This window comes from Scyliorhinus torazame, chromosome 1, assembly GCF_047496885.1.
Source record: "Scyliorhinus torazame isolate Kashiwa2021f chromosome 1, sScyTor2.1, whole genome shotgun sequence".
NCBI classification, from domain to species: domain Eukaryota; kingdom Metazoa; phylum Chordata; class Chondrichthyes; order Carcharhiniformes; family Scyliorhinidae; genus Scyliorhinus; species Scyliorhinus torazame.
In genome coordinates this window covers 328189365-328261453 of record NC_092707.1, presented here as the reverse complement: position 1 = coordinate 328261453, position 72089 = coordinate 328189365, and positions in this window count along the sequence as shown.

The following is a 72089-nucleotide window of genomic DNA, read 5'->3' as shown; positions in this document are numbered from 1 at the left end:
TGTTGTGGAGGAGAATGCTGAGACCCAGGCTAATAGAATAGATGGCATTGAGGTACCTAGGGAAGAGGTGTTGGCAATTCTGGACAGGCTGAAAATAGATAAGTCCCCGGGTCCTGATGGGATTTATCCTAGGATTCTCTGGGAGGCCAGGGAAGAGATTGCTGGACCTTTGGCTTTGATTTTTATGTCATCATTGGCTACAGGAATAGTGCCAGAGGACTGGAGGATAGCAAATGTGGTCCCTTTGTTCAAAAAGGGGAGCAGAGACAACCCCGGCAAATATAGACCGGTGAGCCTCACGTCTGTAGTGGGTAAAGTCTTGGAGGGGATTATAAGAGACAAGATTTATAATCATCTAGATAGGAATAATATGATCAGGGATAGTCGGCATGGCTTTGTGAAGGGTAGGTCATGCCTCACAAACCTTATCGAGTTATTTGAGAAGGTGACTGAACAGGTAGACGAGGGTAGAGCAGTTGATGTGGTGTATATGGATTTCAGCAAAGCGTTTGATAAGGTTCCCCACGGTAGGCTATTGCAGAAAATACGGAGGCTGGGGATTGAGAGTGATTTAGAGATGTGGATCAGAAATTGGCTAGCTGAAAGAAGACAGAGGGTGGTGGATGATGGGAAATGTTCAGAATGGAGTTCAGTCACAAGTGGAGTACCACAAGGATCTGTTCTGGGGCCGTTGCTGTTTGTCATTTTTATCAATGACCTAGAGGAAGGCGCAGAAGGGTGGGTGAGTAAATTTGCAGACGATACTAAAGTCGGTGGTGTTGTCGATAGTGTGGAAGGATGTAGCAGGTTACAGAGGGATATAGATAAGCTGCAGAGCTGGGCTGAGAGGTGGCAAATGGAGTTTAATGTAGAGAAGTGTGAGGTGATTCACTTTGGAAGGAATAACAGAAATGCGGAATATTTGGCTAATGGTAAAGTTCTTGGAAGTGTGGATGAGCAGAGGGATCTAGGTGTCCATGTACATAGATCCCTGAAAGTTGCCACCCAGGTTGATAGGGTTGTGAAGAAGGCCTATGGAGTGTTGGCCTTTATTGGAAGAGGGCTTGAGTTCCGGAGTCAGGAGGTCATGTTTCAGCTGTACAGAACTCTGGTACAGCCGCATTTGGAATATTGCGTACAGTTCTGGTCACCGCATTACAGGAAGGACGTGGAGGCTTTGGAGCGGGTGCAGAGGAGATTTACCAGGATGTTGCCTGGTATGGAGGGAAAATCTTATGAGGAAAGGCTGATGGACTTGAGGTTGTTTTCGTTGGAGAGAAGAAGGTTAAGAGGAGACTTAATAGAGGCATACAAAATGATCAGGGGGTTGGATAGGGTGGACAGTGAGAGCCTTCTCCCGCGGATGGAAGTGGCTGGCACGAGGGGACATAACTTTAAACTGAGGGGTAATAGATATAGGACAGAGGTCAGAGGTAGGTTCTTTACGCAAAGAGTAGTGAGGCCGTGGAATGCCCTACCTGCTACAGTAGTGAACTCGCCAACATTGAGGGCATTTAAAAGTTTATTGGATAAACATATGGATGATAATGGCATAGTGTAGGTTAGATGGCTTTTGTTTCGGTGCAACATCTTGGGCCGAAGTGCCTGTACTGCGCTGTATCGTTCTATGTTCTATAAGCCAAAAACGAGGAGGAGCAGGGTGATGCCAACCAACCCAATGACTAGTACATTTCGCTCGCCTGCAGGAGATCAGCATGGAAATTCCAGCAGAGACAACTTTGGAAACTTAACATGAGTTGGGTGATGCACAACAGAACTGACTGATGATGCCATCATCGATGCAGTACTTTCTTCATATGAGGTGCCCGAGGAGACTGATGGCCGTGAAGAATTGATGAATGCCCACCCTTTTGCCTGCCTGTTACCCTGGCCAGTGCCGCAAGTACCACAGATGTTCTCCAGGATTTTGCACTGCAGCACAAAAACACCAAGATCATGTTCGGCTGCACTGAAGACATGGTGGACTGTATCGTTTACTCCTGAAAGAAGCACACGCAGAAAAAGACTCTGGAGTTTATACTCTTAACCTTTATCACTCTCTTATCCTTTATCAATGCAAAGACCCAGCCTTTTGCAAGTTCAGGTTATTGTAAGGTGTGAATAAATTGAATAAAGCTGCTGTCACGTATTTACTTCTTTGCTGTGTTTTCATTTGGCATTTGAATCTGTTTATCACACATGCATTTGTAGGAAAATTGGGGTCTGTAGAGATGTATTCATGTGGAATGGGGCCTGTTCGGCTTATCCTGAATTTGGAATCAACATCTCCTGGGATTTGGCTCCTTGGTCCAATTCATAGTCTGAAGGATTAATGTTAAATACTTAAATATATAGTTGATAAGAGATTAATGGTGCTGTGATGAAAGATTGCAGTATCAGCAAGCTTATACACTGTAATGGGGGAGGGCACTGATTATGTTCAGAGATTCATGCACATCAAACATTTTTTTAACAAAATCCCTGTCAGCAGCCTCTCCTGCTAAAGTCAGACATGGACCCACCTCAAGTCTTTGTATTCACCCTTTGCAGATTCCCTGAAAAAAAAATCAAGCTTCCCACCTAATGTGTTTCATATGAAAGCACCATGCTATTGCTTCAGGAATGTATTATTGTAGTCAATTGGATTGCTGACAAGCTTAAACAGGCAGTAATTAGATATTTCAATAGGGTGGGTAGGCTGCTGCCTTCAGAGCCCACCCACTATTATTGTGCACTAACATACTGATTTCAGATTCGTGACCTAATGTCATCACGCTTCAGCCTTGTTTTCAGAGTGTAAAATTCAGGCCCAGAAATGCTAAGCTGCCATTCCTGCTCCTCTCTTAGCTTTGTTTCAATTATCACTAAAAATCCCACTTCCACGTGTTAATCTGTGCCCTCAGCGCCTTGCATTTATGTATTTAAGCACAACTGGACTCCCATCTGTTTCCAAACCTTTGTTCACTCAACCTTCCAAACTGTCTTGTTAAATTTCTGCTGTCCATTTCCTCTTGCCTTCTGGATCTATGCTCAGCTTCCCATCCCATTGCCCAGCCTAATTTAAGCTCTCGCCAACAGCAGTAGCAAACCTGCTGGAGATTATATTGATCCTGATCAGGCTAAGGCACAACCTATCTGGCCTACACAGATCCCACCTTCCCCAGAACTGGTCTTAATGCCCCAAGAATATAAAGCCCTCCCTCCAGCATGCTGTGTGTTCTTCTGCTCTACCTCCTACTTTTGCACTCATTAGCATGTACTCATTCCCGTACCAGCCTCCCCGAACAGGCGCCGGAATGTGGCGACTAGGGGCTTTTCACAGTAACTTCATTTGAAGTCGACTTGTGACAATAAGCGATTTTCATTTCATTTTCATTTTCACGTGGCACTGGGAGTAATCTGGAGATTAATCTTTTAAGAGAGCTGCATGAAGAAAGCAAGGTGTTGGAGCTGAAGTCACCCAAGCTAATAGCTGGGCAGCACGGTAGCATTGTGGATAGCACAATTGCTTCACAGCTCTAGGGTCCCAGGTTCGAATCCGGCTTGGGTCACTGTCTGTGCGGAGTCTGCACATCCTCCCCGTGTGTGCGTGGGTTTCCTCCGGGTGCTCCGGTTTCCTCCCACAGTCCAAAGATGTGCAGGTTAGGTGGATTGGCCATGATAAATTGCCCTTAGTGTCCAAAATTGCCCTTAGTGTTGGGTGGGGTTACTGGGTTATGGGGATAGGGTGGAGGTGTTGACCTTGGGTAGGGTGCTCTTTCCAAGAGCCGGTGCAGACTCGATGGGCCAAATGGCCTCCTTCTGCACTGTAAATTCTATGATAATATATCTCTGCCATTCTACAGAAAATATATATATCCTTTAACCTGATGTGATACTGTTTAAAGATGTTAAGTCTCTTGGAAGTTTTAAGGAACATTTTAAGGAGTTATTTACTGTTGCAAAATTTTCTGAGTTATCTTTGAAGTAAGGGGTGTTAAGAGATCCAACATTTATTTAAGATGTTAAGTTGAGTTCATGGAATAAACAGTGTTTTGTGTTTAAAAACCCAAGTGTCCATAATTGTAATCCCGCACCGAGGGAAAAAGCCGTGTGCTCGGAAAAGCCACAATCCATTAAATGGTTGAACTCCATGACACATTTTGGGGTTCTGAAGACGCCTCGCCCATAACAATTGGGTGCTCGAGGGGGATAAAAGTCTATCTGTTGGATTGGCTTTTGTGAACTTAAAGACAGTGAAGGATTGTTGCTTTTCCAGTGTGGTATTTTAGATTAAGTGGGGAGAGTGTTGTGAACAATGGCCCTTTCAGAGACTCAGAAGTTTTTGGGGGTGGAGAATGTCACATGTAGTACTTTACGGACAGAAACGAAAAGCAGACTGTTAGATTTGACAAGAACACTGCAGTTAACATTACCTGACAAAATGCGAAAAGATGATGTAATTATGGCGGTGGTTAAGCATTTAAAGTTGCCTGAGATAGAATTTGACTCATTGGAAATGGCAAAAATTCAGTTGCAAATTAAACAAATGGAACATGAGAAAGAATTAAAGTGGCTGGAATACGAGAGTAAGAGAGAGGAAAAAGAAAGAGAGAGAGAGGAAAAACAAAGAGAAAGAGAGAGAGAGGAAAAAGAAAGCGAGAGAGAAGAAAGGAGAAAAGCAAAAAGAAAAAGAAAGGGAGATACAGATCAGGGAAAAAGATAAATCGAGGGAGTTTGAACTTCAGAAAATGGCCATGAAACATGACAATCAGTTAAAATCGGCAGACGTAAAGGGAAACGTACAGTTGGATGATAGTGATGAGGATAGTGAGAAAGAGAGTCATAGTCGAAGGCTTGGTGGGAATCTATTTAAATATGGCCAAGCATTGCCAAGGTTTGACGAGAAGGAAGTGGAAGCCTTTTTCATTTCATTTGAGAAGGTAGCTAAACAAATGAAATGGCCACAGGACATGTGGGTGTTACTGATTCAAACAAAGCTGGTAGGTAGAGCTAGTGAAGTGTTTGCCTCACTACCGGAGGACGTATCTGGAACGTATGAGGAAGTGAAGAAATCCATCTAAAGTGCATATGAGCTAATGCCTGAAGCTTACAGACAAAGGTTTAGAAATTTAAGGAAATAATTTGGTCAAACATACATGGAGTTTGAAAGGCTCAAACAGAGTAATTTTGATAGGTGGATAAGGGCTTTGAAAATAGACCAAACGTATGAGGCTTTAGAGAGGGTGCAGAAGAGATTTACCAGAATGTTGCCTGGTATGGAGGGCATAAGCTATGAGGAGCGATTGAATAAACTCGGTTTGTTCTCACTGGAACGAAGGAGGTTGAGGGGCGACCTGATAGAGGTATACAAAATTATGAGGGGCATAGACAGAGTGGATAGTCAGAGGCTTTTCCCCAGGGTAGAGGGGTCAATTACTAGGGGGCATAGGTTTAAGGTGAGAGGGGCAAGGTTTAGAGTAGATGTACGAGGCAAGTTTTTTACGCAGAGGGTAGTGGGTGCCTGGAACTCGCTACCGGAGGAGGTAGTGGAAGCAGGGACGATAGGGACATTTAAGGGGCATCTTGACAAATATATGAATAGGATGGGAATAGAAGGATACGGACCCAGGAAGTGTAGAAGATTGTAGTTTAGTCGGGCAGTATGGTCGGCACGGGCTTGGAGGGCCGAAGGGCCTGTTCCTGTGCTGTACATTTCTTTGTTCTTTGTTCTTTGTTCAAAGTCCAAGGAATCCACCGAAGACCCTGGCGAAGGAGGGCGTCGGACTCGTTTGGCCGCAGGCCGGACGCCATTTGCACGCGGCGCTGGATCAGGCGGCGTGTAACGAGACGGAGACCAGCGCTTCCGTGATGAACGGCGCGGTTGTACATCCACGGCCCGTGGACCCGAGGATTCCCCCTCTGATGCATCCTGTGTCTCCATCTCGGAGTCAGAATCTGCTGCCTCCGTCATGTCAGCGTCTCTATCTCCATTCGGTCCCGTAACGACCTGCGCAGGCTTCGAGTGAGGCGCCAGTGGAAGATTGTGAGGACTACCTTCCCTTGTCTCTGGTCTCTGCGGCTGTTGAAATGAGCTCCGGGGGCGGGGAATCTTTTGAGGGGATGATCTTCTGGACCGAACGTGGTCTACATGTTTTCGCTGGAGACGACCCTGGGCTTGCACTTGGTAAGATATAGGGCCTGTTTGGCGAAAGATTACACCAGGAACCCATTGGGCACCACCAGCAAAATTCCGAATGAATACTGGGTCCCCGGGCGCAAACTGCCGAATCGGACGATGCCGAGAAAATCCCTGTCCCTGCCATTCTTGTGTGCGGCGTACTTTTGCGCCAATGTCCGGGAAAACCATACTAAGGCGGGTGCGAAGTCTCCGGCCCATTAGGAGTTCTGCGGGAGCTACCCCAGTCACTACATGGGGGGTGGTCCTGTACGTAAACAAAAAGCGAGCCAGTCTCGTGTCCATTGATCCGGAAGACTGCTTCTTTAGGCCTCTTTTGAATGTCTGCACTGCGCGCTCTGCCAACCCATTTGAAGCCGGGTGGTAAGGGGCAGTGCGGATATGGCGGATGCCGTTCATCTTTGTGAACCTAGCAAACTCCTCACTCGTGAATGGAGTGCCATTATCCGTGACCAGCACCTCGGGGAGGCCATGCGTACTAAACGATAAACGCATCTTTTCAATTGTTGCGCAGGGCGTTGTCCCCTGCATCTTGTGCACCTCTAGCCATTTGGACTGGGCGTCAATTAGTAGAAGGAACATGGATCCTTGAAAAGGGCCTGCAAAATCTGCATGCAAGCGTGCCCAAGGCCGCCCTGGCCATTCCCAGTGATGTAGGGGCGCGGCCGGCGGAAGCTTCTGATGCTCCTGGCAAATGGAGCAGTTTTGGGCCACCTTCTGAATGTCGGTGTCGAGGCCTGGCCACCAGACATAACTCCGGGCCAACATTTTCATTATGGTCACGCCTGGATGCCCATTGTGCAAGTCTGATAGTATCAGCTCCTGGCCTTTTTCCGGGACAATCACACGCGTCCCCCACAAGAGGATGCCGTCTTCCACGCTGAATTCTGACAGCTTGGAGGAAAATGCCCGCAACTCGCCTGGGAGCTGTCTATGCTGCCCACCATACAGGACTATGTGCCGAACCTTTGACAGGACTGGCTCCGTCTGGGTCCACTCACGGATCTGTGATGCCGTGACAGGCAAGGTGTCCATAAAATTTAGGGTTGCAACCACCTCACCGGTCGTGGGGGTCGACATGGGGCCGGTCGATAAAGGCAATCGGCTCAGTGCATCGGCATTTGCTATCTGCGTACCTGGTTTGTGCTCCAGAGAATACTCGTATGCAGCAAACAACAAAGCCCAGCGCTGGATCCGTGCAGAAGCAATGGGCGGTATTGGCTTATCCTCTCTGAAAAGTCCCAGCACGGGCTTATGATCAGTCACGATAGTGAAATGGCGGCCGCACTAGTACTGGTGGAAGCGTTTCACCGCAAAAACCACTGCCAGGCCCTCCTTCTCGAACTGCGCGTACTTTTTCTCCGCTGCAGTCAATGTGCGGGAGGCGAAAGCTATCGGTCGCTCGGCCCCGTTCTCCATCTTGTGGGACAGGACGGCCCCAATACCATACGGGGATGCATGACATGTGACAAGCAAAGGCTTTCCAGGATCAGAGTGGGTTAGTAACCCAGACGACGACAATTGTTGCTTTACCCGCTGGAAAGCGGTTTCTTGCGGCTGACCCCAAACCCAGGTGTGATTTTTCTTTAGCAGAAGGTGCAAAGGGGCCAGCGTAGTTGCCAGATTGGGGAGGAACTTCCCGTAATAGTTTACGAGACCGAGAAAAGAACGAAGATGCGAAGTGTCAGTCGAGGTGGGGGCATGTTGAATTGCACGCACCTTCTCTGCGACGGGGTGCAGACCTTCGCGGTCCACCCGATAAACTAGGTAGACTACTTCCTTTGCCTGAAATACACACTTTGTGCGACGTAAACGGACTCCAGCCTCCGAAAGGCGTCTAAGGACAGCCTCCAGATTTTCCAAATGTTCTTGCTCCGACGTCCCTGTAATCAAAACGTCATCTAGGTAGACAGCAACACGTGGTAAACCTCTCAAAATGCCCTCCATAACACGTTAAAAAATTGCGCAGGCAGAGGATACTCCAAAGGGCAACCGTGTATATTCATACAGTAGAGACCCTCTATGCGAGGCATTGGATATCGGTTGAGTCGGGAAACTGTATTGACTGTAAGTTTATAGTCGCCACACAAGCGAACTGTGGCATCTGGCTTCATTATAGGTACAATTGGTGCTGCCCAGTCAGCAAAACGGATGGGCCTGATAATACCCAAACTCTCCAAACGAGTGAGCTCCCCTTCTACCTTCTCGAGCAAGGCGTAAGGAACTGGCTGCGCCCGGAAATATCGCGGCGTGGCTCCTGGTTCAACTTGGATACGGGCTACGGCCCCTTTTATTTTCCCCAAACCAGGCTGGAATACATCTGGGTATCGTCCTAGCACCTCAGTCAACCCTTCAGAAACTGTTTGGAGGATGTGCTGCCATTGCAACCGCAAATGGCGCAACCAGTCCCGACCCAACAGGCTGGGCCCATGGCCGCGCACCACGATAAGTGGGAAACGCCCCTCCTGGCGTCCATAGACAACAGGGGTCACTGTAGTTCCTGCAATGTCCAGTGGTTCCCCCGTGTAGGTGGCCAACCTGGCCTGTGAGTCGGTTAATGTAAGGGTCTGTATACCCTGCTTGATGCGGTCGAATGTCCTCTGGCCGATCACGGAGACCGCTGCGCCAGTATCCAACTCCATCTCAAGCGGGTGACCATTGACCCGTACTGTCACCTTAATGGGGGCCACACGGGGAGCTGCCACACAGTGCAGCTGCAGGCAGTCGTCCTCCATCTCCACGTCCTCAGGAGTAGTCGCCGCAGGTTCATCCACATGGAAAGTACGGCCTCTGGGCTGGTCCCAGTTACGGCCCCTGGGCTGGTCCCAGTTTCGGTCGGAACGACAGCGCCTCTGGCGTCCCCAGGACCACCGTCCGCGACGGGGTCGGCGCCTACAAGTCTGACACGGACATGGCTCCTCATCCATTGGCTCTGGAGAAGGCTCCCTTCGGGGAGGAATGTCCGATGGCCACTGGCGTCGGTCCGGACGTTGCCTCACCCAAGGTACCGCATGAGTGCGGGGGGACGTTTTTGGACGGAAAGGGTTGCGCCCCAAGGCATGCACTTCCATTCCCTGTAGCTCCTGTACTCCTCGCTCTGCGCTCTCTCGGGACAAGACTATTTGAATGGCCTGTTGAAAAGTCAATGTTGGCTCCGCTAACAACTTTCTCTGGGTGGCTGCATTGTTAATACCGCAAACCAAACGGTCGCGTAACATTTCTGACAAGGTCTCACCATAGTCACAGTACTCTGCAATCCTGCATAGCCTGGATAGAAAATCGGCAAGGGATTCTCCAGGGGTCCTCTCAGCGGTATTAAACCGGTAACGCTGGACTATCGTGGACGGGGTTGGGTTAAAGTGTTGCCCCACTATATTCACAAGTTCTTCAAACGTTTTGGTGTCCGGCGCAGCTGGGTACGTAAGGCTCCTAATCACCCCAAACGTATGCGGGCCGCAGGCGGTGAGCAATATGACCACCTGGCGCTCGTTTTTGGTGATATTGTTTGCCCGGAAATAGTAACGCATCCGTTGTGTGTACTGGTTCCAGCTTTCCAGCGCAGCATCAAAAACATCCAAACGTCTGTACAGAGGAATGGTATAATAGAAAACAACTTCCAACCTGTATCCAACAAAAATCCAGGGAGGTGGCTTCAGCAGTGTAGACAGCTATTCACTTTTACCTTCGTCGCCAGTTTTGTAAGGGCCACGAAGAATCCAGCACGAGTTTTAAGGATACAAAGTAATAACATTTATTTACTATAACATATATACATAACAGTAGCAGTAACTTCCCTTGCTACATACTCCTTTCCTCCTGGTTCCTGAACTGGCCAGCTTATTTATACTAGGAGTTTACTAGTGGTTTCTCCGCCCCCCCTCATTGGGGAAGCTCATACTCCCACAGGATTGTGGGATAGTCATTAGTCCCCAGCCAATGGTAAGTAGGCAGGTTACAACATCCCTCCCCCCCCAAAGTCCAAGGAATCCACCGAAGACCCTGGCGAAGGAGGGCGTCGGACTCGTTTGGCCGCAGGCCGGACGCCATTTGCACACAGCGCTGGATCAGGCGGCGTGTAACGAGATGGAGACCGGCGCTTCCGTGATGAAAGGCGCGGTTGTACATCCACGGCCTGTGGACCCGAGGATTCCCCCTCTGATGCATCCTGTGTCTCCATCTCGGAGTTTCTCCGCCCCCCTCATTGGGGAAGCTCATACTCCCACAGGATTGTGGGATAGTCATTAGTCCCCAGCCAATGGTAAGTAGGCAGGTTATAACAATTCCTGATGTAGTGAGAACACATGTGGAAGAATAGAGGGTTAAAACTGCGAGATTAGCAGCGGAAATGGCAGATGATTATGAATTAGTTCATAAATCAAAGATTGGTTTCCGAAATCAGTTTCAGCCGGTGAGGGATAGAAACTGGACATGAGAAATACTCAAGTGGTAAAGGTAAAGGTGATCTGATGGGAGACAATAAAGAGAGTGTACCTTAGATTAAAAAAGAAATCCAGAAGGGTGGAAAAGATTTGAAAAGTTATAAATGTTTTCACTGTAATAAACTAGGCCATGTAAAGTCACAGTGTTGGTGGATGAAGAAAAACACTGGGAAGGCTGATGTGGTAAAACAGGATAAGACGGTGGGGTTTGTTAAAGTGGTAAAGGAAAGCCCAAGGGAAGTGAAGGAGGTGCAAACGATTGTACAGCCTGTTCAAGAAGTAATTGTTAAGAAGATGCCAGATGTCTTTAAAGAATTTACTTGTGTGGGTAAAGTTTACTCATGTGTATCAGGAGGAGCAGGTAAAGAAGTCACAATTTTAAGAGATACAGGGGCTAGTCAATCTTTAATGGTAAGAGATGAGGAATTATGTAGTTTGGGAAGAATGTTGCCAGAAAAGGTGGTGATATGTGGAATTCAGGGTGAGAGGAGTAGCGTTCCATTATATAAGGTAAGGTTGGAAAGTCCAGTGAAGAGTGGTGAAGTGGCAATAGAGTAATAGAGAAACTATCTTGTCCAGGAATACAGTTTATCTTGGGTAATGATATAGCTAGATCGCAGGTGGGAGTGTTGCCTACTGTGGTTGATAAACCAGTGGAAAATCAGTCAACTGAAGTGTTGAAGGACAAATATCCTGGGATTTTTCCAGATTGTGTAGTAACAAGGTCGCAAAGTCACAGGTTAAGACAAGAGGAGAAATCAAAGAGTGAAGATGAAGTTGAAGTGCAATTATCAGAAACGATTTTTGATCAGATGGTTGAAAAAGAACAAGAACAGGTGGAGGATGAGGCAGATATTTTTAGTTCAGGAAAATTGGCGGAGTTACAACAGAAAGATATAGAAATAAAACAGATATATCAGAAAGCATATACGGAAGAGGAATCTGAGAATATACCAGAGTGTTATTACCGTAAAAATGATGTCTTGATGAGAAAATGGAGACCTGTACATGTGCAGGCGGATGAAAAGTGGGCAGATGTTCATCAAGTAGTATTGCCGGTAGAGTATAGAAAGGAGATGTTGCGAGTTGCACATGAGGTACCAGTGGGAGGTCATTTGGGAATAAGGAAAACTCAAGCTAAAATCCAGAAACATTTTTATTGGCCTGGACTACATAAAGATGTAGTTAAATTTTGTCAATCATGTCACACATGTCAAGTGATAGGGAAACCTCAAGCAGTGATAAAACCAGCGCCCTTAACATAGAATTTACAGTGCAGAAGGAGGCCATTTGGCCCATCGAGACTGCACCGGCTCTTGGAAAGAGCACCCTACCCAAGGTCAACACCTCCACCCGATTCCCATAACCCAGTAACCCCACCCAACACTAAGGGCAATTTTGGACACTGAGGGCAATTTATCATGGCCAATCCACCTAACCTGCACATCTTTGGACTGCGGGAGGAAACCGGAGCACCCGGAAGAAACCCAGGCACACACGGGGAGGATGTGCAGACTCCGCACAGACAGTGACCCAAGCCGGAATCGAACCTGGGACCCTGGAGCTGTGAAGCAATTGTGCTATCCACAATGCTACCGTGCTGCCCTTAATACCCATTCCAGCATTTGAGTAACCTTTTACAAGGGTCCTAATCGATTGTGTCGGACCGCTTCCTAAAACAAAAAGTGGGTATCAATATCTTTTGACTATAATGGATGTGTCTACTAGGTTTCCAGAGGCCATTCCAGTACGTAATATTACAGCTAAAAGGATTGTGGAGGAGTTACTTAAATTCATAACTAGATATGGACTACCCACAGAAATTCAATCGGATCAAAGAACGAATTTTACTTCAAAGTTATTCAAAGAAGATATGGATAGCTTAGGAATAAAACAATTTAAATCATCTGCGTACCATCCAGAATCGCAGGGAGCGTTAGAAAGGTGGCACCAGACATTAAAGACAATGTTGAGGCGTATTGTTAAGATTATCCAGAGGATTGGGATGAAGGAATCCCATTCGTACTGTTTGCAATTAGGGATGCACCTAATGAGTCTACCAAATTTAGTCCTTTCGAACTAATTTTTGGTCATGAGGTAAGAGGACCACTTAAATTGATTAAGGAAAAATTGGTGGGTGAGAAATCGGAAATTACATTATTGGATTACGTGTCAAATTTTAGGGAATGGTTAAATAGAGAAGGTGAATTGGCTAGACAACATTTGAAAGTCGCACAAAATGTGATGAAACGGGTAGCGGACAAGAAATCCAAAGTTTGTAGTTTTGCCAGTGGGGATAAAGTTTTAGTGTTGTCACCAGTGGTAGGGGAGCCTTTAAAAGCTAGGTTTTGTGGACCGTATCAGATTGAAAGGAAATTAAGTGAGGTGAATTATGTGGTAAAAGCACCAGATAGAAGGAAGACTCACCGAGTGTGTCATGTGAATATGCTTAAAAGGTACTTTGAAAGGGAAGGAGAGAAAAAGGAGGTTTTAATGATTCTAACTCAAAGTGCCAAACCAAATCCAGATGACTGTGAATTTGACATACCTCAAATTCAATTGGAAAATGAGGATGTTCTTAAAAATTGGGATGAATTGTTAAGTTACCTTCCAGAGGAAAATCAAACTGACCTGAACGAGTTATTGATATCACATGGGCAAGTTTGTAGAGATAAATTGGGAAGTACTAAAATGGCTATACATGATGTAGATGTGGGAAATGCTGTTCCTATCAAACAACATCCATGTAGACTTAATCCTTTAAAATTGGCACAGGTTAACAGAGAGATTGAGAGTATGCTTAAAAATGACATAATTGAAGTGGGTTGCAGCCAATGGGGCTCACCCATAGTGATGGTACCTAAACCAGACAGTACCCAATGGTTGTGTGTGGACTATAGAAAGGTGAATGCAGTTACAAGAACAGACTCTTATCCTATCCCACGTTTGGAGGATTGCATTGAGAAAGTGGGACAATTCGCTTTTATTTCCAAATTGGATTTACTGAAAGGTTACTGGCAAGTACCTTCATCTGAAAGGGCGAAGGAGATTTCAGCTTTTGTGACTCCAGATGGTATATACCAATTCAAAGTTATGCCATTTGGCATGAAAAACGCCCCAGCAACATTTCAATTGTGCGGTATACATCGACGACCTGGTAGTTTTCAGCCAGACATGGAAAGAACATTTAAAACATCTGAGGGAGTTATTCGATTGACTTCAGGAGGCGGGTTTGGTGATAAACCTAGCCAAAAGTGAATTTGGAAAAGCCCAAGTCACTTTCCTTGGCCATACAATCGGACAGGGTCGACTGGTCCCACGGGATGTGAAACGAAGGTCATTGGGGAGTTTCTGATACCCTCGACACGACGTGAAATAATGTGATGGTATGCGTGGATTTTACTGGAAATTTGTCCCAAATTTTAGCAGTGTGGTCGCTCCACTGACGGACTTGCTCAAGAAGCGTAACAAATTCCAGTGGACAGTGGAGTGTCAACAGGCATTTGACGGCCTGAAGGCTGTGTTAACCACTGCTCCTGTGTTAGTCATCCCAGATTATACCAAACCCTTCAAAGTGGCTGTGGATGCGAGCGATGTGGGCATAGGTGCGGTGCTTCTACAGGACGACGACGAAGGCTAGAGCGGCCTGTTGGTTATTTTACAAAGAAATTGAATTCTCACCAGAAAAAGTATTCGACGATTGAGAAGGAGACTTAGAGTTTGGTGCTGGCTTTGCAACATTTTCACATTTATGTGACCAGCAATTCATCTGACACCGTTATATATACGGATCATAATCCTTTTACGTTTTTGGAGCGATTCCGGAATAACAATGCAAGGCTGTTTCGCTGGAATTTGTTGTTACAGCCATTTCATTTAAAAATAGTACATATGGCAGGAAGGGAAAATGTGATAGCCGATGCTTTGTCACGAATGTGATCAATTGAGAAGGATTTCGGTTGGAGGAAGAAGAACAAAGAAAAATGGACTATATTATTATACCTGTTTGCATGTGTTGTTTTTTCAAAAAACGAAAAGGTATATTTACTGTGTACATTTCTTAGTGGATGGTGCAAAAGTGAAAAATGAAACCATCCTGAAGTTGATGGTTTATTTTTTTTTCTTGGGGGGATGTCAAGTGAGAGTACATTTAAGACAAGGATGATTAAACAATGTACCTTTAAGAAAACAGTGATGTCAGAGAGTGGGTGGGGCTGAGGTCAGGTCAGCCATTTTGCAGTTTTGGATTTGCAGTTTAAACGTGCCTGGCTGTTTTGCTGTGAGCTGATTAAAAGTAGAAAGCCAGTTTGAGACAACAGCTTGAGAAGTTGTGGTTTGCTGTGATCTGCTTAGAAGGGAGAAAGCCAGGTTTCAGAAAGCAGAGTGGGTGTGTCTGTGGGTTTCCAGAGAGCTGCATGAAGAAAGCAAGGTGCTGGAGCTGAAATCACCCAAGCTAATATATCTCTGCCATTCTACAGAAAATATATATATCCTTTAACCTGATGTGATGCTGTTTAAAGGTGTTAAGTCTCTTGGAAGTTTGAAGGGCCATTTTAAGGAGTTATTTACTGTTGCAATATTTCCCGAGTTATCTTTGAACTAAGGGGTGTTAAGAGATCCAATGTTTATTTAAGATGTTAAGTTGAGTTCATGGAATAAACAGTGTTTTATGTTTAAAAACGCACGTGTCCATAATTGTAATATCACACCTTGGGAAAAAGCCGTGTGCTCGGAAAAGCCACAATCCATTGAAGGGAGAGGTTGCTTGAACTCCATGATACATTTTGGGGTTCTGAAAATGCCTCCCCCATAACAACTACAAATCACACTAAAACAAAAAATATTATATCAGAATGCACTAGGACAGCACAATTGCGCAGTGGTGAATATTGCTGCCTCATGGCGGCGAGGTCCCAGGTTCGATCCCGACCCTTGGTCACTGTCCGTGCGGAGTTTGCACATTCTCCCTGTGTTTGCGTGGGTTTCACCCCCACAACCCAAAGATGTGCAGGGTAGGTGGATTGGCCACACTAAATTGCCCATTAATTGGAAAAAATGAATTGGGTGCTATAAATTTAAAAATACATATTAGAATGCACTTTAAATGGGGAATATCTGTATAACACGGAATATATTTTACAATCTTTAAATTTCTATTCATGAAAAAACAATCCTGAATTAGGGAGATTTTTTTTTGGAAAAATATTTTATTGAGGCATTTATATATGAACACAACAAACATAATGACAAATCAAATGAAGCCAACAGGGCTGCAAATAACCAGTTCAATAAAATATTCCACCACACTGCCCCCCCCGATCTAACAACTCCCCTGCCTCCCATTTTAACTCTCCCCCCCCCCCCCCCCCCCACACACACACACACACACACCTCCCCCACTGCTGACATCTTAACTTTTCTCGAAGAAGTCGATATATGGATGCCACCTCCGGGCAAACCCCTCCACTGAACCCCTCAAGATGAACCTTATATTTTCTAACCTGAGAAACTCCGCCAGGTCACTCACCCACATCCCGGTTTTGGGGGCCCCGAGTCCCTCCATTCCAACAATATCCGTCTCCGGGCGACCAGGGAGGCAAAGGTCAAGACATCAGCCTCTTTCGCCCTCTGGACTCCTGGTTCTTCTGACACACCAAAAATCGGCACCTCTGGACTCGGGACCAACTTCACCTTCAGGACCTCCGACATAATGTCGGCAAACCCCTGCCAGAATCCCCCAAGCTTCGGACACGCCCAAAGCATATGGCGATTCGCCGGCCCATTTGCCCACACCTATCCCCCTTCAAAAAACCTACTCATCCTGGCCACAGTTATATGTGCCCTGTGGTCCACCTTAAACTGGATAAGGCTAAGCCTAGCACATGATGGTGATGCATTCACTCTCCTCAGGGCATCATCCCACAACCCAACCTCCAACTCCCTACCCAACTCTTCCTCCCATTTGAGCATCACTACCAGTCCATCAGTTCCTTGTAAATTTCCGACACCTTCCCCTGCCCTGTTCTTGACACCATCTTGTCCTGTAGCCACTGGACGGCAGGTGAGGAAAAGACAGTATCTGCTTCTGAACAATGCCCCTCACCTGCAAATACTGGAACCCATTCCCGATGGGCAGCTCAAATTCCTCCTCCAACTCCTTCAAGCTGGGAAAGCTATAATAATAATAATCTTTATCGTTACAAATAGGCTTACATTAACACTGCAATGAAGTTACTGTGAAAAGCCAATAGTTGCCACATTCCAGCGCCTGTTCGGGTACACGGAGGGAGAATTCAGAATGACCAAATTACCGAACAGCTCATCTTTCAGAACTTGTGGGAGGAAACCGGAGCACCTGGAGGAAACCCACACAGACATGGGGAGAACATGCAGACTCCGCACAGACAGTGACCTAAGCCAGGAATCGAATCTGGGACCCTGGCGCTGTGAAGCAACAGTGCTAACCACTGTGCTACCGTGTAGTCCTACGTCAATGAACAGATCCCCAAACCGCTCAACCCCCCACCCGATGCCACCCCCGAAATCCCCCATCCAGGCCCCCCCTGGAACAAACCGGTGATTCCCACAAATTAATGCCGGCATGAGGCATAAGGGAATCTGTTTGGTCACTTTGAATTAATCATTGTCCATTGCCTATTCTTTAAAAAATATATATTTTTATGAAAGGTATTTGAATTTTTAAAATAATAATAACAATAACAATGACATAAACATGGTATAATAAACATTTCCACCCCCATCTCAATCTTCACACATCCCAACCATTAAACAACAATCCGGCCCTCTCCCCCCCCCACCCTTGGAATACTGCATCTGCTGACATTTTAATTTTCCCCGAGAAAGTCGATGAACGGCTGCCACCTCCGGGTGAACCCGACCATTGACCCTCTTCAGGCGAACTTTATCTTCTCGAGACTGAGAAACCCAGCCATGTCACTAACCCAGGTCTCTTCACTCGGGGGCTTCGGGTCCCTCCACATCAACAAGATCCGTCTCTGGGCTACCAGGGAGGCAAAGGCCAAGACGTCAGCATCTTTTGCCTCCTAAACTCCCGGCTCTTCCGACACTCCAAAGATCGCTACCTGCGGACTCGGCAACACCCCTGTTTTTAGTACCGTGGACATTGCCTAACCAAAACCCTGCCAAACCCTCAAAGCTTCGGACATGCCCAAAACATGTGGACATGATTTGCTGGGCTTCCCGCGCACCTCGCACACCTATCCTCAACCCCGGAAAACTTGCTCATCCTAGCCACTGTCATGTGTCCCCGGTGGATTACCTTAAATTGTATCGGGCTTAGTCTGGCACATGATGGGGAGGTATTAACCCTGCTTAGGGCATCCGCCCATAGACACGCCTCTATCTCTCCTCCTAGCTCGTCCTCCCACTTGCCCTTAAGCTCCTCCACCGGAGTTTCCTCCGCCTCCAAAAGCTCCTGATAAATATCTGCAACATTCCCCTCTCCCAGCCAGGTACCGGAGACTACTCTATCCTGTATCCACCGTGGCGGCAGCAATGGAAAGGCCGGAACCTGCTTTCTCAGGAAGTCTCGCACCTGCAAATACCTAAACCTGTTCCCTGCTGGCAATTCAAATTTATCCTCCAAAGCTTTCAAGCTGGGAAAGCTCCCATCTATAAATAGATCCCTCATCATTCCAATTCCTGCCCTCTGCCAACTCCAGAACCCACCATCCAACCCACCCGGTACAAACGGATGATTATTATAAATCGGGGTCCAAACCGATGCTCCCTCCACTCTCTTATATCTCCTCCATTGCCCCCAGAATCTCAGAGCCGCCACCACCACCGGACCTGTGGAGTATCGGGCCGGCGAGAACAGCAGAGGCGCTGTTACACAGTGCACCCAAACTCGTGTCTTTACAAGAGGCTGCCTCCATCCACTCCCATACCGACCCCTCCCCCACTACCCACTTCCGAACCATGTCTATATTCACTGCCCAGTAGTAATTCATGAAGTTCGGGAGAGCCAACTCCAATTCCCCTTGAACCTGCTCCAGCAGGCACCTTCTTCACCTGCGGGGTTTTACCCGCCAAACAAACCCTGAAATCACCTCGTTCATCCTCCTAAATAAATCCTTGGGAATAAAAATCGGGAGGTCCTGGAACACAAACAAGACCCTCGGGAGGACCGTCATCTTCACGATTGCACCCGTCCTGCCAATGACAGCGGGAGTACATCCCACCTCCTAAAGTCCCATGTCATCTGTTCCGTCAACCGAGCTAGATTCAGCTTGTGCAGCTGCTCCCACCCCTGTGCCACCTGAATGTCCAAGTACCGAAAGTTCCCCACCGCCACTCTAAACGGCAACTCCACCAGCCTCTTCTCCTGCCCCCTCGCCTGGATCAGAAAGACCTTGCTCTTCCCCATATTGAATTAGGGAGATTTGTATGCTATGACCTTAGTGTTCAAAATTGTTGTACATGGATTAGCTGAGTGTTGCTTAAGCATCTGCAATTTTACTGATTTTGGGGTTTGTAATAAACTGTAATTTGACAACAGCAGGATACCAATGGAAAGCTAACACCTATTAAGTGGCGCTTTTAATCTTGCAGCAACACATAGGAGACTAATGAAGCTATTTATAGTTTTCCTGTGAAATGGAGGTTGCAGGATGATTTGATAATGAGACGCTGGAAGTATTTCTTCAGACAGTGCCTGGTGAATGGGCAGGAATAGCTGAAAGAATATATGCTGTCTCTTATAGCTGTAAAGCTGGAAAGATGTGAGAAAGAATATGTAGAGTCTGAAGATATGTTATGTAGGACAAACACTTGCCTCCAGGGCCGGGGAGCGAAATCATGGGCTCCAGTGCTTCTCCTGTTTCCAGCAATCGTGCGTCTGTGCAATAGAACATTTTAAGCCAGAGAACAAAGACTGAATGGGTCATAACTGTATTTGTAGGGCAGCACGGTGGCACAGTGGTTAGCACGGTTGCCTCATGGCGCCGAGGTCCCAGGTTCGATCCCGGCTCTGGGTCACTGTCCGTGTGGAGTTTGCACATTCTCCCCGTGTTTGCGTGGGATTCGCCCCCACAACCCAAAAGATGTGCAGGGTAGGTGGATTGGCCACACTAAATTGCCCCTTAATTGGAAAAAATGAATTGGGTACTCTAAATTTATATAAAATAATAACTGTATTTGTTTCATTATGGGCATGCCTAAAGTCTCTGCTGCTTCTACAATATATTTTCAATATCTACCGTGTAACACAACTTAGTCACGATATTTCAATACCTCAAAAAAAGCGTATAAAAACACCGAGGTAGAATGGGCTAATAGGTAAGTAGATAAAAGGACAAGATTGAAGTCAAAGGATTGAAGTCAATGAAAAATACTCATGTGAATCATGCATAGTATAAAACAGGTTGATGATTCACTATGGACCCATTATGTACTCCTGTCCTTCCAATGTCTCCCATAAAGCCTGCTTGAAATTTCATTAGCAACAAACTAAACTGAACTCCAGCAATGATTCCATCCTCTGTTTGCAGAATAATTATGGATGACAAAGGCCACCTAGCCCAGCTCCTCTCATCCATCCAGAATGACATACGAATATATATATTTGTAGTGAACGTATTGCTACTGCAATTCACCACTGTATTGTACTGTACTATGTTGATGCCCCTGTGGGCTCTGCCTGTGGCTCCGCCCCTTCGGGGGTGGTATATAAACCTGCAGCCTGTAGGCGGCACTCAGTACAGAGCCGTCGCAGGCAGGCACAGATCTAGCTTATTAAAACCACTGTTCACTTCTACTAATCGTCTCGTGTGAATTGATGGTCGCATCAATTTAATAAGCTAAGATATCGCAATGGAAGCCGCCCTCAAACCTGATCAACTGGAATTGACCCACAGGCAGCTGAAGCCAAAGGTATCTTCTCACATTGGCTTTGCTCCTTTGAGGCCTACCTCGCCTCCTCCTCCTCACCCGCTGTCACCGAGGCACACAAGCTGAGTCTCCTCAATGCCTGGGTGAGCCACAGAATCTTTTTACTAATCGAGGACGCGGCCACGTACGCAGGCGCGGTCGTGATCCTGAAAAGACATTACATGAGGCCAGTGAACGAAGTGTTCGCGCGGTATCTCCTCACCACACGTCATCAACGCCCCGGGGAATCGCTGGAGGAATATCTACGCGACCTGAGGGTACACGCTCGGAACTGTAACTACAAGAACGTCACGGCCTCGCAGCACATGGAACACGCCATCCGGGACACCTATGTGGCTGAAGTCTGGTCCAGCTATGTCAGACAGCGCCTGTTCGAAAAGGGTGCCTTCGACCTAGAAGAGACGGTAAAACTATCCACCTCGTTAGAGGTAGCCTTCCAGAGCCTAAATGCTTTCCCCTCCAACCACGCAATTTCCTCGTGGGCGCCAGAGGCGCGGCCATCACCCGACCCAAGGGTGTCCCAGTCCTGTGCCGCGCGGCTGCCCACCCAACCCGGGGGCCCTCTTGCTATTTCTGCGGTCAGAATCAGCACCCCAGGCAGCGTTGCCCAGCTCGGAACGCGACCTGCAGCGACTGCGGCAAGAAAGGACATTTTGCCAAAGTTTGCTTGGCCTGACCCAAAGTTCAAGAATCGCAGGCCCGACTCACAGACCCGCAGACCCCGCAGCGTGGCTGCGTGCCTGCCGGTAACACCCTCTTCTGATGCGTCATCCGCCTTGTGCTATCCGTGGGGGCCGCCACCTTTAACTCTGCCCGACACGTGCGACTCATGGGGCCGCCATCTTGGCTGCCATCTTCAACCCTGCCCGCCATGTACGACTCATGGGGGCTGCCATCTTGGCCGCCATCTTCAACCCCGCCCGACACATGCGACCGACGGGGGCCGCCACCTTGGCCGCCATCTTGGGACCCCCTCGCTACCACCGACCATGCCGGCTACCTGCAGCTCGGCGCGGTCACTCTCGACCAGTCACGGCCCAAGCACCTCAAGAACTCCATGATGACCGTCCAGGTCGATGGGCACGAAACGCCCTGTCTGTTCGACTCCGGGACCACGGAGAGCTTCATCCATCCGGACAAGGTCAGGCGCTGCTCCCTCCAGATTTCCCCTGCGTTTCAAACAATCTCCCTTGCTTCCGGATCACATTCAGTGAAGATCCGGGGGTACTGTGTCGCGAACCTCGCGATACAGGGTGCCGAGTACGCCAATTTTAAACTCTATGTCTTTCCCCATCTCGGCGCTCCTCTCTTGTTAGGACTGGATTTCCAGTGCAACCTCAGAAGCCTGACCCTGAAGTTCGGCAGACCCCTACCCGTTCTCACCGTGTGTAGCCTCGCGACCCTTAAGGTCGCCCCTCCCTCGCTCTTCGCGAACCTCACCCCGACTGCAAACCCGTCGCAGGCGGTATAGTGCCCAGGACAGGACTTTTATCAAGTCGGAGGTCCAGCGGCTCTTGAGGGAGGGGATCATCGAGGCCAGTAATAGCCCCTGGAGAGACCAAGTGGTGGTCGTCAGGACCAGGGAAAAGAACCGGATGGTTGTAGACTACAGCCAGACCATAAATCGGTACACGCAACTCGATGCGTACCCCCTTCCCCGCATAACGGACATAGTTAATCAGATTGCAAACTACCGGGTTTTCTCCACAGTAGATCTGAAGTCCGCATACCACCAGCTTACGATCCGCCCGGAAGAGCGCCACTACACTGCCTTTGAGGCAGATGGCCGCCTCTTCCACTTCCTCAGGGTCCCCTTTTGCGTCGCAAATGGGGTCTTGGTCTTCCAAAGGACGATGGACCGAATGGTTGACCAGCACGGGCTGCGGGCCATGTTCCCGTACTTGGATAATGTCACCATCTGCGGCCATGATCAGCAGGACCATGACGCTAACCTTCAAAAGTTCTTCCAAACCGCCCAATCCCTTAATCTCATCTACAACAAGGAGAAATGCGTTTTCCGCACAACCCGACTAGCCATCCTCGGCTACGTTGTGGAAAACGGAGTCCTAGGGCCCAATCCCGACCACATGCACCCCCTCCTGCAACTCCCCCTTCCCCACTGCCCCAAGGCCCTAAAGAGATGCCTGGGGTTCTTCTCATTATGCCCAGTGGGTCCCCAACTATGCGGACAAAGCCCGCCCACTTACCAAAGCCACCATCTTTCCCCTGACGACTGAGGCCCGTCTGGCCTTCAGCCGCATCAAGGCGGACATTACCAAGGCCGCGATGCACGTGGTGGACGAGTCCATCCCCTTCCAGGTGGAGAGCGTCAGACGTTGCCCAGGCCGCTACCCTTAACCAGGCGGGCAGGCCCGTGGCCTTCTTTTCCCGTACCCTCAACGCCTCCGAGATTCGACACTCCTCTGTCGAAAAGGAAGCTCAAGCCATTGTGGAAGCTGTGCGACATTGGAGGCACTACCTGGCCGGTAGGAGGTTCACCCTCGTCACCGATCAACGGTCGGTAGCCTTTATGTTCAACAACACACAGCGGGGCAAGACCAAGAATGAAAAGATCTTGAAGTGGAGAATCAAACTGTTCACCTATAATTATGATATCGTGTATTGTCCTGGGAAGCTCAATGAGCCCCCAGATGCCCTGTCCCGCGGCACATGCGCCAGCGCGCGAGGTGACTGACTTAGGGCCATCCACAATGACCTCCGTCACCCGGGGGTCACCAGGCTTCTCCACTTCATCAAGGCCCGCAACCTGCCCTACTCCACCGAGGAGGTCAGGGCCATGACCAGGGACTGCCAAGTCGGTGCCGAGTGCAAACCACACTTCTATCGGCCAGACAAGGCCCACCTGGTGAAGGCCTCCCGCCCCTTTGAGCGCCTCAGCGTTGATTTCAAAGGGCCCCTTCCCTCCACTGACCTCCGGAAGCACGTGAGGAACCGTGGGCGAATTCTCCCCCCCCCCCACGCCGGGTGGGAGAATCGCCGGGGCGTCGCGCGAGTCCCCCCATGCCGCCCCGGCACCCACACGCGATTCTCCCAACCCCCCACAAACCGGCGCGGCGAGAATCACGGCTGGCCGCTGGGAGAATCGCCGCTCGCCGTTTGTAACGGGCGAGCGGCGATTCTCTGGCCCGGATGGGCCGAGCGGCCTGCCCAACACGACAGGTTCCCGCTGGCGCCGTCCACACCTGGTCGCTGCCGGCGGGAACAGCGCGGGAACGCTGGGGGGGGGGGGGTGGCCTGAGGGGGGGAGGGGGGTTCCAGCACCAGGGGGGGGCCTCAAAAGGGGTCTGGCCCACGATCGGTGCCCACCGATCGGCGGGCCGGCCTCTCTGGAGGAGGACCTCCTTTCCTCCACCGCCCCGCAAGATCCATCTGACTGTAGCTTTGTTGAGAGAACATGAGGGACTGCAGTGTTGATCAGTAGGAGGGCGGCTTTTTCGGTGACTAATATTTTGGTGCACCCAGGGGAGGTAAATGGTGGGTGGATCCGTAGAGATTCAGATACCCGAGGGAGAAGGTGTTTTCCAGTTTTCCTTCTTTGCATGTACATCGGGTCTGCTCCCGTATTGATTTATTTGTAGTGGGTAAGTCGTTACCCCCTGGGGTCGTAGGAGCAGAGTATTTGGCGATTGTAATATCTGACCACGCTCCACATTGTGGATATGTGTCTGGAGGCAGGCTGCCATGGTTGGATACAGCATTGCTCGCAGCCAAGAGGGTTTGTGAGAGGATAGCTTCTGCTATTGAAATCTACGTAGAGTTTAATAAGAATGAGGAGGTCTCACCTTCCCATTCTGCAAGCACGGAAAGCGGTCATCGCGGGAGAGTTAATTTCGACTGAAGCTCACAGAGATAATTCTGGTAGGGCAGAGAAGCAGAGGGTGGTGGAGTCCATTCTTGAGGTGGTTTCTGCTCCAGAAAAAGTCAAGGGAGAATTTGAGACCTATTACTGGGGGCTATACAAGCCTGAACCTCCAGAGAAAGACTCGACTGATGCAGTTTCTGGATGAATTGATCTGCCCATGGTAGAAAGGGAAAGAGGGCAGGAGTTGGAGGCACCGCTTGGGCTGGAGGAAGTTATGAAATGTATTTGTGCATTGCAGTTGGAGAAGGCACCTGGCCCGGATGGATTCCCGGTGGAATTTTAAAATTTTGCAACCACGTTGGGGTCACAACAATTGGACATGTTTAATGATTCTCTGTCCTGGGCTGAGTTGCCAGCCACACTGGCACAGGCATCAATCTCCTAATCTTGAAAAAGGATAAAGATCCCAGGGATTGTGGGTCATATCGTCCCATCTTTCTGTTGAACGTGGATGCAAAGCTATTGGCTGAGGTGTAGGTAAATAATTTAGAGGGGAGCCTGACGGTGATAATTTCTGAGGATCAGATGGGATTTGTTAAGGGACAGCAGTTGTTGGCCAACATCAGGAGACTTCTGAATGTGGTGCTGTCACCCTGGGCAGGGGCAATCTCCAGAGGCAATCATCTCCATGGATGTGGAAAAAGCATTTGATCAGGTGGAGTGCGTACCTTTTTGAGGTACTGGGGTGGTTTGGCTTTGGGCCTTAATTTATTTCTTGGATTTGCTTTTGTACAGGGCCCCCAGTGCGAGCGTTTGCACCAATCTATTAAGTTTGGGTACTTTTGGTTGTACAGGGATACATAGCAGGAATGTCCACTTTCCCCGTTACTGTTTGCTTTGGCGATTGAGACGTTGGCTATTGCACTTAGGTGGTCAGCCGGATGGAAGGGCATAGAGAGGGGAGGTAGGGAGCATAGGGCTGTCATTTTCAAATCCAGTGTTGTGACCTGCAGGAGAGTTGTGGGCGGGTGTTGGGTGGGTTGCGGGATCATGCGTCGCGGCGTTCCCGATTGCGGGAAGTCGTGCCCAACGGAAGCGACCGGCTTTTAAAAATGGCGGCTGTGACTGACTTTAAGAAAGCTGGCCGTGCCACTCATGAGTGTCCCCTCAGCAGTACGCAGGCCCGGAGGCCCACCGGGACAGACTGCCTCCTCCAGATGTCAGTGTGCTGATCCATGAGCAGATTTTTAAAGAAAATTGATGGAGTCTTCCTGCCTGGTGCAGCAGCAGAGAGCAGGTCACCCACCCCGTACACCGATGTCACATGCCCTGGACTGAAGAGAAATTCCTCCATTTTTTAGCAGCAAGCAAGCAACAGGACTGAAGAATTTAAAATGGATCATTTTGTAATAAGGAGGGTGTGATGAATGATAACTGTATAACTGTACCTTTAATGTGATGATCCCTTTAAGACCGGGTTTGGAACCCTGGGGGACTCCGCCCACCCAGGGAACTGTATATAAGGTAATGGTCAGTGGGCAGCATGCAGTGAGCACACTTCTCAGCAGCTGTCTGGTTCTCTGCTAATTAAAGCCTTTGAATTATCAATCTTCTCTCTCGAGTCGTAATTGAGGGTATCTCAGAGGGCCAGAGACACAAACAGGCCAGAATCTCACAACTAAATCTGCTGAAAAGAGCTACTCAGGGGAATCCACAGCAGGACAAAGTGCTGGTGTGAGCTCCAGGGCCTCTGATGAACTGTTTGCTGCCCAATAATAATAATACATCAAATTAATACCAACCCACCCCCCTGGCTGCCTATCCCTCTGCAAGAAGCTATGTCTTATTACCCTCTCAATCTTCTTCTGAAGATGGTTGGATGTGTCTCCTTTATATTGGAATCACACCTGCTGGTTGGAGGTCACACACTTTCCAACTATGATATAGCCCATCGGCATATCACCACAGCAGTGAGAACTTAAAACATCAGATGAAGTCCTTAGCAGAAATGTAACATTGAATGACAAAACAAGTGAGATCGTGAGAACCAAGCAGGCTCACCTGTCACGTTAAAGGTAAATGAAAACAGTGGGTCCCAAAGATCAGCCAGCGTGGGTTCCAAAGGATGGCCAGTTGGTAAAAATGGGTCCTGGGCAAAAAGGTTTAAAAAAACACTGGCATAGGGTGTTCTTTTTCGTGGACAATTTGTTTTTATCTCACAGACTCTCTCTCTAGTGTGGGGAAGATAATGGAAGAGCTGAGAAAGTTTGGTTTCTTCTCAAAGTGTGAATGAATGTGGGCACGAGTGGGGTTTTCCTGGTGAACCCTCCGGAGAAGGGAGCTGATCTGGAGAGACAACCGTTTTGACTGGCCAGGACAAGTCTTAGTTACCTAGGAATACGGGTGACTCATGACTAGACCTTGTTATATAAGTTGAACCTGACCAGTGTGGTAGAGGGAGCAAAGGCAGACTTGAAGAAATGGTTTGTCATTGGCAGGAAAGGTTCTGATAATTAAGATAAACATTCTTCCAAGATTCTCATCTGTAAGATTGCCTTCCAGTCTTCCTAAGTTTTTTTTAGTAGGATTTGGGCGGGTAAGACGCCCCCAGGTTTGGAGGGCATTCTTGCAGAGGGATAGGCAGCCGGGGGGCGGGGACGGGGGACGGGGGGACGGGGGGGGGGGGGGGGGGGGCGGTTGAGGGGCTTGGTATTAATTTGATGTATTATTACTGGGTGGCAAACAGTGAGAAAGTGCAGGGGCGGGTTGAGGATTCGGCGTTGGTTTGGGGGCGGACGGAGGAGGCTTTTTTTAATAGGTTTTAGTTTGAGGGCACTTGTTACTGCTCCTCTTCCGTTCTCTCCAGCCAAGTACTCTGCAAGTCCAGTGGTAACAGCCTCTCTGAGAACATGGAACCAGTTTAGACAGCACTTTACATTAGGGTCTATGTCACTACTGGCGCCGATCTGTAGGAACCATAGGTTTATACCGGCTGGGATGGATTTGTCATAGAAGATCTGTGAGAGCCCGGTAGCACAGTGGTTCGCACAGATGCTTCACAGCGCCATGGTCCCAGGTTCGATTCCCAGCTTGGGTCACTGTCTGTGTGGTGTCTGCACGTTCTCCCTGTGTCTGTGTGGGTTTCCTCCGGGTGCTCCGGTTTCCTCCCACAAGTCCCAAAAGACGTGCTGTTTGGTAATTTGGACATTCTGAATTCTCCCTCTGTGTACCCGGACAGGAGCCGGAATGTGGCGACTAGGGGCTTTTCACAGTGACTTCATTGCAGTGTTAATGTAAACCTACTTGTGACAATAAAAAATTATGAAAAACAATTATTATTAGAGAGAGGGGGCTGAGTAGTTTAGGGATTTGTTCGTGGCGGGTAGGCCTGCTGGGCTGGAGGAGTTGGTAGTGAAGTTCAACTCCTGGAAGGGAATGTTTTTAGATATTTGCAAGTTTGGAACGTTGTGCAAAAGGAACTCGCTTCATTTCTTTGTTTGCCGGCGCCTTCCCCTATGGATAAGGTAATGTATTTTGATGAGATGGGGAGGGGAGGATATCAGATGTATATGGGCAGTTAATGGAGAGGGAGAGGCATTCGCGAGAGGAAGTTCAGGGGAAATGGGAGGAAGAATTAGGTTTGGCTTTGGAGGGGGTCAGTGTGGAGTAAGGCTCTACATAGAGTCAATTTTACATCCTCGTGTGCAAGACTGAGTTTGATTCAGTTTTAAGTGGTACATCGATCATACATGACCAGGGCACACGTATGAGTGGGTTCTTTCTGGGTGTAGAGGATAGGCGTGAGAGTTGTTCAAGTGGGCCAGCGAACCACTCGCAAATATTTTGGTCCTGCCCTAAGTTGGTTAAGTTCTGGGTTCGTGGCTTTCTTCTTCGAAACAAGGTCGGAGATTTTGCGAGTTAGAGTAGGGCTGTGCCCATGGGTGGCAATCTTTGGTGTGTCGGACTTGCTGGGGCTGCTGGAGACGAGGAAGGCTGAAAATGAAATGAAAGGCAAATCGCTTATTGTCACAAGTAGGCTTCAATGAAGTTACTGTGAAAAGCCCCTAGTCGCCACATTCCGGCGCCTGTTCGGGGAGGCTGGTACGGGAATCGAACCGTGCTGCTGGCCTGCCTTGGTCTGCTTTAAAAGCCAGCGATTTAGCCGGGTGCGCTAAACCAGCCCCTTGATGTCTTAGCCTTCGCCCTTCTGATTGCCTGGAGGCAGATGGAGGGCACAGACACCACCAAAGACGTCGGCAAGGTTGATTTGATCTTAGTTTCAGACTAGTTCGGCACAACATCGAGGGCTGAAGGGCCTGCACTGTGCTGTACAGTTCTATGTTCTATGGCTGGGGCACTTGTCAGACTTCCTGTATTTGGAAAAAAATAAGTACGCTATTAGGGGATTGAAGGAGAGGTTCTACTGGAGATGGATGCCGTTCATTACCTTCTATTAGGAGCTGGTTGTTGTCAGCAAATGGGCGAGGTGGTTAGGTGGGGGAGGTGGGGGGGGGGTGCTGGGGGGTGGGGGAAGGGTTCTGGATAATTATGGGAAAGGTGGGGTTGGATAGTGGGGGTAGTTTTATAAAATTTATATAAATCCGTTTGTCTTTTATAAATTGAAAATTTTCCTGAATAGCGATATTAAAAAAAGACCTGTTGTAAACCTGGCCGATTGTGATGCCTCATCAACTGGTGTTGATACAGCCAGGAGGATGGATGAGTGGATGCCAATGGAGTTCCCGACCTTTCATGGCAGGAACCCCGTTACGGCATTGACGGGGGGGCGGGGGAGGGGGCAGTGGGATAATCTCAGCAGAAAATCCTGCCTCCGTAAAAACTGCGTTGGACTCACATTGGATTCTTCACCCTCTCTGGCCTTACTGTCCACCGAAAACGGGGGCACAAAATCCCCCTAAAGTTACACCAGTCCCAGGATTTGCTCACACACGTTTATTAATGTCTAAGTTCGCTGAGAGATTATGAGCCATCCTCATTCCCCTCCTGCCTCTTTTAAGACGAGCAGCATTGCCATTTTTTTTCTATGGCCTGGTTATGCAGGGATTAGTTTGTGTATGAAATCTGAAACCACACGAATTTCACATGAAATCGGTGTGCTACCATTCCATATTCTTGAATGTCACTGCTGATCAGATCCTCAAAGCGCCTGGAGCATGATATGACCCTATTTAAGCTAAAGCACTGCCCCCATGGTAAAAACAATGCATTGTTTGCTACCTTACTATTTTTTATTGTCTTCTCTGATGTCCTATTTTGGAAAATGAATTTGATTCCTTTTCCCATCTCCACAGATGACAGACTCAATGCACACCATAAAGGTTTTTGGTGGTTTAAATTATTCAAAGCATTTGTCAGTAAATAAGTAGCATTTTGGTACAGATTATGTCTGCTTTAAAAAAATATATATTTCAGTTTACTGATAAAAGATCACGAATACTGGAGACCTGAAATGAAAACAGAACATGCTGGAAGTACTCGGCTCAGGAGTAATAATAATAATCACTTATTGTCACAAGTAGGCTTCAATGAAGTTACTGTGAAAAGCCCCTAGTCACCACATTCCGACACCTGTTCGGGGAGGTTGGTACGGGAATTGAATCCGCGCTGCTGGCATTGTTCTACATTGCAAGCCAGCTATTTAGCCTACTGTGCTAAATCAGCCCCTAAGCTTTTATGAAGAGAAAGGCAGGTTAACAATATAGTGTATCCATCAAATCAGTCCTCACCAGGCTGGAGAAGGCATTTTAAAATCTACATGCAATTGCACCCATCAGCTGTTTCTTTGTGCAAGTGCTCAGCAAATCCGCACTCCTGACCGCTATCCTGTCGTCCTCATTCCTATTTATTTCTGTCAGTTCTCTAGCGGGATTTCTCCACTCTGTCTGGACCACAAGCTTGGAGTTCACGGGCTGGATTCTCCGATTTGCAGACTAAGTGCTGACCTGATGACACGGCCGGAGAATTGCTGGGTCCGTGACCGCACATGTGCACGGCGGTGGCCTGCAGCAGCCGCGCTGTGCAGCATGGCGCCGGCTGCGAGCGGACCCGGCCTTCCAAAAATGCCCCCCTGTAACCAGCCTTGTCACGCCCGCACCACTCCCCACCAGTCCCCCCAGCCCAATGAAGGCCCCCCTGCCAGCGGAACGGCTCCCCCCCCCCCCCCCCCCCGACTGTGGCAACGTTGGACTCAATCCGCAGCTGCCACGCTGGGTTCACGAAAAGAAAAAGGGAACCACGCCAACGGGAACTCGCCCCATCGGGGGCGGAGCATCGGTGGAGGGCCTCGCGTCGGGTGATGTCCTGAGGCCGTCCCGACGGCATGCGGTGCACTCGAAAGTTTTTGAGGGGGCGGAGCATCGCAAAAGCGGAACCCCCACAGATTTTAGCGCAAATGGGGATTCTCCGGCCGATCGCCGAATGCGATTTCGCCACTGGCGACCGGGGAATCCCGCCCCACTTCTCTATATGCCTCCACTGCTCCTCCTTACAGCCTACCTCTTTAACCAAGCTTTTGATCATTTTACTAATGTTTCTTCTTTGGTTTCTTTCGTCTGATTATGCTCCTGGGAATCTCCTTGGAATGTTTAGCTGTGTTTAAGGTGCAAGATTTTTGTCGTTTATTGTGGTTGTTCTGGCTAAGAGTCATGCCCAGGTCTGCTGGGTATGTAATCCCCACTGCATAGTTTTTAATATAATCTCCTGCTGCCACCAAACTGAGCATTTCAGGAATTCCTCTTTCTTCAGACACCCAGCTAGCTCCAGTCTGAAATCTGAAGCATTAAAAAAATTAGGGGATTACCATTTGACATTCTACATGAGAAGATACATTCAAAATATTTCACTCCTTTGAAAGAAAAGTAATTTTAGCCCACTTTGCAGGACTATATGTGTTATATTGCGAGTCGATCGACAAGATAATGTTAAACACAACAGAGGTTTTTTGAACTAAGAAGAACTATACACGTAGAACAGTACAACTACTACATAGGTCTTGTTCCCATGACTCCCGGGCTCCCAAATCCTAACAGCCAGATCCGCGCCTAAACATCCGATAGGCTAACGTTTGTGCGCTCTGTCTCCATAGGCTCAGGGCCTATCACTTGGTCCATGAAGTATTGGCCCTTTAAGGGACAATGCTACCACTATATGATTTAATTGAAGGATTTGTTTCAGATATTTTCTGGTTCAGGGCAGCAGCAGGCATGGCATATTGGGTTGTCCTATCACCTCTAGCAACCAGGCTCAAATTCATCTCCAATCAAAGAGAAATTTTAAAAAAATTTCTCTGCTGGCTGTTGATGAAGAGGAGAATCATTGACCACCAGCAGAAGGCAGCGTGCGATGCACTGACAATGCTTCATTACGGAATCACCACTTTTGCAGAGAGATTGGCATGATAAGTTGCAGCTGCAGGCCACTGAGATGATGGACAGGATTGTCCGGCCCTTCCCGCTGACATGAACGTCCAGTCCAGCTGAAGGAAACCTCCCCTACTGCGGTATGGGCGAGCCACGCAAAATGGCATAGACATTGGCGGGACCGGAAAATCTCACGGCAGCCAATGGCAAGCTGCCTCCACCACCAAAAGATGCGCCGCTGGGTGGGGGTGGGAGCGGAAAATCCTGTCCTCCTTCCATAGATAAAATGTCTGTCATATGCTCTAATTAAAATAAGCCCATCTACACCCTTGACACCTTATGCATTTCATCTTGAAGAGGTTAACAGATTTCTTAGTGTTGGTCTTACAGAGCTGCATTGATCTGCAGTAAAATGTTCTCTCGCAAGGTGCAACTCATTCATAAAAGAGATGATGCCACAAAGTGTCTTGGTAGTGAGGACTCCACTCAAAGTGTTTCCACTTCTCACCCACAGCATCTGTCAGTTAATAGCTCATATTTCTCCTGATGGCCGAGTCTGCCTCTGCCCAGGTACATATGAAGCAGTCTTTGGATTGGCCCTCACAGTCACCAAAACCCAGAAGCTGTCAGACAAGAGCATCTCAGCAGTCAGAACTGGATTTGAGCAACCAGTGTCTACCTTCGCTAAAGGCTTTGTAGTCACACAGGAATGCACATAGGTGTCAGAAAATATTGCTTTGGTAGGTTTTTGTTCTTTATTTAGCTCACATATTAGCTCTTTCAGCATTTCCCAGTTTGTCCATTCTTAGTTACAGGATGATGAAGTGGCCTTCTGACCATTTGATGATGAATTGATGGGGGATGTTGATGGGAAATTGGTTGCTTGCAGGATTGCGTTGTATCAGTGGCATTGGAGCGTGAGAGAGGGAGGAATTGACAAGGAAAGACAGGAGCAACCTAAGTGAAGCAAAGCATTGCAAGCAGCCCAGACAATAATGTCAACAGTGAGGGTGGCATTATTCTTATCACCCTTCTCCTCTTTTTTTCTTTCTCTCCCTCCAAATCATTTGAGGAGGAACTGAGCTGTTCACCAGGTTTAAAAAAGAAATGTTTTTATTGGCATTTTCAATTTTACATAGTAAAACGGTTGTGTCCGATATTTACAATTTATAGTTTCTTATGTACATACATCTTTGATATATCTTCTCTCCCCCTCCCTGTCCCTTCCTTAATGCCCCCCTCTTCCGCCCTGGGTGTTGTATCGCTGAGCTCCTGTTCTCCCCTTTTTCCCCTCCTTCTGTTGGTTTTGTTGCAGGCCTTCTGGGTTCGGGGGGGAGGGGCTTCCTGCCCCCTCTCGTCCCCCTTCCCTCCTCCATGCTTCTCCCTGTGGCCCTCCTGAGTTTCCTGCTCATTCCCTCCCCCATTCCCCTTTTGTACCTCCTAGTGTTGTGTGTTCTTGTCTGCTCTCCCCCACCCTCTTCCTCTTTCCCTAGTCGCTGTTGGCCTCGAACAGGTTTTGGAACATGTTGATGAATAGCCCCCACGCCTTGTGGAAGCGCTCGTCCGACCCTCGGAGGGTGCACTTGATCTTCTCCAGGTGGAGAAATTCAGACAGTTCTGCCAGCCAGTCTGCAGCTGTGGGTGGTGCTGCTGATCGCCAGCCAAGCAGGATTCTCCAGCGTGCGATTAGGGAAGCGAAAGCAAGGGCGTCGGCCCTCAACCCCATGTGTAACTCTGGCTGCTCCGGTACCCCGAAGATTGCCACTCTCGGGCACGGCTCCACCCTCACCCCCACAACCTTGGACATTGCCTCGAAGAAGGCTGTCCAGAACTCGACAAGTCTGGGGCAAGTCTCGAACATGTGAGTGTGGTTGGCCGGGCCTCCCTGGCACCGTTCACATTTATCCTCTGCCTCCGGGAAGAACCTGCTCATTCGGGTTCTGGTCAGGTGCGCTCTGTGCACTACTTTAAACTGCCTGAGGCTGAGCCTTGCGCAGGAGGAGGTGGAATTGGCGCTCAGTGCTTCGCTCCAGAGTCCCCAGCCCACTTCTGTCCCCAGTTCATCCCCCCCCCCATTTTCATCTGGCTTCGTCCAGCCGCAGTCTCGCCCTATCCAGTAGCTGTCCATAGGTGCTCCCGCAGTTCCCCCTTTCCTTACTGTCCGTGTTTATCAGGTCCTCTAATAGTGCGTTTCTCGGGCCCTGTGGTATCCTACCGTCTCCTTGCGGAGAAAGTGCTTGACCTGAAGTTGCCTAAGTTCCTGTCCGGTCGGTAGTTCCAGATCCTCTGTCAGTTCGCTCAGTGTCGCTAGTCTGCCCCCCATGTAAAAGTCCCTAACTTTTAGTGTCCCTCTGTCCTGTCTCCATTTTTAAAAAATGGTGTTGAGCATGGCTGGTGGAAATTTGTGGTTTCCGCAGAAGGGAGCATTGGGGGACATCTCGGTGAGACCGAAATGTTGCCTCATCTGGTTCCATGTCTTTAGTGTGACTACCACCATGGGCAGGATGTGTATTTCGTCGGGGGGGGGGGGAATGGGAGCACTGACGTGGTGAGGGCCCGGAAGGTCGGCCCCTTGGAAGAAGACTCCTCCCTTCTCACCCATTCCATGGTGGGTTCACGTATCCATCCCCTCACTCTCTCCGCCATAGTTACCCAGTGGTAGTATTGTAGATTCGGCAGTGCCAGACCGCCCATAACTTTCCTCCTTTGCAGTGTTGATTTGGGGATTCTCTGATTCTTACCCCAACCCCCACACACAAAAACTCCATGATCATTTTATCTATGCTGCGGAAGAGGTCTTGGGGATGAAGATCGGTATGGATCTGAACCGAAAGAGGAACCTTGGCAGTACGTTCATTTTGGTCGTCTGCACCCTCCCCGCCAGGGAGAGTGGGAGCCTATCCCAGCTTTGTCGGTCTTTTTTAACTTCATCCGCCAGGCTGGTCAGGGTCCACTTGTGGATCTGTGTCCAGTCACGGGCTATCTGGATCCCCAGGTAGCGGGATTTGTTTTGGGCTAGTTTGAATTGGAGTCTCTCCAGCTCCCTCCCTCCCTCGCCTGGGTTCACTGGGAATGCCTCGCTCTTGCCTAGGTTGAAGCCTGAGAAAGTTCCGAACTCTTTCAGGAAATGCATGATTGCTCTCAGACCTTTCTGTGATTCTGAGACATAGAGGAGCAGGTCATCCGCATAGAGTGAGGCTCTATGCTCTCTGCCTCCTCTTTGGATGCCCTTCCAGCTTTTTGCGGGGGGGGGGGGGGGGGGAGGGCATTATTACTTTCATCAGCCGTCTGATGTTCGCTGACAGCTGCCTACCCTTGACAAAGCCAGTCTGGCCCTCTGCGACCACCTCTGGTAAGCAGCTCCCCAGGGCTTTTGCGATTATCTTCGTGTCTACATTAAGCAGCGAAATGGACCTATATAATCCGTATTATGTCGGGACTTTGTGTTTTTTTTGGGTAGCAGCAATATCGTGTCCCTCGCTAGTGAATCTGTGAATATATCCTTTCGGTGTAGGGCCAGGGCCGGCACAAATTCTTTACAGAAGTCCGCCGGGAACCCATCAGGTCCTGGTGTCTTCCCCGCCTGCATGGAGCTGGTGCTCTCCATGATTTTTCCCAGATCTATTAGTGCTTCCAGTTCCTGCCGCCTGTCCTCCCCCATAACTGGCATGTCCAGTCTATCGAGGAACTGTATCATCCCTGCGTCCCTGTCAGCGGGCTCGGAATTGTACAGCTCTCGGTAGAAGGTTTCAAATGCCCAGTTGACCTCTTTTGGCCTCCCAGAACGTGGAAGCTGAGACTTCCCTGTTCTGGTTAGCAGTAACGTACTCGTCTATGGCCTATGATGTTTTTTGGCAGAAGGCCTTGTCGGCTAAGAGGGTCGTGTCCAACCTCCATGTGGAGCGTTGGGCATGGCCCGTCTCCAACCTCACATCCATGTAGTGTGGAGCGTGGTCGGAGATGACTATCGCGGAGTATTCCACTCTTACTATTCCTGGAAGCACCGATTTCCCCACTGCAAAGAAGTCGATAAGGGTATATACCTTGTGGAGCGGTGAGGAGAACGAGAATTCCCTCTCACTGGGGTGCAGGAACCGCCATGGGTCCACAGCCCCATACACTCCATGAATATTCCCAGCTCCCTAGCCATGCTTGTCTTTTTCCCGTTCTGGAGTTTGATCGGTCAGTCAGCGGGTCCTGTACGCAGTTAAAGTTGCCCCCCATGATCAGTTGGTGTGTGTCAATGTAGGGGATTTCCGTTAGACCAGCCCGGGAAGGGAAGCCACCGTACTAGTAGGGCTAGCACGGGAAGACAGGCAGTAAGGGGGACCATGTCACACCTCTCAGCAGAAAGGGAGTGCCTGGCCAGTGGAGGAGGGAACACAGGGGCAGTGTCATCCCGGTTGGGTGCGTACACATTTGCCAGTATACCGGTGCCCCGTCTAGGACACTGCTGACCATGATGTAGCATCCCCAATGGTCTGTGAATGTCCTTGTCCCCATGAACTTCGTCCTCTTGCTAATCAGTATGGCTACTCCCCTGGCCCTCGTCCTGTAGCATGAATGGTACGTCTGTTCCACTCAGCCCTTTCTTACCCGCAGTCAGTTCTTCGCCCTCAGGTGTGTCTCCTGCAGGAAGATTATGTCGGCCTTCAGGCTTCAAAAGTGGGCGAAGATTCTGGATCCTTTCACTGGGCCATTAAGTCCCCTAACATTCCAGGTGATGATCCTGATCGGGGTTTCTGTCCCGCTGGTCTTGCGGGATCAACCATACTTAGCTGATGGACATGCCCCTGCACTCCGGCGTTTCCCTTTGTTCGGGGGCTGTCCAAAATGGCCACGTTTGCCGTTCTCATCGTTCTCGCCATGAGGCCGGGCCCATGTGCTCTGGGGTTTCTCTTTGTCCAGGAGGTACCCCACATGACTGCCAACTGTGTGTACGCCACGTGGGTGCGCCCCTGCACTCCGGGTATCCCTTTATTTAAATAACCTCCAAAGTGGCTGCGTGTCGTGCCATCTTGTTTCGTCGGCCTGTTCCTTACCTGCCAAAGCCAATCCGAGTGCCAACTCGGATCCCCATCCCTCCCGCGTCTCCCCCATCCCTCCCGCGTATCCCCCAACCCTCCCGCATCTCCCCCATCCCTCCCGCATCTCCCCCATCCCTCCCGCGTCTCCCCCATCCCTCCCGCGTCTCCTCCATCTCTCCCGCGTATCCCCCAACCCTCCCGCATCTCCCACATCCCTCCCGCATCTCCCCCATCCCTCCCGCGTCTCCCCCATCCCTCCCGCGTCGCCCCCATCTCTCCCGCGTCGCCCCCATCCCTCCCGCATCTCCCCCATCCCCCTGCGTCCCCCTCCCTGCTCCTGTGTTCCCTCCCCCACTGTACAGGCACTCCCTTTCTGCTGAGAGGTGCACCGCGGCCCCCCTTACTGCCAGTCGTCCTGTGCTTGCCCTCCCTGCCAGTACAGTGGCTCCCCTCCCTGGGCTGGTCTAGTCCTTTGCCTATGCCCACCAACTGCCTGCTTTCTCTGCCTGCCACCTCACCTGCATTTCCCTGTCCTCGCTCTCTCTTGTGATTGGTCTTTCTGATCAGAACGAGGCAGTACAGTCCCGCGTAAACATATAATATTGTCTCTGAGTCTCTGTTTCTGTTTTTTTCAGTATTCACTACTCTAGTGCATGACCCAGAATCTGGCCGGGAATAACATGCCGAATCGCACCCCACTTTTATAAAGCGCCGACTTTGCCAGATTAAACTCAGACCTTTTTTTTTGCCAGGTCTGCCCCAATTTCCTGATGGAAACGGATTCTATATCCTTCCCATGTGCTTGCTTTCATTTGTCTAGCCCACTGCAGGATCCTCTCACAGTCCTGGTATCGGTGCAGCTTTGCTATGATCGCCCTCGGATGCTCCCCCATCCTGGACTTCGGTCTGAGCAACCTGTATGCCCTCTCGAGTTCTTGGGGCAGCTGTCCCTCCCGACTAGGCTGCCCAGCATTTGGGCGATATAGTCTGTCGGGTCTCTGCCCTCGATGCCTTCCGGCAGGCCCACAATCCGCACGCTCTGCCGTCGGCACCTGTTTTCCTGGTCCTTGAACTTCCCCTTTGAGCTCCCCTTGGCCGCCAATAACCTTTTCACATCTGCTTCCAGAGCGACAATCCTGTCAGTCTGGTCTGTCGAGGTTCTCTCAAGGTCTTGAATTGTCCCCGTCACCTGGATCTCGATTTAAAAAAAATGTTTTTATTGGGTTTTATACATGATATATAGAACATAGAACATACAATGCAGAAGGAGGCCATTCAGTCCATTGAGTCTGCATCGACCCACATTAAGCCCTCACTTCCACCCTATCCCCGTAACCCAATAACCCCTTCTAACTTTTTTGGACACTAAGGACAATTTATCATGGCCAATCCACCAAACCTACACGTCTTTGGGCTGTGGGAGGAAACCAGAGCACCCGTAGGAAACACACGCAGAGAATCTGCACAGTGACCCAGCAGGGAATCAAACCTGGGACCCTGGCGCTGTGAAGCCATAATGCTAACCACTGTGCTACCGTGCTGCCCTTACAAATGTACTTACAAATTTACACACAGAGACCAAAAAAAAACCCAGAGGAAGTATGTAAAGAAAAAGAAAAAAGAAAGAAACATTTCAAAACACATAACACAGAGCAGAAAAGCGAGACTTTCTCTCCCCTCCTTCTCTTTTTTTGTACAAAACAAGCAAAACAAAAGTGGGTGGTAGGGGCACCTGGGTGGTGCCACTGATGTCACTTGCATCTCTTGGTCGTTTTCTTTTTGTTTTTGTCCATTTGCCTCAGCTTCGGCCATCTGTCGTTCCTTCTTCCTGTTCGTTCGTTCTCTCTTTTGCCTTGCTGTGGTCGTTGTGGTCGTTGTCATTTCCTGCGCTTTCCACCAGTTTGTGTTCCCTCCTCTTTCCTCCCTTCTGGCTCCCCTCTGTTGTTCTCATTCCCTTGTCCTCCCCCCTCCTCTCCCACCCCTTTCTTCGCTGCTACTCCCCTTTCTTTCATGCTGGGTTCGGCTACTCCCTCCTGCTCCACTCCCCCCCTACCCCTGGGTCCTCCCTCCCTTCCCTCTCTTCTATCATGTCCTGGCTACTTTCCCCTGGCTCTTGGTTACTTGTGTATTTGTTTATTTGTTGGCCACAAACACGTCCCGGAACAGTCGGGTGAATGGCTCCCATGATTTGAGGAAGCCATCTTCCGACCCACGGACTGCGAATTTGATTTTCTCCATTTGGAGAAATTCCGATAGGTCGGACAGCCAGTCTGCAGCTTTAGGTGGTGCTGCTGGCCACCAGCCGAGCAGGACAGTGACCCAAGGCTGGGATCGAACCCGGGTACGTGGCGCTGTGAGGCACCACCTCACCACCGTGCTGCCCCTTGTTGCCCATTCCCAATTGCCTTTGAACTGAGTGGCTTGCTAGGCCATTTCAGAGGAGGGCATTTAAGAGTCAACTGCATTGTTGTGTGGGTCTGGAGTCACATGTAGCCCAGACCAGGTAAGGACGCCAGATTTCATTCTCTGGAGGACATTAGTGAACCAGATGGGTTTTTACGACTATCAGCAATGGCTTCATGGTCATCATTAGACTTTTAATTCCAGATTTTTATTGAAGCGGCACGGTAGTACAGTGGTTAACACTGTTGCTTCACAGCTCCAGGGTCCCAGGTTCAATTCCCGGCTTGGGTCACTGTCCGTGCGGTGTCTGCACATTCTCCCTGTGTCTGTGTGGGTTTGCTCCGGTTTTCTCCCACAAGTCCCGAAAGACGGGCTGTTAGGCAATTTGGACATTCTGAATTCTCCCTCCGTGTACCCAAACAGGCACCGGAGTGTGGCGACTAGGGGCATTTCACAGTAACTTTATTGCAGTGTTAATGTAAGCCTACTTGTGACAGTAAAGATTATTAAAGTTCAATTTTCACGATCTGCCATGGAAGGATTCGAACCCGGGACCTCCAGAGCATTACCCTGGATCTTTGGATTACTAGTCTAGTCACTATGCCACCACCTCCCCGAATATGGAAACGGACAGTCTGCGTCGTCTTAAGGGTTGTGCCCATGCAGCCAAATGCACTGGAGTCAAATGATGGTTGGGAGTCAGCGTCCCGCTGCAATGTCAATGTTGCCAATGTGGTGATCTTCGTGAGGGGTTTCCAGATGGAAGGCATAGTGATCACAAAGATACACAAAACTCTTTTGAAGAACTAAACTAATTTTATTAACACTACTAAATTTGTGTTCGACACTTATTCTGAATAGCAAACATACATGTAAGAATTAAACTACACTCACTAACACTATCTCTATCTACTAATTATAACTATTATAATTTAACTAACTCTGTAATACACCATGAACCTTATCTTCACCAGCTCCAGTCTAATCTCCTCCCCTTAGCTTGAGAGCCAGTGCTATTTATAGCACTGTCCATTAGCTCCCTCTAGTGGCTAGGCTTAACATAACATTAACTCTTCACATGCTGTACATTTGTATAATGCCACAGCCAGTTTTAACTCCCCACCTGTACCCAAACCTATGTAGTTGTCTACATTAAAATTGCACGCTGAATCTCTGGCTACTTTTATGCTTGACCTGGTAAAGTTCAGTTTCGTACTAAGTTTCTAAAGCCAAAAAGCTGGGCTTGTGGCGCAACAGTAGTGTGTCTGACTCTAGATCATCGAGTCTGCACCAGCCCATGGAAAGAGCACCCTACCTAAGCCCACACCTTCATCCTATCCCTGTAACCCCACCTAACCTTTTTTGGACACTAAAGACAATTTAGCTTAGTCCAGTGCTTTTCAAACTTTTTTTCCAGGGACCCATTTTTACCAACCGGCCAACCTTCGGGACCCAACCCGGCTGGCTTTCGCGGCCCACACCGGCCATTGTTTGCGACCCACGCCAGCCGACCTTCGCGGCCTACGCCGGCTGACCTGCGCAACCCACCATTTTCTCTTACCTTGTTTGCTGCAGACAAAAATGGAGGAAATGGTTTTGGGTCCCTTTGCCCTCGTACACGCTCCTCCAATGGAATATGATGGATCAAGGTGAAGCCTTCCGGTGTCGGAAAGTATGGAGTCTCCATCTGTCCAAAGTTCTGCATTTTTTTCCTGTAAAATGTTATCAAACAAACACCCCCCGAATTTGTAAATAAAAATATAAATAAAATGAATAAAATAAATGAAAAAATAAAAAATAAAATGAATAAATTAAATGAATAAACCCCCCCTGAACTTGTAAAACAAAAAGCTGCGACCGTTTAAAAAAAAGCGCGTGCACGGCGCATGCGTGCCCGATCATCGGCGTGCATGCGCATAGTTTTGCGCATGCGCGCCGATGACCTGGCACGCATGCGCAGTGCGGCCGCATTTTTTAAAACATGTTTGCGGCCCCTCTGAAGGCCGCTTGCAGCCGGCGTTATTAACAGCCGGCTGCTGCGGCTGTTGAGCGCAGATTTGCGCGATCGGGAGTGCCGCGACAGACAGCTCAGCGACCCTCCCGACACCCGTCCGTGACCCACCCGCGGGTCGCGCCCCCGAGTTTGACAATGCCTGGCTTAGTCAATCCACCTAACCTGCACATCTTTTTTTTTAAATTTAGAGCATCCAATTCATTTTTTACAATTCTAGGGCAATTTAGCATGGCAATCCACCTACCCTGCACATCTTTTGGGTTGTGGGGGCGAAACCCACGCAAACACGGGGAGAATGTGCAAACTCCACACGGACAGTGACCCAGAGCTGGGATCGAACCTGGGACCTCGGCGCCATGAGGCAACCGTGCTAACCACTTGCGCCACCATGCTGCCCTAACCTGCACACCTTTGGACTGTGGGAGGAAACTGGAGAAAACCCATGCAGACACGTGGAGAACATGCAGGCTCCGCATAGACAGTGACCGAAGCCGGGAATTGAACCTGGGACCATGGAGCTGTGAATCAACTGTGCTAACCACTGTGCTACCGTGCTGCCATAAGATCAGAATGTTGCCTGTTCGAATCACATCAGGCTGAAGGAGTTTTTCCTTCAAGAAGCATTTAGGTGAGTGCTTGAAATGCCATAGCACACAAGGCTACAGACTAAATGTTGGAAAATGGGATTCGAATGGATAGGTGTTTGATGGCTGGCAGACACAATGGACTGATGGGCCTCTTTATGTGCTGTAAAGCTCTACACAAAGTAAAAATAGTAAGGGGAAAAAGATGCATTTCTGTTGAGTATTTTTTAGCCACATTGGGATTTAAATAATATTTCATGTTATCTCCAAGGCCATAAGTTCCATATACAAATTATTTTGGACACACTTTGTTGAAGTTCAATTTTGTAAGTGTGTATTTTAGTGTTTGAATTCCACACCCATGGCAATTTCTGGCATCTTACTATCCGTATTAACTAAAATTAAACTGACAACTCTGCACATATATCCTGTCGATATTCAGTCCCTTCAAGTTGCACCTGTTCCACCTATATTGTGGATAATTTTAGAATCTGTTCAAGACTATCTGTTCCTCTGGAACATAATAGACTGAAGAATGTGGAATTTTCCTTCACTTTATCATTGCTTTATCTTAATGTCAGTCAACTGATCCATATCCTCACACATACGGTTCCTTTCACTGACACAAGCACTGAGCAGGGTTGTAATCATAGAATTTCATAGAATTTACAGTGCAGAAGGAGGCCATTCGGCCCATCGAGTCTGCACCAGCTCTTGGAAAGAGCACCCTATCCAAGGTCAACACCTCCACCCTATCCCCATAACCCAGTAATCCCACCCAACACTAAGGGCAATTTTGGACACTAAGGGCAATTTATCATGGCCAATCCACCTAACCCGCACATCTTTGGACTGTGGGAGGAAACCGGAGCACCCGGAGGAAACCCACGGAGACACGGGGAGGATGTGCAGACTCGGCACAGACAGTGACCCAAGCCGGAATCGAACCTGGGACCCTGGAGCTGTGAAGCAATTGTGCTATCCAAAATGCTACCGTGCTGCCCTTAATGACATCCTAGGGGCCAGATTGTATGTCAATGCTCACTATGATTTCCTACTTTACAAATGACTACACTTCAAAGCACTTCATTGGTTGTAACTGGCGATTGGGACAACCCGAGGCTGTGAAAGATGCTTATAAATGTAAATCTTTCTTTATAATCCCCACCAGGACATTTCAATTTTTATTTGCTTTTTTTAAACAAACGTTTTATTAAGGGTTTTATGGTTTTATAACAACAAAAGATACCAATACAAATGTAAACATTTTTTTTCAAATGTATTTTATTACAAACATGTATCAAAACAGGTTACAGCAAATAAACACCCCGGGAAACATACTTTCCAACAATCAACTATACAGTCTGTACAGATCTTTCCTCTTTTTCAGCCCCCCCTCCCATGCGACGAACAGCCTCTCAAACACGGTCACAAACATCCCCCACCTTTCTTCAAACCCCCCTGAAGAGCCCCTTAACTCACACTTTATCTTCTCTAATCGCATGAAGTCGTACAGGTCACCCAACCATGCTGCTACCTCCGGTGTCGATGCCGACCGCCACTCCAGCAAAATTCACCGCTGTGCAATCAGAGAGGCAAAGGCCACGACAGTGGCCTTCCTCCTCTCCATGAGCTCCGGCTTCTCTGAATCCCAAAATATCGCCACCAAAGGGTCCGGGTCCACTCCCTCCTCCACTATCCTGGCTAAGACCGCGAATACACACGCCAGAACCTTCCCAATTTTTTGCAACCCCAAAACATGTGCGTGTGATCCACTGGCCCCCCCACCCACACCTCTCACACTCATCTACTACCCTCTGAAAGAACCCACTCATTCTCGCCCGAGTCATGTGCACCCTATGCACCACCTTAAATTGTATCAGGCTCATCCTTGCACGAGGAGGACCCGTTTTTTTTTAGTGATATTTTATTGAGGTATTTGAAAATTTTTATAACAGTAACAAAAACAATGACATAAACATGGTAAATAAATATTTCCTCCCCCAGCCCAATCTTCACGCACCTCAACCATACAACAACAATACCCCCTCCCTTGGAATACTGCATCTGCTGCCATTTTTAATTTTCCCTGAGAAAGTCGATGAAAGGCTGCCACCTCCGGGAGAACCCTAACATTGACCCTCTTAAGGCAAACTTTATTTTCTCGAGACTGAGAAACCCAGCCATGTCACTATCACAAGTCTCTACACTCGGGGGTTTCGAGTCCCTCCACATTAATAAAATCCGTCTCCAGGCTACCAGGGAGGCAAAGGCCAGGACATCGGCCTCTTTCGCTACCTGAACTCCCGGATCTTCCGACACTCCAAAGATCGCTACCTCCGGACTCGGCACCACCCGTGTTTTTAGCACCGTGGACATTGCCTCAGCAAAACCCTGCCAAAACCCTTTAAGCTTTGGGCATGCCCAGAACATGTGGACATGATTTGCCGGCTGCGCACCTCGCACACCTATCCTCAACCCCGAAAAACTTGCTCATCCAAGCCACTGTCATGTGTGCCCGGTGGACTACCTTAAGTTGTATCAGGCTAAGCCTGGCGCACGATGAAGAGGTATTAACCCTGCTTAGATCATCCGCCCATAGTCCCGCCTCTATCTCTCCTCCTAGCTCGTCCTCACACTTGCCCATAAGCTCCTCCACTGGAGTTTCCTCCGCCTTCGAAAGCTCCTGGTAAATATCCGATACCTTCCCCTCTCCCACCCAGGTACTGGAGATTACTCTATCCTGTATCCCCCAGGGCGGCAACAGCGGAAAGGCCGGAACCTGTTTTCTCAGGAAGTCTCGCACCTGCAAATACCTAAAAACATTCCCTGCTGGCAATTTAAATTTATCCTCCAAAGCTTTCAAGCTGGGAAAGCTTCCATCTATAAATAGATCCCCCAACCTTCTAATTCCTGCACTCTGCCAACTCTGGAACCCGCCATCTAGCCTATCCGGTACAAACCTGTGGTTGTTATAAATTGGGTTCCAAATCGATGCTCCCTCCACTCTCTTATATCTCCTCCACTGCCCCCCGATCCTCAGAGCCGCCACTACCACGAGACTTGTGGAATATCGGGCCGGTGAGAATGGCAGAAGTGCTGTTACCAATGCTGTCAGACTGGTGTCTTTACATGACGCCGCCTCCATCCGCTCCCATGCCGACCCCTTCCCCACTACCCACTTCCTGATCATGGCTATATTAGCCGCCCAGTAGTAATTGCAGAAGTTTGGCAGCGCCAACCCACCCTCCCCCCGACTGTGCTCCAGCAACACTTCACTCGCGGGGTTTTACCCGCCCACACAAAGCCTAAAATAACCTTATTCACCCGCTTGAAAAAGGCCCTCGGGATGAAGATGGGGAGGCACTGAAAGACAAACAGAAATCTGGGGAGGGCCATCATTTTCACGGTCTGTACGCTCCCCGCCAGTGATAGCGGGAGCATGTCCCATCTCTTAAAGTCCCCTTCCATTTGTTCTACCAACCGGGATAGGTTTAACCTGTGTAGTACCTCCCATTCCCGGGCCACCTGGATTCCCAGATATCGAAAGCTCTTTCCTACCATTCGAAGCAGCAGCTCTCCCAGTCTCTTCTCCTGTCCTCTTGCCTGGATCGAAAACATCTCGCTTTTCCCCATGTTCAATTTATACCCCGAAAAAGTGCCAAATTTCCCCAAGATTCACATTACTTCCCCCATCCCCTCCAACGGGTCTGAAATGTTCAAGAGTAGGTCATCTGCGTAGAGTGAGACCCAGTGCTGCACCCCCCCCCCCCCCCCTTCCCCGAACCAGCCATTTCCAGTTCCTAGAGGCTCTTAACGCCATGGACAATGGCTTTATGGCCAGAGCAAACAGTAACGGGGAGAGGGGGCACCCTTGCCTCGTCCCTTGGTGTAGTTCAAAATACCCCGACCTCAGTCGTTTCGTACGCACACTCGCTACTGGTGCCTGGTAGAGCAACCGCACCCAGTCAATAAAGCCCTCACCAAACCCAAACCTTCCCAGCGTCTCCCACAGATAATTCCACTCCACCCAATCAAAAGCCTTCTCCGCATCCATTGCCACCACCACCTCCACTTCCACTCCTTCTGAGGGCATTATAATAACATTTAGAAGCCTTCGAACATTGGCCATGAGTTGCCTGCCCCTAACAAACCCCGTCTGGTCTTCCCCTATCACCCCCGGGACATAGTCCCCTATCCTTGTGGCCAGTATCTTAGCCAGCAGTTTGGCATCCACATTCAGGAGAGAAATCGGCCTGTATGACCCGCATTGCTCCGGATCCTTCTCCCGTTTCAGGATCAATTAAATTGAGACCTGCGACATTGTTGGGGGGAGGTCTCCCTTCTCTCTTGCTTCGTTAAATGTCCTCAACAGCAGTGGGCTTAATATCCCTGAAAACATCTTATAGAATTGCCCCGGGTAGCTGTCAGGCCCCGGGGCCTTGCCCGACTGCATGCCCTCCAGCCCCTTGATTATTTCCTCAATCTCAATTGGGGCTCCCAGCCCCTCCACCAGGTCCTCCTCCACCCTCGGGAACCTCAACTGATCCAGAAATTGCCTCATCCCCTCCACCTCAGCTGGGGGTTCCGACTCATATAATTTACTATAAAAGTCCTTAAATACCTCGTTCACCCGCGCTGGGTCCAGGACAGTATTACCGTCTCTACTCTTTACTTTACCTATCTCCCTGGCCGCCTCTCTTTTCCTGAGCTGGTGCGCCAACATTCTGCTTGCCTTTTCCCCGTACTCATAGATCGCGCCCCCTTGCCTTCCTCAACTGCTCCACTGCTTTCCCTGTGGTCAACAGCCCAAACTCCACCTGTAACCTCCGCCGCTCCCTCAGTAGTCCTGCATCCGGGGCCTCCGAGTATCTCCTGTCCACCTGGAGTATCTCCTCCACTAATCTATCCCTCTCAGCCCATTCCACCTTTTCTCTGTGGGCCCGTATCGAGATTAATTCCCCTCTGACTACTGCCTTCAAAACTTCCCAGACCGTCGAAGCAGAGACCTCCCTCATATCATTTGTTTCCAGGTGGTTCTGGATGGACTTGTTAACCCGCCCACAGACTGCCTCGTCTGCTAGCAACCCCACATCCAGTCTCCACAGCAGGCGTTGCCCTCTCTCCACACTAACCCGTAGATCCACCCAGTGAGGGCATGATCCGACACTGCAATAGCCGAGTACTCAGTATCCACCACCTTCGATATTAGCGCCCTGCTCAGAACAAAAAAGTCGATGCGAGAGTGTGGACATGTGAAAAAAAGGAAAACTCCTTTGTCCTCAGCCGTGCAAACCTCCATGGGTCTACTCCCCCCATTTGTTCCATAAAACCCTTCAATTCCTTTGCCGCAGCTGGCCTCCTCCCTGTCCTGGATTTTGACTGGTCCAATTCCGGATCAATGACTGTGTTAAAGTCCTCTCCCATGATCAGGGTATGTGACTCTCAGTCTGGGATCTTACCTAACACCTGCCTCATAAATTCCACATCGTCCCAATTCAGTGCGTATATGTTCACAAGTACGACTCGCACCCCCTCCAGCTTCCCACTCACCATTATGTACCGACCCCCCTTGTCTGACACGATTCTCCCTGCCTCGAATGCCACTCATTTGCTGATCAAGATCACTACCCCTCTGGTCTTTGAGTCCAGTCCTGAGTGGAACACTTGGCTAACCCACCCCTTCCTCAATCTCGTCTGGTCTGTAATCTTTAGGTGTCTCTTGTAGCATTGCCACGTCCGCCTTCAGTTCCCTCAAATGCGCGAACACGCGAGCTCTCTTGACCGGCCCATTCAGTCCTCTCACGTTCCATGTGATCAGCCTGGAGGGGGGTCTTCCAACCTCCACCCCCTGCCGACTAGCCATCACCCTTTGTAGGCCAGCCTCGAGATCGCCCTCCGCTTCCTTGAGTCCCCACTCGGGCTGTCACCATTCCCGACCTCCCATTTGTCCCCCAGTAACAGTTCCTCCCCTGTCAGCAAAGCAGCTCCCCCCTCCCCCCCCCAGCAACCATACTAAAAACCCAATCCCCCAAGTCAAGCTCCAGCTTAACACCTGTCCACCCCCACTGCGCTTCCGAGAGTCTGCTGACCCACGCTGACTCGATAGTTCCCACCCCTGGCACCAAGCAGTCTGTCTCCCTATTGTACTCTCCTCTCTTCCCCCCCCCCCCACATGAATAAACATTTTAAAAGCATCACATTCCCCAGTAAACAAACAACAGAAAAAAAACAGTGAATAAACAAACAACAGAAAAAAAACAGTGAAGAAACAATCCCTTTAGAAAAAATAGTCACCCAAAAAGCAGAACTAAATTCAAAGCACATCCCCCCCTCTAACAAGGTCCCTGCAAGACAGATCAACCTTTAACCATCCACACAGCCCATAATTTCACAGAGAGATACTTAAATTTTTACAATCCAGCACCACAAATCGCTGCCACAGAACTTCTCCAAAGCTTAAGTGTCTTTTAATTCGCCTCCAGCTTCATTTCTTTAATAAAGGTCCATACTTCGTCTGGCGTTTCAAAGTAGAAGTCCCGTTCCTCATGTGTGACCCACAGACGGGCTGGGTACAGCATCCCGAACTCCACCCCCTTCTTAAAGAGGGTCGTCTTTGCTCGATTGAACCCAGCTCGCCTCTTGCCCAAATCCGCTCCCAGGTCCTGATAAATGCGCAACTCACAGTTCTCCCACTTGCTGCCCCGTTCTTTCTTTTAAAAAAAATATAATTTTTATTGAAGGTTTTCATAAAATATCAATAACAAAATGGGAAAGAAAAATGAACCCAACAGGGTTAAGTACAAAACACAATCTAAAAAAGCAACCCCCCAAACCCCTCCCCCCTGTACATAAATAATAAATTAACATTAACACCCCGACTTAACACAACAGGTGTATACATCCCCTCATACCCTCCAGTGTAAATAACATAAACAAAAATAAAGTAACACCCCCCCCCCCCGAGCTGCTGCTGCCATTGACCAATGTCTAGCGTTCTGCCAGAAAGTCTAAGAACGGTTGCCACCGCCTAAAGAACCCTTGTATCGACCCTCTCAAGGCGAATTTCACCCTCTCCAATTTAATGAACCCTGCCATATCGCTGATCCAGGATTCCACGCTTCCACACTTGGGGGCCTCGCATCTTTCCACTGAAGAAGAATCCTTCGCCGGGCTACCAGGGACGCAAAGGCCAGAATTCCGGCCTCTTTCGCCTCCTGCACTCCCGGCTCCTCTGCCACCCCAAATATTGCGAGCCCCCGGCCCGGTCTGACCCTGGATCCTACCACCCTCGACACCGTCCTCGCTACGCCCTTCCAAAATTCCTCCAGCGCTGGGCATGCCCAGAACATATGGTTGTGACTTGCTGGGCTCCCTGAGCACCTAACACACCTGTTCTCACCCCCAAAGAACTGGCTCATCCTTGTCCCGGTCATGTGTGCCCTGTGCAGCACCTTAAACTGTATGAGGCTGAGCCTCGCGCACGAAGAGGAAGAATTCACCCTCCCTAGGGCATCTGCCCACGTCCCCTCTGATCTCCTCTCCCAACTCCACCTCCCACTTACCTTTCAACTCCACCACCGAGGCCTCCTCCTCCTCCTGCATCACCTGGTAAGTTTCCGAGATCTTCCACACTCCCACCCACCCCCCCCGAGAGCACCCTGTCCTGTACTGTGTGTGGCAGTAGCCGCGGGAATTCCACCACCTGCCGTCTGGCAAACACCCTTACCTGTAAGTACCTGAAGGTGTTCCCCGGGGGGAGCCCGTACTTCTCCTCCAGCTCACCCAAGCTCGCAAACTTCCCGTCCACAAACAGGCCCCCCAACTTTCGTATCCCTGCCCTGTGCCACCCCGAAAACCCTGCACCTGTTCTTCCTGGGGCGAACCGGTGGTTCCCCCGTAGTGGGGTCCACGCCGAGGCCCCAACTTCCCCCCTATGCCTCCTCCACTGCCCCCAAATTTTGAGGGCCACCACCACCACTGGGCTCGTGGTATACCTCCTTGGAGGGAGCGGCAGCGGCGCCGTTGCCAGCGCCCCCAGATTCGTACCCACACAGGACGCCATCTCCAGCCTCTTCCATGCAGCCCCCTCTATCACCCACTTGCGCACCATCGACACATTGGCGGCCCAGTAGTACCAACAGAGGTTGGGCAGCGGCAGCCCCCCCCCTATCTCTACTCCGCTCCAGGAACACCCTTCTCACCCTCGGAGTTCCTCGCGCCCACACAAACCCCATTATACTCCTGTTAACCCACCTGAAAAAAGCCTTCGGGATAAACACAGGGAGGCACTGGAACAGGAACAAAAACCTTGGGAGCACCGTCATTTTGATTGACTGCACCCTACCCGCCAAGGACAACGGCAACGCGTCCCACCTCTTGAACTCCTCCTCCATTTGCTCCACCAGCCTTGTAAAGTTAAGCCTATGCAGGGCCCCCCAGGTCCTGGCCACCTGGATCCCCAAATATCTGAAGCTCCTCTCCGCCCTTTTTAGTGGGAGCTCACCAATCCCCCGCTCCTGGTCCCCTAGCTGAACTACGAACAGCTCGCTCTTCCCCATATTGAGATTGTACCCCGAAAAGTCCCCGAATTCCCTAAGGATCCTCATTACCTCTGGCATTCCTCCCACCGGGTCCGCCACATACAGCAGCAGGTCGTCCGCATAAAGCGACACCCTATGCTCCTCCCCACCCCGCACCAACCCCCTCCAGTTCCTCGACTCTCTCAGTGCCATAGCCAGGGGTTCAATCGCCAGTGCGAAGAGCAGGGGGGACAGGGGACACCCCTGTCTCGTACCTCGGTGTAACCGAAAGTACTCGGACCTCCTCATATTTGTGGCCACACTCGCCATCGGGACCTCATACAACAGCCTAACCCACCTGACAAACCCCTCCCCAAACCCAAACCTCTTCAGCACCACCCACAGGTACCCCCACTCTACCTTATCGAAGGCTTTCTCAGCGTCCATCGCTACCACTATCTCCGCCTCCCCCTCCCTCGCCGGCATCATGATAACGTTCAAAAGACTTCCGGGTGCGGCTATGTGGAGCTGAGCCGCACGATTCGGCAGCTCCTGCTACCACGGACGTTCGGGCTCTCTAGAAGAGCCCCAACTGAACTTTTATCGACACTAACCCGTGGGGAAGGTAAGAGGGAGGTCCCCCTCCAACTTTTATGAAACGGACTCGAAGCGTAACGGCCACAAAAGTGGCATTGGAGCAACGGGAAAAACCGGGGAAAAAAGACAAAATGGCGGCGGCCAGAGACAAAGTGGAGTTGCAGGAGTTGGAGCAATGGGAAAAACCGGGGAAAAAGGACAAAATGGCGGCGGCCAGAGACAAAGTGGAGCTGCAGGAGTTTATTAAGCACTGCTTCGAGGAACATCGCGAGGAGATGCGTAAGGAAATGCTGGCGCCTAAGCTTTCGGCAATCGAAGGACTAGGGATCACCCAGAAGGCCCACAAGGTTCAGATCCAGGAGGTACAAAAAAGAGTTGGTCAGAACGAGGACGAGATCTCGGGCCTGGTGGTGAGAGTGGAGCAGAACGAGGCGCTACACAGGAGGTGGGCGGGAAGACTCGAAGACCTGGAGAACAAGTCGAGGAGAAAGAATCTGCGGATCCTGGGTCTCCATGAAGGAGTGGAGGGGGCCAATGCCGGGGCATACGCGAGCACGATGCTCTGGGCGATGATGGGCAAGGAGGCCCCTTCGAGGCCGCTGGAGTTGGACGGGGCACACCGGGTGCTGGCGAGGAGGCCCCGGGCAAATGAGCCGCCAAGGGCGATGGTGGTGAGGTTCCACCGGTTCACGGACAGAGAGTGGGTCCTGAAATGGGCCAAGAAGGAGTGGAGCAGTGAGTGGGACAATGCAGAGATCCGAATATACCCGGACTGGAGCACGGAGGTTGCAAAGCGGAGAGCGGGTTTCAACCGGACCAAAGCGGTGTTGCACCGGAAAGAAGTGAAATTCGGAATGCTGCAGCCAGCGCGACTGTGGGTCACATACAAGGGCCAACACTACTACTTTGAAACGCCTGAAGAGGCGTGGACATTTATACAAGCCGAAAAGTTGGACTCTAACTGAGGGTTTGTGAGGGTGGGGGGGATATTTGAGGTTTGATGTGTGATGGTTGTTGTATATAGGGGGTCAATCACAATCACGCGCAGGAAATGTTACATGGGCTGGGGGAGAGAGACAAGGCCGCGACAGGAGCTGCGCCAGAGGGGGCGGAGCGGGCTTTGGAAACGCGGGGTTTTTTGTTTTTCCCACGCGCGGGAAGAAAGGTGGGAAGGGGAACTCCCACACGGGGAGGTCAATGGGATAGCGGGGGTAGCCGGGGTCAGCAGGTGTCAGCTGACTTACTGGAGTGACATGAGGGGAGCAAAAAAGCTAGACAGGGGTCTAGCGGGGGGAGGGAAAAAGGGTTGCTGCTGCACTGGCCGAAAGGGAATGGGACATAGAAGAGGTGGTCGGGACGGGGATCCCCCCCTCTGGGGGACTGGAGGGTGAGGGAGGCGTGGACAGGGGACTGGCCCAGAAAAGGAGATGGATAGTCGGCAGGGCGTGGGGAGGGTGAGAGCCCCTCCAATCCGGCTGATAACGTGGAATGTGAGGGGCCTGAATGGGCCGGTGAAGAGGGCTCGAGTGTTCAATCACTTAAAGGGACTGAAGGCGGACGTGGCCATGCTCCAAGAGACACACCTGAAGGTGGCGGACCAGGTCAGCTTAACAAAGGGATGGGTAGGACAGGTATTCCACTCGGGACTGGGCGCGAAGAATAGAGGGGTGGCAATATTAGTGGGAAAGCGGGTGTCATTTGAGGCCAAGACTATTGAGGTGGACAATGGAGGGCGATATGTAATGGTGAGCGGTAGGCTGCAAGGGACGTGGGTGGTGTTGGTAAACGTATACGCCCTGAACTGGGATGATGCAGGATTCATGAAGCGCATGTTGGGGCGGATTCCGGACCTGGAGAAAGGAGGCCTGATAATGGGAGGAGACTTCAACACAGTGTTGGATCCAGCACTGGAGCGCTCCAAATCAAGGACTGGAAAGAGGCCAGCGGCGGCCAAGGTACTTAGGGGGTTTATGGATCGGATGGGCGGAGTGGACCCATGGCGGTTTGCAAGGCCGCAGGCCAGGGAATTTTCTTTCTTTTCCCATGTACACAAAGCCTACTCCCGGATAGATTTTTTTGTTCTGGGCAGGGCGCTCATCCCGAGGGTGGAGGGGACGGAGTATTCGGCCATAGCCGTTTCAGACCATGCCCCGCACTGGGTGGAACTGGAGCTGGGAGAGGCGAGGGACCAACGCCCGCTGTGGCGGCTGGATGTGGGACTGCTGGCGGACGAGGTGGTGTGTGGGAAGGTGAGGGGGTGTATCGAAAGGTACTTGGAGGCCAACGACAACGGGGAGGTGCGGTTAGGGGTGGTATGGGAGGCGTTGAAGGCGGTGGTCAGGGGAGAACTAATCTCCATTAGGGCTCATAGGGAGAAGACAGAGGGCATGGAAAGGGAGAGGTTAGTGGGGGAGATTTTGAGAGTGGACAGGAGATACGCAGAGGCCCCGGAGGAAAGATTACTTGGGGAAAGACGACGGCTCCAGACGGAGTTTGACCTGTTAACCACAGGGAAGGCGGAGACACAGTGGAGGAAAGCGCAGGGGGCGACCTATGAGTATGGGGAAAAGGCTAGTCGGATGCTGGCACACCAGCTCCGTAAAAAGATGGCAGCGAGGGAAATAGGGGGAGTCAAAGATGGAAGTGGAGCCACGGTTCGGAGTGCGACGAAAATAAACGAGGTATTTAAGGCCTTCTATGAAGAGCTGTACAGATCTCAGCCCCCAGCGGGGGAAGAGGGTAAGAGACGATTCCTAGACCAACTGAGATTCCCGAGGGTGGAGGAGCAAGAGGTGGCTGGTTTGGGGGCACCAATTGGGTTGGAGGAGCTGAGCAAAGGTTTGGAGAGCATGCAGGCGGGGAAGGCCCCGGGACCGGACGGGTTCCAGGTGGAGTTCTACAGGAAGTACGTAGACCTGCTGGCCCCGCTACTAGTGAGGACCTTTAATGAGGCAAGAGAGGAGGGGACCCTACCTCCGACAATGTCGGAAGCGACAATTTCTTTGATCCTAAAGCGGGACAAGGACCCACTGCAATGTGGATCGTACAGGCCGATCTCGCTCCTTAATGTGGATGCAAAGTTGCTGGCAAAAGTGCTGGCCACGAGGATCGAGGACTGTGTCCCGGGGGTAATCCACGAGGACCAGACGGGATTTGTAAAGGGCAGGCAGCTAAACACCAATGAGCGGCGGCTCTTAAACGTGACAATGATGCCATCGGAGGAGGGAGAGGCGGAGATAGTGGCAGCTATGGACGCGGAGAAGGCCTTTGACCGAGTAGAGTGGGAGTACCTCTGGGAGGTGCTGCGTAGGTTTGGGTTCGGGGTAGGGTTTATCAGTTGGGTTAAGCTCCTTTACAGAGCCCCGGTGGCGAGTGTAGTGACGAACCGGCGGAGGTAGGTGTACTTTCGACTGTCCCGAGGGACGAGGCAGGGGTGCCCCCTGACCCCCCTGTTGTTCACATTGGCGATCGAACCATTGGCCATGTCATTGAGGGAGTCTAATAAATGGAGGGGGGTGGTCCGAGGGGGAGAAGAGCATCGGGTGTCGCTATATGCGGATGACCTGTTGCTGTACGTGGCGGATCCAATGGAGGGGATGGTGGAGGTCATGCAGACTTTAAGGGAGTTTGGGGAGTTTTCGGGCTATAAGCTCAATGTAGTGAGCTCTTTGTATTACAGGCGGGGGACCAAGAAAGAGGGATAGGGGACCTACCGCTGAGAAGGGCGGAGGGGAGCTTTCGGTATCTGGGGATCCAGATAGCCAGGAGTTGGGGGACCCTACATAAACTGAATCTGATGAGGTTGGTGGCGCAAATGGAGGAGGATTTTAAAAGATGGGACATGCTACCGCTCCCGCTGGCGGGTAGAGTGCAGTCGGTCAAAATGGTGGTCCTTTCGAGGTTTTTGTTTGTGTTTCAGTGCCTTCCCATCGTGATCACTAAGGCCTTTTTTAAGAGAGTAGGCAGGAGTATCATGGGGTTTGTGTGGGCGAATAAGACCCCGAGGGTAAGGAGAGGGCTCCTGGAACGCAGTAGGGACCGAGGAGGGTTGGCGCTGCCAAACCTGGGGAGCTACTACTGGGCAGCAAATGTGTCGATGATCCGCAAGTGGGTTATGGAGGGAGAGGGGGCGGCATGGAAGAGGATGGAGATGGCGTCCTGCAAAGGAACGAGCCTGGGGGCGTTGGTGATGGCACCGCTGCCGCTTTCGCCGACAAAGTATACCACGAGCCCGGTGGTGGCGGCAACGCTAAGGATATGGGACCAGTGGAGACGGCACAGGGGTGCAATGGGAGCATCGGTGTGGTCCCCGATCAGGGGTAACCATCGGTTTGTCCCGTGGAAGATGGACGGGGGGTTCCAGAGCTGGCATCGGGCGGGGATTGGAAGAATGGGGGACCTGTTCATTGACGGAACGTTTGCGAGCCTAGGGGCACTGGAGGAGAGGTTTGACTTACCCCCGGGAAATGCCTTTAGATATATGCAGGTGAGGGCTTTTGTGAGGCGACAGGTGAGGGAATTCCCGTTGCTCCCGGCACAAGAAATTCAAGACAGGGTGATCTCGGGTGCATGGGTCAGGGAGGGCAAGGTGTCGGCAATACACCAGGAGATGAAAGAAGAGGGGGAAGCGCTGGTAGAAGAGTTGAAGGGTAAATGGGAGGAGGAGCTGGGGGAGGAGATTGAGGAAGGTCTGTGGGCTGATGCCCTGGGTAGGGTTAATTCCTCCTCCTCGTGTGCCAGGCTCAGCCTCATACAATTTAAGGTGGTTCACAGAGCTCACTTGACGGGGGCGAGCTTGCGCAGGTTCTTTGGGGTAGAGGACAGATGTGGAAAGTGCTCAGGGAGCCCGGCGAACCATGTCCATATGTTTAGGTCATGCCCGGCACTGGAGGGGTTCTGGAGAGGAGTGGCGGGAGCAATATCTCAGGTGGTGAAAGTCCTGGTCAAGCCAAGCTAGGGGCTAGCAATATTCGGAGTAGTGGACGAACCGGGAGTGCAGGAGGCAAAAGAGGCCGGTATTCTGGCCTTTGCGTCCTTAGTAGCCTGGCGAAGGATCTTGCTAATGTGGAAGGAGGCGAAGCCCCCCAGCCTGGAGGCCTGGATAAACGATATGGCTGGGTTCATAAAGTTGGAGAGGATTAAGTTCGCCTTGAGAGGATCTGCGCAGGGGTTCTACAGGCGGTGGCAACCGTTCCTAGACTATCTCGCGGAGCGTTAGAGGAAGGTCGGTCAGCAGCAGCAGCAACCTGGGGGCGGGGGGGCGGGACGTCCGGGGAGGGCGGGGGGAGGGGGATTGCCTGGTGGGGGTGGATGAGCAAGAGATAACATGAAGAGTCGGGGAAACTGGCACGTACGGGAGAGTGCCAGTGTACAAAGCTGTGTAAATATACTGTTTTGTCATGTATATATCTTGCTCCGTCCGATTTCTCGTTTCTTTTTTTTTGTTACGGGGGGGGTTATTGTTTGTAAGGGAGAAAAATTGTGTTAAAAACTTTAATAAATATATATTTTTTTAAAAATGATAACGTTCAAAAGCCTCCGCACATTCACGTTCAACTGTCTCCCCTTTACAAACCCCGTCTGGTCTTCATGGATGATCTGCAGCACACAATCCTCAATCCTTGTGGCTAAGACCTTCGCCAGCACCTTGGCATCTACATTTAACAAGAAAATCGGTCTGTAAGACCCACATTGCAGGGGATCCTTGTCCCGCTTCAGGATCAAGGCGATCAGTGCCCGGGACATTGTCGGGGGTAAAGCCCCCCCTCCCTTGCCTCATTGAAGGTCCTAACTAACAGCGGGCCCAACAGGTCCATATATTTTTTATAGAACTCGACTGGGAAACCATCCGGCCCCGGTGCCTTCCCCGCCTGCATGCTTCCTATCCCTTTGATCAGCTCCTCCAGCCCAATCGGGGCCCCCAGTCCCGCCACCAGTCCCTCTTCCACCTTTGGAAACCTCAATTGGTCCAGGAAACGGCCCATCCCTCCCTCCTCCCGTGGGGGCTCGGATCGGTACAATTCCTTGTAGAAGTCCCTGAAGACCCCATTGATGCCAACCCCACTCCGCACCACACTCCCTCCCCTGTCCTTAACTCCCCCGATCTCCCTAGCTGCGTCCTGCTTCCGAAGCTGATGCGGCAGCATCCGGCTTGCCTTTTCCCCATACTCGTAGACCGCCCCCTGGGCCTTCCTCCACTGCACCTCCGCCTTCCTGGTGGTCACCAGGTCGAATTCGGCCTGGAGGCTGCGCCTCTTCCTCAACAATCCTTCCTCAGGCTCTTCCGCATACCTCCTGTCTATCCTCACCATCTCCCCCGCCAGCCTCTCCCTCTCCCCCCGCTCCCTCCGCTCCTTGTGGGCCCTAATGGAGATCAGCTCTCCCCTCACCATCGCCTTCAGTGCCTCCCATACCATCCACACTCAGACCTCCCCGTTGTCGTTGGTCTCCAAGTACCTATCTATACTTCCTTGGACCCGCTCGCTCACCTCCTCATCCGCCAACAGCCCCACCTCCAAGCGCCACAGCGGGCGCTGGTCCCTCTCCTCCCCCATCTCCAAGTCCACCGAATGCGGGGCGTGGTCCGAAATGGCTATTGCCGAATACTCGGTATCCTCTACTCTCGCTATCAGCGCCCTACTCAAAATTAAAAAGTCGATTCGAGAATAAGCCTTATGGACATGTGAGAAGAATGAAAATTCCCTAGCCCCCGGCCTTGCAAATCTCCAAGGGTCCACCCCTCCCATTTGGCCCATAAATCCCCTCAACACTCTAGCCGCCGCCGGCTTCCTACCCGTCCTAGACCTGGAGCGACCCAGTGCCCGATCCAACACCGTGTTAAAGTCTCCACCCATTATCAGGCCCCCCACTTCCAAGTCTGGGATCCGACCCAACATACGCCGCATAAAACCCGCATCGTCCCAGTTCGAAGCATACACATTGACCAGTACCACCCTCTCTCCCTGCAACTTACCACTTACCATTATGTACCTACCGCCATTATCTGCCACAATGCTCGACGCCTCGAATGACACCTTCTTTCCCACCAAGAGCGCCAGCCCTCGATTTTTGGCATCTAGCCCCGAGTGAAACACCTAACCTACCCACCCTTTCCTCAGTCTTACCTGGTCTGCTACCTTCAGGTGTGTCTCCTGAAGCATAACCACATCCGCCTTGAGCCCCTTCAGGTGCGGGAACACGCGGGCCCGCTTACCCGGCCCATTCAGTCCCCTTACATTCCAGGTTATCAGCCGGATCAGGGGGCTACCCGCCCCCCCTCCCCCGCCGACTAGCCATGACCTCCCCTCGGCCAGCCACGCGCCCGCACCCCACACCCGGCCCGTTCCCCACAGCGGCATTCCCCCGTCTCGACCCCCCCCACTCGCTCCAGCTCCTCCTTGACCTTAGCAGCAGCAACTCGCCCCCCCCCCCCCCCCCAGCTAGGACCCATCCTAGCTGGTTTGCTCCCCCCATTGCACTTCCGCATGTCAGCTGACTCCTGCTGACCCCGGCCACTCCCGCCACTCCGTTCTTTCTTGGCCCACTGCAAAACGTGTTCCTTGTCCATGAAACGGTGAAAACGTACCACCATGGCCCTCGGCGGTTCGTTCGCTCTGGGCTTCCTCGCGAGGGCTCTGTCCAATTCCAGGGGCCGAGGGAACGCCCCAGCCCCCATCAACTTCTCCAACATGTCCGTCACATAGGCCCTCACATCCGATCCCTCACTGCCTTCAGGGAGGCCAACAATTCTGAGATTCTGCCTCCTGGACCTATTCTCCAGGTCCTCCAGCTTCTCCTGCATTCTTTTCTGGCGGTCATTCATCATCCCCACCTTGCTTTCCAGCACGGTTATATACTCCTCGTGCTCGGACAACTTTTGTTTGACCTCCTGGATCGCTCTCCCATGGGTTTCGTGATTCTGAACCACTTGATCAATCGAAGCCTTAATCGGGTCCAGCGTATTAATGTCTCCATGGTGAGTCTGATGGTTGGATGGAACTTATTAATGTCAATTAATACATTAATAAGTTCATAATTAAGACATTAATAAGTTCCATCCAACCATCAGACTCACCATGGACTACTCTCCAAAATCAGTTGCATTCTTGGACACACACGTCTCCATCAAGGACGGTCACCTCAGCACTTCGCTTTACCGCAAACCCACGGATAACCTCACGATGCTCCACTTCTCCAGCTTCCACCCTAAACACATTAAAGAAGCCATCCCCTATGGACAAGCACTCCGTATACACAGGATCTGCTCAGACGAGGAGGAGCGTAACAGACATCTACAGACTTTGAAAGATGCCCTCGTACGAACGGGATATGGTGCTCGACTCGTCGAGCAACAGTTCCAACGCGCCACAGCGAAAAACCGCACCGACCTCCTCAGAAGACAAACATGGGACACAACCGACAGAATACCCTTCGTCGTCCAGTACTTCCCCGGAGCGGAGAAACTACGTCATCTTCTTCACAGCCTTCAACACGTCATTGATGAGATGAACATCTTGCCAATGTCATCCCCATACCCCCACTACTTGCCTTCAAACAACCGCGCAACCTCAAACGAACCATTGTTTGCAGCAAACTACCCAGTCTTCAGAACAGTGACCACGACACCACACAACCCTGCCATGGCAATCTCTGCAAGACGTGCCAGATCATCGACATGGATACCACTATTACACGTGAGAACACCACCCACCAGGTACGCGGTACATACTCGTGCGACTCGGCCAACGTTGTCTACCTCATACGCTGCAGGAAAGGATGTCCTGAAGCGTGGTACATTGGCGAGACCATGCAGACGCTGCGACAACGAATGAACGGACATCGCGCAACAATCACCAGGCAGGAATGTTCCCTTCCAGTCGGAGAACACTTCAGCAGTCAAGGGCATTCAGCCTCTGATCTCCGGGTAAGCGTTCTTCAGGACGCGCGACAACGCAGAATCGCCGAGCAGAAACTTATAGCCAAGTTCCGCACACATGAGTGCGGCCTCAACCGGGACCTGGGATTCATGTCGCATTACATTCATCCCCCACCATCTGGCCTGCGAAATCCTACCAACTGTCCTGGCTTGATACAATTCACACCTCTTTAACCTGGGGTTACCCCATCTCTGGATCTGTAAAGATTTAATCACCTGCTAATGGTCACATTCCAGGCATTGTCTGGCATCTTTGAATTTGTCTATATATGTGTTTCTGGAACATACCTCTTCATTCACCTGAGGCAGGAGCAGCGCTCCGAAAGCTAGTGACATCGAAACAAACCTGTTGGACTTTAACCTGGTGTTGTAAGACTTCGTATTGTTGTAAGTTAGGTTGAGGAGTGTGGCGGTGTGGAGAAATTTGGAAAGGTTAGCGTTGTGGTCCTGCTGGTTGTGGCCGCAGATGGTGACGTTATCCAGGTACGGGAAAGTGGCCCGCAGCCCATACCGGTCAACCAATTGGTCCATCTCCCATTGGAAGACCGAGACCCCGTTAGTGACGCCGAAGGGAACCCTAAGGAAATGGTAAAGGCGGCCGTCTGCTTCAAACGCAGTGTATGGGTGGTCCGCCTTACGGATGGGGAGCTGGTGGTAGGCAGATTTCAGGTCCACTGTCGAGAAGACCCGGTACTGTGCAATCTGATTGACCATATCAGATATGCATGGGAGGGGGTACGCGTCGAGCTGCGTGTACCGATTGATGGTCTGACTGCAGTCAACGACCATCCTGTTTTTCACCGCTACCACTTGGGGTCTCCAGGGGCTGTTGCTGGCCTCGATAATACCTTCCCGCAGCAGCTGCTGGACCTCAGACCTGATGAAGGTCCTGTCCTGGGCGCTGTACCGTCTGCTCCTGGTGGCGACGGGTTTGCAATCCGGGGTGAGCTTTGCAAACAGGGAAGGCGAGGCCGCAAACAGTAAGGGGTGGTAGTGGCCCGCCAAATTTCAGGGTTAGGCTCTGGAGGTTGCACTGGAAGTCCAGGCCGAGTAGCAAGGCAGAGGTTGGGGAGGACGTAGAGCCGGAAGCCGCTGAACTCTACGCCCTGGACGGTGAACGTGGCAATGCAGTACCCCTGGATCGCCACGGAGTGGGATCCGGAGGCCAGGGAGATTCTTTGGTTAGGGGGTTGTACCGCGAGGGAGCAGCGCCTTACCGTATCGGGGTGATGAAGCTCTCAGTGTTCCCGGAGTCCAGAAGGCAGGATATCTCGTGCCCGTCAACCTTCACCTTTGTCGAAGCGGTCGCGAGGTTGTGCGGTCGAGACTGGTCGATCGTGACCGAGGCGAGATGCTGCTGGTCGTCGGTGGTTGCAGGCGATGAGCGGCCCAATGAGGTGCCCGACGGGCAGGGGTCCTGAGGCGGGTAAGCTGGCGGCGCCCACGGGCCGCACGTGTCCTGGGGCAGGCAAGATGGCGGCACCCTCGGGCCACATGTGTCCTGGGGCAGGCAAGATGGCGGTGCCCATTGGTTCTGAGGCAAGCAAGATGGCGGCGCCCACGGGCTTCACGTGTTGTGAGTGGAGCAAGATGGCGGCTCCCACGAGCCGCATGTGGTCTGAGGAGAGGAAGATGGCGGCGCCCACTGGCCGCACGCGGGGGTGCCGGGACAATAGCGGCGATTGAACGGGCCTGGCACACTGCAGCGAAATGACCCTTCTTGCCACAGGCCTTGCAGAGCACGCTCCACGCCAGGCAGCGCTGCCGGGGGTGTTTTGGCTGTCCGCAGAAGTAGCACTTGGGTCCTCCGGGGTCGGTTGGCTGCTGCGCGGCGCAGGCATGGGGTTGGCTGAGGGCGGTCACTGATGGGGTCCACGATGCACAGGGGGGGTGGGCCGTGCGGTCGGGGGCATAAGCCTGTACGTTGCGTGAGGTGACCGTGAGCGAGAGCGCTAGTTTCTTGGTCATCACAAGGTCAAACGTGGCACCTTCTAAGAGGCGCTGGCGGATGTAGTCAGACCTTATGCCCGTAATGAACGCATTAGCTGGTTCAGTGGCCGAAACGGCCTGGCAGTCACAGTCTCTCACCAGGGCGAGCAGGGCACGCCAGAAATCTTCCACAGACTCACCGGGAAGTTGGTGCCGCGTGGATAGGAGGTGCCTGGCGTAGATTTTGTTGGTCTGCTGAGCGTAATTCTCCTTCAGTAGCGCCATGGCCTCTGCGTAGGTAGGCGCGTCCTGGACGAGGGGAAAAACGTTGGAGCTCAGCCGCATGTACAGAATCTGGAGCTTCTGTGCTTCTGAGATTGGGTCTGGCGCAGACCTGATGTATGCTTCAAAGCAAGCTAGCCAATGTTGGAAGTCCTTTTTGGCGTTGTCTGCTTGTGGATGCAACTGCAGGCGATCCGGCTTGATGCGGAGGTCCATCTCTGAAAAATCTCTGTGTAATAAATTGATGCTCTATCAATTACGACGAGATGAGAGTAGAGAGTAATCGAGACTTTATTACACAGAGATGTGTGGCCTCCTACAATAGCCTCCAAAATGGCTGCTGTTCGGAGAGCACACACATTTATAGTCCGCCTCCTGGGTGGAGCCAGCAGGCGGGGATCTACCCCCGTACCTATAGTACATGGGCCTTACCGTAATACCCATATATACAATATAATACAACAGTGGTGACTACCACTAGGGAGAAGGCTGAGGAATGGGGAGGGAGAGGTGGAAGGCTGAGGAATGGGGAAGGGGAGGGGGATGGGGAAGGCTGAGGAATGGGGAAGGAGAGGGGACGGGGGAAGGCTGAGGAATGGGGAAGGGGAGGGGAGGTGAAAGGCTGAGGAATGGGGAAGGGGAGGGAACGGGGGAAGGCTGAAGAATGGGGAAGGGGAGGGGGACGGGGAAGGCTGAGGAATGGGGAAGGGGACGGGGAGGGGAAAGGCTGAGGAATGGGGAGGGAGAGGTGGAAGGCTGAGGAATGAGGAAGGGGAGGGGGAGGGGGAACGCAGAGGAATGGGGAAGGGGAGGGGACGAGGGAAGGCTGAGGAATGGGGAAGGGGAGGGGGAGGGGAAAGGCTGAGGAATGGGGAAGAGGAGGGGACGGGGCAAGGCTGAGGAATGAGGAAGGGGAGGGGGACGGGGAAGGTTGAGGAATGGGGAAGGGGAGGGGACGGGGGAAGGCTGAGGAATGGGGAAGGGGAGGGGGAGGGGAAAGGCTGAGGAATGGGGAAGGGGAGGGGACGGGGGAAGGCTGAGGAATGGGGAAGGGGAGGGGACGGGGAAGGCTGAGGAATGGGGAAGGGGAGGCGGAGGGGGAAGGCTGAGGAATGGGGGACGGGAGGGGGAGGGGAAGGCTGATGAATGGGAAAGGGAGGGGGAAGGCTGAGGAATGGGGGACGGGAGGGGGAGGGGAAGGCTGAGGAATGGGGAAGGGGAGGGGGAGGGGGAAGGCTGAGGAATGGGGAAGGGGAGGGGAGGGGGACAGGGGAAGGCTGAGGAATGGGGAAGGGGAGGGGATAGGGGAAGGTTGAGGAATGGGGAAGGGGAGGGGAGGGGGGAAGGTTGAAGAATGGGGAAGGGGAGGGGAGGGGGAAGGCTGAGGAATGGGGAAGGGGAGGCGGAGAGGGAATGCTGAGGAATGGGGGACGGGAGGGGGAGGGGTAGGCTGAGGAATGGGGCAGGGGAGGGGGACAGGGGAAGGCTGAAGAATGGGGAGGGGGAGGGGGACAGGGGAAGGCTGAGGAATGGGGAAGGGGAGGGGATGGGGAAGGTTGAGGAATGGTGAAGGGGAGGGGGAGGGGTAAGGCTGAGGAATGGGGAAGGGGAGGGGGAGAGGGAAGGTTGAGGAATGGGGAAGGGGCGGTGACGGGGAAAGCTGAGGAATGGGGAAGGGGAGGGGGAGGGGGAACGCTGAGGGAAGTGGAGGGGGAGGGGGAACGCTGAGGGAAGGGGAGGGGGAAGGCTGAGGAATGGGGAAGGGAGGGGAAGGGGAAGGCTGAGGGATTGGGAAAGGGGGAGGAGGATTGACGGACAAGGCTGTGTCCTATGCGAAGTGGGCAAGAATGAGGCCCTCCCTGGCTCTCTGGGCTTGCTAGATCCTTGCTGCTGTCCTCCATTCTCTGGCTGGTCCTGAGGGTCCTCCCCTGGTTCGTCCTCCAGCCCCTCCTGGTCTGGCGGCTCCTCACCCGCTTCCTCCTCGGAGGTGGCCCCATGTTCCTCCCCCTTCACCTCTAGCACGTTGCTCCGCTGCTGTGCCAGGTTGTGGAGGGCAGTGAGAGACCTATGGTGGGCACAGCAGGCCACCACAAAGTGGACAACCCTCCAGGGAGTGTACTGCAGTGCATCACCAGCGTAGTCGAGGCATCGGAACCCCATTTTGAGCAGTCCGATGCACCACTCAATGACAGCCCGGGCGACCACATGAGCCTCGTTATAGCGGGTCTCTGCATCAGTCACACTAATACTGGTATCATTAGCCAGGCCCCCAGCGAGTACCCCTTATTCCCCAAGAGCCAACCAGCCATCCTGGGGTGCACCTCGAAGAGGCCGGGGACGTCCGACTGCCCCAGGATGTAGTTGTTGTGCACACTCCCTGGGAATCATGCACACACGTTAATGATCTTCAGGTGGTGGTCATGCACAAGCTGGACGTTCAGGGAGTGGAACCCCGTCCTGTTAATGTAGGGCACTCCCAGATGGCCCTGCATCTGGGCCATACCGTCGATGAATCCTGCTGTCTGGGCATCCTGTTGGGTCTGGACAAATATATAGACAAATAAACTGTAAAACAAAGTACATCTCAAGAAAGGTGTCAATGTGTGATGGTACCCTCGGTGAGGTGAATGAGCTCAGCTTTAAGAATAACCTTGACTGGTGATGCTCATAGTCTGAATGTTTCTTGCTGTTGTGTGTATAGACATACAACTTGCTTGTATTAATCATTCACACTCTCCAAAATATCTGTCAAGTTGATCTGACTCTTGGTCTTGAGCCTTATTCATCGAGTGCAGATCACTCCATCCACAACAGATGAACTCAAAGGTTGATTTAAATTAGCTAAGAATGATGCTCAAAGTGACCTGGTTTGAATGCCAAACGCATCAAACTAATGCAGGGCAGCGACAGTAAAGCTATGTGATGTTGAACTACATACCCATAGAGTAGGTTATGATCAAACTTTGTACTCGAATTAGACTTCAGTTTAAATACTGCATCTAATTCTGGTCACCAAGAAACACTTTGGGTGTGATTTTCTGGAAAGGGAGTCATTGCCTAACATCCCAATCAGGCCGTGATGTCTGGACACTGTGTCTGAACACTGGAGGAGGCAACACCACACATGTAGTGGCTAAATCCAAACACCCAGAGGATGGACCCCAGCACCGGGCTCATGTCCACGGCCGGAGGATGGGTGAGTGCAACGTGGAGAGGGGCAGGTGGAGGGCTGCCTGGAGAGATGGGTCAAGGGTTTGGAGGTCAGCCCGTATTGCGGCAGTAAGTAACAGAGGCATTATACTGGTTGTGGTGAAGGATTTTTAATGTTTCACAAGTGTCCAAAGATGCCCCACTCTCCCGATAGTGCTGCCCCACTCTCCCTACCCCACGCTCCCCCTCTCTCTCAATGCCTCAGTGATCCTCAATGTACTGAGCCTTCCTTGCCCTACTGCTACGTCTAGGTGTGTCCCCAGGATGCACATCAGAGACGGAGGCAGCCAGCTGCTTACCATGTCACATGGCCTTCGATGCCCCTGGTGGGCATCCTTTGGGCTCTCTGGGGCTGGAGAGCCCCGGCGCACATGTTGGGGGCACATGCACAGCCATGCCACCCTGTCCCGGATGCTGACTGTGAGTCGCGGCCTCATCAGAGTGGTAGAACTCGGGGGAGCTGGTGGCCACAATGGGACGGGTCTGCATTGGCACCCAGCGCCCCAGCTCCCGGTCGGTGCCCATAGGGCCCTGAGGTTCACGGCGAATTGGCTAGCGAGGCTTCATTTGCAGCGTGACACCCGTGGGGCCTTCTTGTAATGCCTTGCCAGGCTGAGTGGCAGGAGGCTCGGTGCAGTTCCTGCTTGCTACCACACTTAGAAATCTTTCCAGAGTGTGTGGCACTGTGGCACAGTGGTTAGCACTGTTGCCTCACAATGCTGAGGACCTGGGTTCAATCCCGGCCCCGGGTCACTGTCTGTGTGGAGTTTGCACCTTCTCCCCGTGTCTGCGTGGGTCTCACCCCCACAACACAAAGATGCGCAGGGTCGGTGGATTGGCCATGCTAAATTGCTCCTTAATGGAATAAAAAATAATTGGGTACTCTAAATTAAAAAAAAAAGAAATCTTTCCAGAGAATCGTGCCCAAAGTGTGGTTTGATAGCGGTGGGGAACTTGCCGGCAGAACCAAGGAGAAACTCCCAGCCAAACCTGTCTGAAATGACACTTAGAAACGTTTCCATTTGATCGCGCTGAGCCTCAGGGTTTGCCCTTTAAACCCATGTTTTCCTTCTTTCCTGTACTATTCTATGGTTAATGAGCTTAAAAAGTTAGTTCTGGGTATGAAAACTATGAGATGGAATTGTATCTGTCACGCTTGTTATAAAGAACACAGAATTATTGCCAGCAAGTAGAATTGTACTAACTGATGCAGTGAGTTTAAATTGGACTTCTAAGCAATTTAATGCAATTTAGCTGTACTGTTTTAAATTTTATCTGGCTGAACATTTGACCCCAGGTAAGATATGATTCCAAAGTTCATCCGTCTTTCATATTGGGTCAATTATTCCACCTTCAAAATTAAAAATGACTTATTTCATTGCAAACGGTAATTATGTTCTTTGACCAAAAGGCAAGACCCTGATGAATAAGGTACATGCACTTCTCTTTCCAAAGGCTATAAATGTGATAGCAATTTTTACTGGTAAGTATATTTTGAACCGCAATGTAAATTATTTATTAATCTTTATGAGCTAGATGATATGATAAAGTGACCTAGCAGGGTAGACTGACCTCGTGCTGAACCAAAATTCAATGTACAAAATAAAAACTGAATGGATATTTTTATTCAAAGAAAATCATAACAGATTTTCTGCTCATTATTTAAATGTTGAAAATGTTCATTGTCCATTGAATATGCAATGGACAACTTCCGGTGGCGGCCATGGAGAAGTAGGTCGCACATTTGATAGCTCCCGCCTGTGACAGACTTTTGGACCCTTTTCCCCCGTTTTTTCCGGATTTTATGGGATAAATTGGTGAAGAGTGAGACAGTAAGGAGAAATCCCCCTCCGGTGTATGGAGAATTGGACCAGAAGTGGTCGTGTGACAAGACGAAGTCCTATAACCAGAGGGGTACCAATATTCTGGGGGGGAAATTTGCTAATGCCCTTCGGGAGGGTTTAAACTAGTTCAGCAGGGGCTTGGGAACCTGAATTGTAGCTCCAGTATACAGGAGGTTGAGAGTAGTGAGGTCATGAGTAGGGTTTCAAAGTTGTAGGAGTGTACCGGCAGGCAGGAAGGTGGTTTAAAGTGTGTCTTCTTCAATGCCAGGAGCATCCGGAATAAGGTGGGTGAACTTGCAGCATGGGTTGGTACCTGGGACTTCGATGTTGTGGCCATTTCGGAGACACGGATAGAGCAGGGACAGGAATGGTTGTTGCAGCTGCCGGGATTTAGATATTTCAGTAAGCTCAGGGAAGGTGGTAAAAGAGGGGGAGGGGTGGCATTGTTAGTCAAGGACAGTATTACGGTGGCAGAAAGGACGTTTGATGAGGACTCGACTACTGAGGTAGTATGGACTGAGGTTAGAAACAGGAAAGGAGAGGTCACCCTGTTAGGGGTTTTCTATAGGCCTCTGAAAAGTTCCAGAGATGTAGAGGAGAGGATTGCAAAGATGATTCTGGATAGGAGCGAAAGCAACAGGGTAGTTGTTATGGGGGACTTTAACTTTCCAAATATTGACTGGAAACGCTATAGTTCGAGTACATTAGATGGGTCCGTTTTTGTCCAATGTGTGCAGGAGGGTTTCCTGACACAGTATGTAGATAGGCCAACGAGAGGCGAGGCCATATTGGATTTGGTACTGAGTAATGAACCAGGACAGGTGTTAGATTTGGAGGTAGGTGAGCACTTTGGTGATAGTAACCACAATTCGATTATGTTTACTTTAGTGATGGAAAGGGATAGGTATATACCGCAGGGCAAGAGTTAGATCTGGGGGAAAGGCAATTATGATGCAATGAGGCAAGACTTAGGATACATCGGATGGAGAGGAAAACTGCAGGAGATGGGCACAATGGAAATGTGGAGCTTGTTCAAGGAACAGCTACTGCGTGTCCTTGATAAGTATGTACCTGTCAGGCAGGGAGGAAGTGGTCGAGTGAGGGAACTGTGGTTTACTAAAGCAGTCGAAACACTTGTCAAGAGGAAGAAGGAGACTTATGTAAAGATGAGACATGAAGGTTCAGTTAGGGCGCTCGAGAGTTACAAGTTAGCTAGGAAGGACCTAAAGAGAGAGCTAAGAAGAGCCAGGAGGGGACATGAGAAGTCTTTGGCAGGTAGGATCAAGGATAACCCTAAAGCTTTCTATAGATATGTCAGGAATAAAAGAATGACTAGGGTAAGAGTAGGGCCAGTCAAGGACAGTAGTGGGAAGTTGTGCTTGGAGTCCGAGGAGATAGGAGAGGTGCTAAATGAATATTTTTGTCAGTATTCACACAGGAAAAAGACAATGTTGTCGAGGAGAATACTGAGATTCAGGCTACTAGACTAGAAGGGCTTGAGGTTCATAAGGAGGAGGTGTTAGCAATTCTGGAAAGTGTGAAAATAGATAAGTCACCTGGGCCGGATCGGATTTATCCTAGGATTCTCTGGGAAGCTAGGGAGGAGATTGCTGAGCCTTTGGCCTTGATCTTTAAGTCATCTTTGTCTACAGGAATAGTGCCAGAAGACTGGAGGATAGCAAATGTTGTCCCCTTGTTCAAGAAGGGGAGTAGAGATAACCCCGATAACTATAGACCAGTGAGCCTTACTTCAGTTGTGGGCAAAATATTGGAAAGGTTTATAAGAGATAGGATGTATAATCATCTGGAAAGGAATAATTTGATTAGAGATAGTCAACACGGTTTTGTGAAGGGTAGGTCGTGCCTCACAAACCTTATAGAGTTCTTTGAGAAGGTGACCAAACAGGTGGATGAGGGTAAAGCAGTTGATGTGGCGTATATGGATTTCAGTAAAGCGTTTGATAAGGTTCCCCATGGTAGGCTACTGCAGAAAATACGGAGGCATAGGATTCAGGGTGATTTAGCAGTTTGGATCAGAAATTGGCTAGCTGGAAGAAGACAAAGGGTGGTGGTTGATGGGAAATGTTCAGACTGGAGTCCAGTTACTAGTGGTGTACCACAAGGATCTGTTTAGGGGCCACTGCTGTTTGCCATTTTTATAAATGACCTGGAGGAGGGTGTAGAAGGATGGGTGAGTAAATTTGCAGATGACACTAAAGTCGGTGGAGTTGTGGACAGTGTGGAAGGATGTTACAAGTTACAGAGGGACATAGATAAGCTGCAGCGCTGGGCTGAGAAGTGGCAAATGGAGTGAAATGCAGAAAAGTGTGAGGTGATTCATTTTGGAAGGAATAACGGGAAGACGGAGTACTGGGCTAATGGTAAGATTCTTGGCAGTGTGGATGAGCAGAGAGATCTCGGTGTCCATGTACATAGATCCCTGAAAGTTGCCACCCAGGTTGAGAGGGTTGTTAATAGGGCGTACGGTGTGTTAGCTTTTATTGGTAGAGGGATTGAGTTTAGGAGCCATGAGGTCATGTTGCAGCTATACAACACTCTGGTGCGGCCGCATTTGGAGTATTGCGTGCAATTCTGGTCGCCGCATTATAGGAAGGATGTGGAAGCATTGGAAAGGGTGCAGAGGAGATTTACCAGAATGTTGCCTGGTATGGAGGGAAGATCTTATGAGGAAAGGCTGAGGGACTTGAGGCTGTTTTTGTTAGAGAGAAGAAGGTTAAGGGGTGACTTAATTGAGGCATGAAAGATGATCAGAGGATTGGATAGGTTGGACAGTGAGAGCCTTTTTCCTCGGATGGTGATGTCTAGCACGAGGGGACGTACCTTTAAATTGAGGGGAGATAGATATAAGACAGATGTCAGAGGTAGGTTCTTTACTCAGAGAGTAGTAAGGGCGTGGAATGCCCTGCCTGCAACAGTAGTGGAGTCGCCAACACTAAGGGCATTCAAATGGTCATTGGATAGACATATGGACAATAAGGGAATAGTGTAGATGGGCTTTAGAGTGGTTTCACAGGTCGGCACAACATTGAGGGCCAAAGGGCCTGTACTGCGCTGTAATGTTCTATGTCTATGTCTATAAGGAAGGCGCGAGTAGAGCTGGTAGCACGGGAAAGCATGGCGGAGAAGCAGGGCCGCGGGGAGATGGCACAGTGGTCGACAGAGCAGCTGGTGAAGTTTTTCGAAGATTGCTTCGCCAAGCTGAAGAAGGACACGCTGGACCCGATTAAGGCGTCGATTGATCAAGTTGTGCAGAATCAAGAGACCCACGGAAGAGCGATCCAGGAGGTGGAGAAAAAGGTGTCCGAGCATGAGGAGTACATAACCTTGCTGGAGACCAAGGTGGAGATGATGAACGACCACCAGAAAAGAATGCAGGAGAAGCTGGAGGGCCTGGAGAACTGGTCCAGGAGGCAGAATCTTAGAATTGTCGGCCTCCCTGAAGGCAGTGAGGGATCGGATGCGAGGACTTATGTTACGGACATGCTGGAGAAGTTGATGGGGGCTGAGATGTTCCCTTGGCCCCTGGAAGTGGATAGAGCGCACAGTGCCCTCGCGAAGAAGCTCCGAGCGAACGAGCCGCCGAGGGCCATGGTGGAACGCTTTCACCGATTCCTGGACAAGGAACACGTTCTGCGGTGGGCCAAGAAGGAACGGAGCAGCAAGTGGGAGAACTGTGAGCTGCGCATTTGTCAGGGCCTGGGCGCGGATTTGGCCAAGGTTTAATCGGGCAAAAACGGCCCTCTTTAAGAAGAGGGTGAAGTTTGGGATGCTGTACCCAGCCCATCTGTGGGTCACACATGAGGAACGGGACTTCTACTTCGAAACACCAGACTAAGTATGGACTTTTATTAAAGAAAAGAGGCTGGAGGCGAATTAAAAGACACTGAAACCTTGGAGAGTACTGTGGCGGCGAGTTGCTGTGCTGGGCTGTATAAGTATAAGTATAAATAGTGTTATGTGTAATGAGGGGTTGTTTGGAGGGCTAAAGGTAACTTTGTTTTGCAGGGAGCTGGTTAGAGGGGGTGGTCTTTGGGTCTGGTTCTGTTTTTGGGTGCTTTTCGAATGTGGCTGTTTCTTCACTGTTTTTTAAAATGTTTGTTTACTGGGGAAAGTGATGCTTTTAATATGTTTGTCCAAGTGGGGAGAGAGGGGAGAGAACAATGGGGAGACAGACTGCTTGGTACCATGTGCGGGCGCTATCAAGTCAGCATGGGTCAGCTAACTCACGGCAGCACAGTGGGTGGCGAGCAGGTGTTAAGCCGGAGCTTGACTTGGGGGGTTGGGTTTTTAGTGTTGTTGCTAGGGGGGGAGGGAGAGGCGGGGGAGCTGCTTTGTTGACAGGGGAGGAACTGTTACTAGGGGGAATTGGGAGGTCAGGAACAGCGAATGCCTGAGGGGGGGCTCGAGGAGGCGGAGGGCGCGAGCTAGAGGCTGGCCTACAAAGGGAGATGGCTAGTCAGCAGGGGGGGACTGGAAGCCCCCTGACCAGGCTGATTACATGGAACGTCAGAGGGTTGAATGGGCCGGTCAAGAGGACTCGTGTGTTTGCGCATTTGAGGGGGCTGAAGGCGGACGTGGCAATGCTACAAGAGACACACCTAAAGGTTACAGACCAGGCGAGATTGAGAAAGTGGTGGGTTACCCAAGTATTCCACTCAGGGCTGGACTCAAAGACCAGGGGGGTAGCGATCTTGATCAGCAAACGAGTGGCATTCGAGGCAGGGAGAATCGTGTCAGGCAAGGGGGGTATGTATCTACCCCCCTTGCCTGACACGATTCTCCCTGCCTCGAATGCCACTCGTTTGCTGATCAAGATCGCTACCCCACTGGTCTTTGAGTCCAGCCCTGAGTGGAATACTTGGGTAACTCACCCCTTTCTCAATCTCGTCTGGTGAGTGGGAAGCTGGAGGGGATGCGGGTGGTATTCGTGAACATATATGCTCCGAATTGGGACGATGTGGAATTCATG